Consider the following 72,089-nt stretch of genomic DNA (forward strand, 5'->3'; position numbering starts at 1 on the left):
CTTTGATTGCCGAGTGCACACAAAAAAAAACCCCTTTTCTCCTCTTCCTTTAACTCCTCCGCAAAGCCCTCGTCACCCCTCCGCTTCCTCTTTCTTATTTCTCTTGGCCAAGAAAAACCTCTCCCTCATCCAGGCCAAAACCTTGCCTCCTTCTCTTTCTTTTTCCTTCCTCTTAACACTAGAATGGTAACAGGACACTTTGATGTCCTTGGACACTTTTGTGTTCTGTTAAGTGACCACTTTGCTTGAATTATTTGAAGAGTATGAAAATGAATTTCTAGGTGCTATATATCCACAAAGTTGCCTTATGAGCCGAAAAAAACTTAGCATTTTTTTTTGAGTATCGATCTTACCATTAACCTTACTCTTGCACAACATTTTTGAACCTAAACTGTGTGAAAAAACGGGTCCTGTTTTTGACTTTTTTTCAATTTTTGGCAACTATACCACTCTAAACTTCATGTTTGTGAGGTTTAGATGGCTACAGGTTAGGCCTTCATAGTTCTCAACATGTTTTGATGCTTGTAGGGAGAGCTAAGTGTTAAAATTGAAAGTTATGACCAATTTACAAGAATTGCATAATCCTATTTTTTTGGCCAAAATTAACACTTTTATGATTTTTTTGGTGGCTTTCTTGATATCCAAATTCAATTTTGATTGTGTTAGTGTAATGTATAACATAAAGCTAATCTTCCTTGAGTTTTGGGGGACCTAATATGCTATATAGCATAGTATATGATGATAGTTGAGTTTTTTGATTGTTTGATTGTTGAAGAATACGATACGTTTTAGAGTAGCAAGTATAACTTTCTCAATATTGCTAGTTTCTTAGGCCAATTGTGTGTATTTTGTAGGTAGTGACCATATCTAATCATAAACTACAAACTTGGCTAGATATTGAGTAGTTTCTATGGGTTTCTATGGGTTTCTAGAGGTCATAATGCTAAACCCAGTTTTTTCATGTTTGTTGTATTTAGCACTTTATCATTGTCCCCAAGGTTCCAATTGTAAGAGATCCATTATCCTTTTGACATGCTCCATGGCTCCTTTTGAATCCAGAGGCCCAAAGGGAACTAAGAAAACATGTATATAGTATCTGTATTGAGCGTGACTATAGAAACTTTGATGATAGGTCCACAGAATGGCAAAAATGCAACTTTTTTGTACCTAATTTTTTTTACCCAAAAACAAATTAGTGAGGTAAAAACAACCATATGTTTTGATCACCAACCCATTGAAGTTAACGGGGCATTTTATCTCATGTCCTACAAAAATCCCCACTCTTATTTATATGCAATCAATCGAAAAAAATTACTGTTTTGGGCAAAATGCACTAGTCCATCAACTTTGGAGGTTTGTAGTGACCAAGGGATGATAAAAATTACAAGTTTCTCATTTTTTCCATATGTAGTAGTTATTGAACTATAAGCTCATGAAAGGATTTTTCAAAATGAGTGGATCTACTATGGTTTTGGAAATTTTCCCCAGAACCTGAAAAGACACTTTTATGTCCTGTTAGGTTACCATTCTAGTGTTAAGCCCCAAGAAAAAAGCCAAGGAGAGCCCAAAATCTGGAAACCGCTGCCTTTCTTTTTCCTTCCTCTTCTTTTTTCAAAGCAAAAAAAAAAAAGCTTCTTTTTTTGGGCAGTAGCGCCAGGCTACTCTGCCTCTTGTGCTTTTCTTTGTGAATTTTTAGTCCTTTAGCTTTTGAGAAAATTCCACCAAAGTTAAGGGGTCAATCTTTTCCCTTTCGAACTTATAGCCAAGGTGGTTTTTAGGCATGGTTTCCCCACACCGTCGGTGCTTGTATGTGCATGAGTTTGTTGAACCCTCTTCTCTCCAAGCCACACCTCTCAAGAACTTTTTCCGCATTCGGAACATTCCACATCCTTCCACCGCAAGTTGCACAATTGGAAAAAAATCAAGCTTGCCCTCTTCTTCTGCCGTGATTGTCTGTCCACTTGAAGTGGGCGCATCTCGATGCCCCTAACTCCGATTGGCAAGCCACAAATTTCAGCTGACTCCCCACATTGCATGCCATTTTTGAGAGTTTGAGCGAGCTCAAAAATATCCTTGTTCGAATGCCTATCAATGAGCACATACCCGACCCCCTACAAATATTCCTTAGGCCATAAGTGAGCTCTGAATGGCAAACCAAAAAGATCGGCATGATCGAGAGCCTGAGCTTTACACCTGTATCCATTGATCCCATTTTTCTCTACCTGTCTGTACCTGCCCTGCCCGTCAGGACATGCGAAGCCTTCTATCTTCGGACTAGCATATCTTTCACACCGAAGCCCCGTTTGACGAGCCGTCTGGACGAAATTCTAGAGCATCTTGAACACCACATTTTGGGACGCATTTTTTGCATTTTGAACACCTTGATTTTCCGTCATCATTATCCCACTTTGGAGGCTCCCCTAGCCTAAAAAACCACTTTAAGCATACATTTCTGCTGCTACTCTCCTGCCCAGGGCCTTCATACGTGCTTTAGCCCTTTACCATGCACCTGTCAGCATACATAGCACTGCACTGCACACTTCCCAACACGAACCAAATTTGGTTGCACCACCGTGGTAGATGGCAGTGAGAGAGGGAGAAAGCAATAGGAGGACCGCCGAGTGTACAAAGTAGAGGACGCAGGGTCATTCCAAGGCCGACGGGGCAAGGGCAAAGGCAAGGTCGGGGAAGGGAGAGAGAAAGAGAGAGTGAGAGAGAGGAGGGTAGAGAGATAAGAGGAAAAGTGCGAGCCTGACTAAGAGGATAAAAAATAGGCCAAAAGAGAAGTGGAAGGCTAAGCTCCCAAAGGAATAAAAAACGAATGAAGAAAAATAAAACATAAAAAAGTGCCTAGGGGGAAATAGCGACATCGCTAGTCCCCCCCCCCCCTCCAAGTGTCAGAGATAAAAATTGAGCAGATGAAGCAAAGTGGTGCCCCCTTCCAAAAGATACCACATTGGGATGCCAGATGGTCAAATGAAAGGGTAGTTTCCAAAATTGAAACCCCCCCCTGTAAAAGTCATATTTTCATCAAATAAGGGGCTTTTTTGGGGGACTGTTTTGGTGTCATTTCAAGCCTGCAAAGTGGAGTTCTCTAACAAGCTAATCCCTTTGTAACTTTTTCTTGAAAATAGACATAGTGATGGCAGTGCAAGCGTGTGTACATGTCTTTTGAAGTGCAATCAAGACATTGTTTCCCCATCCTGTTGTTGTTTCCTCTTCCCCCCTTCTCCTTCTCTTGCTTTCATGTTTCCCCTCGGTGTCGGCAGTGCGGATGTGTGTGCCCCCCGGATCGACGGTGTTTCGTGTGACAGAGTGAGACTGAGCGGCTGCGTATGAGTGTAAGGGTGGATTTGTGGAGTGTGTGAGCAGTGGAAATTGGGAAGGCGGTGGTCTTCTAATGTGAAGTGTGTTCTTGAAGGTGTTTTATGAGAGGATAGGGGTGTTGCAGATACCCTGAGCTATAGAGAGGACCTTGTGTTTGTGTCGGGCATGTTCTCCCATTCCCCCTCTCCATCTTGTGGTGCCCCCATGGAGGAGTATGTTAATGCTCCTAGTTGATGTCGAAGTAGTGATTTTGGTGATGCCAAAGGTGCAGCCTTTGAAGAGGAGGTGCTGCTAGTGATGGCTTGGACAAGATTTCCCATTTTCACTAGGGTCGAAGATGCGGAAACCTGGCTTCAGGATTATGGATTGTTTGTGTTGGAAAGCGGTCTATCAAGAGAAGATTGTGCGGTCATGTGTTCCCGCTCCTGGTTCGTGGTAAAGCAAGGCTATGGTCCGGTATCCTTGGTGATGAAGAAAATGGGAGATTGTGAAGCCCTGGAGGTGGTTTTTTGAAGAAGATTCGTTCTCAATGTGCATCTAGATGAAGTAAAGCGGAAGCTGGATGGATTGAATGAAAGCTTGGAGGGTGATTTTCAAGCGTTCGAATGGGAATTTGAAGCCCTTTGCGGGAAATTGATCAAGGTAGCTGTTGCAGAAAATGATTGTTTTTGAAATTGTGTAAATTCATGGATTACCTGCATGAGGAAGTGCGTGATACGGTGGAAATAGATGGCCCATTCTCATATGAAGAGGTGATAGCTCTAGCAAAAGGGCGGACAAAAAAGATTTTGAAGAAGCATGAGGCTAGGCAGGTTTTGTCAGGCGATGTGATGCCAAGGGAGTGTAATGTGGTGGTAGAAGAGCCATAGGTGGTGCAAAGAGAAGTGCAAGTCCGTAAAGAACCAAGGGTTCTTTGGCTACACAGAGACAGAGTGGTTCCTATGCCAAAGATGCCGGCTAGAGAAGCTTCGATTTTGGAGGAAGTGCAGGTGGTTCCATAGTGGACAGAGAATGTGATGCCAATTTTGAGTGCAGCTGTAGAAGCTCCATTGAAGTGTGCTAAAGTGTTAGGACAAGGGCAAGGCCAAGTAGTCACGGACTGGGCCAAGGGCCAGACTAGGCAGTGTGGACAAGGGAATCCGGAGGTAAGACGTTCAACGTAATTGACCAGAATATGTTGGTCAATGATGTTGTCATCCCCATGTAGTCGATTACGTAGACGTCTTACATGAAACACCGGATGAATACAAGAATGTGTAGGTAACGATAGTTTGTAGGCATGATCATCCACTCGCTTGAGTATTTTGAATGGCCCACAATATCGTGTTGCCCTAGTTTTCACACTTTTTGAATGCTCAGGCACACAGAAAAATACTTCCTCCCCTTCCTCAAAGGTAACTTGCCGACGTTTCTCATAAGCGTACTTCTTATACCGATCCTGCGCTTGTTAGATGTTCTGACGAGTGAGTTTCAGCATATCCATGTGGTCTTGGAGAAAATCCTTAATCTGTTGGAGTTTTGCGGTTGCCAACCCCACCATAATAGGTGACCTAGGTTGAAAACCATACATGAGTATGAAAGGACTAAATCCAACCATGACATGCTTAGCACTATTGTAAGCAAACTCAAGAAGAGGTAGATATTCTTCCCAGTCTGTTGATTCTTGCTAAAATATGTGTGTAGCATATCCTGTCGCACTTCAGTAACTTGTTCAGTTTGACCATCCGTTTCTGGATGATCGGTTGTATTGGGGTTGAGTTGTATAACCAATAGTTTAAACACAACCCTCCAAAAATGACTTTTAAACTTGGGATCGCGATCGCTGATAATTTAACTTGGAGTATGAAAGGACTAAATCCAGCCGTGACATGGTTAGCACTATTGTAAGCAAACTCAAGAAGAGATAGATATTCTTCCCAGTCTGTTGATTTCTTGCTAAAATATGTGTGTAGCATATCCTCTCGCACTTCAGTAACTTGTTCAGTTTGACCATCCATTTCTGGATGATCGGTTGTATTGGGGTTGAGTTGTATAACCAATCGTTTAAACACAGCCCTCCAAAAATGACTGTTAAACTTGGGATCGCGATCGCTGATAATTTTACTTGGCAAGCCATACAACTTGTATAGGTTGTCCACAAATAACTTGGCTAATTCTAGAGTCTTAATCGTTGATTTGGTTGGAAAAAACATATGTAGTTTAGTCAACTAATCTACGACCACCCATACTAAGTCATGACCTCGTATAGTGGTTGGTAAACCCACAAATAAATCCATAGACATACTTTCCCATTTACCATTGGGACTCTCCAAAGGATGTACGAGTCCTCCTACTTTGAGGCACTCTGCTTTGTTAACTTGACATTTTTGGCAATGCAAGACATAATCTTGAACAAAGCCATGTAAACTTGGCCAGTAAAACTATCGTCGTACGAGAGCATAAGTCTTTCTAATCCCCGGGTGCCCTGCACTTGGACTATCATGACATTCATAAGGAATTTGGCCCCGAATGTCTGTGTCTGTCGGTACACAAACTCTCCCCTTATGGAGTAGGTACCCATTGTTGATGGTAAAATTCTTCTATCGTTATAGTTCATCACTCGACAGAGTAGAATAGTGTGTGGAGGTTAACAATACACTACCAACATTGGAGTGAGAAGGATCCCTCATTTGTACATGGCTCCACACTTTGGAATATGCGTCATCCTGCTCATATTTTCCCTTTGAAGAATCCAAAAATTCACTACAAAGTTGTGTGAACAAGAGAGAATTGATCTCAGGCATACGACTAAGAGCGTCAGCCACCACATTGTATTGTCCTCTACAATACCGGAGATTTGCATCATATTCCTGAAGAATCTGAGTCCACCTCACTTTTTGGCCCTTCAAATCGGTTTGTTGTGTAAACCATTTAGTGCTTTCATGGTCAAACACAATCTCAAACTGAGTGCCATACAAATAATGTCACCATGTTTTCAAGGTTGGCACGTTTGAATAGAGTTATCATTGATAAGCATAATAATTCTATTGTGCTGAATCAAGCTTCTTGCTTTCAAATGCAATTGGCCACCCTTCTTGTAGCAAGATTTCTCCAATAGCATGGTCAGTGGCATCCGTTTCTAAAACAAATGGTTTTAAAGGATCTACAATAGCTAGAATTGGAGTTGTAGCTAATGCATCCTTGAGCGTATATAAACTATGTTGTTGAGCGGGTCCCCACTAAAAAGCCTTGCCTTTTCCTTTCAGTTGGTCTGTCATGGGAGCAATAATATTAGCATAGTTTCTAACGAACCTTCGATAAAAACCTGCAAATCCTAAAAAAATATGTAACTCTTCCAGATTTTTCGAAGAATGCCACTCTCGAATAGTATCCACTTTGGATTGATCCATGTGTAGCCTAGTAGCCAAAGTAACATGCCCAAGATAGTGAATTTCCTCCTTTAGAAAATCACACATAGATTCCTTGGCATTTAATTGATTTGTTCATAAAATTTCAAACACCTGCCTTAGATGTTGTAAGTGTTTTTCCTTAGAAGCACTATATACTAGAATGTCATTGAGAAAAACAATGACAAATTTGCCCAAGTACGGCTTCAAGATACTATCCATAAGTGTCATGAATGTTGCGGGTGCATTGGTTAACCCAAAAGGCATAACCAAACCAAAAACTCGTAGTGTCTAAACCTTGTTCGAAATGCAGTTTTGGGTATATCAGCAAGTCAAATACATACTTGGTGATAACCCGACGGCAAGTCTATTTTTGAAAAGATACGATCATGAGTGAGCTTGTCGAACAACTCATCCACACGTGGAAATGGGTGAAGGAGTACGAGCGGAAGTGCGACGCGAGAGAGAGTGCGAGAAGAAGAGCACGACGATATCGTGAACTCGCTCTACTGTAATGTGTAGAGCATAGTGAGTTCTTATTAGGTTTTTACAAAAGAATATGTGTACATACTTGGCGGCCCGCCCACTTACCTGGGCGACCACATTGGGCTTTATACCCCAAAAACCTCCCACTTAAAGTCCAATGTGGTACTTTAAGTGTGAGAGAAGCTATTATACAAGCTAATATACAAGAGATGTAGAGAAGTGATGTACTACCCCACACCTGACTGCTTACGAAAATGCACAAAGCTCTCTGAGGGAAGTCCTTTTGTAAGTAGATCAGCAGGATTTTCTGTGGTGTGAACTTTGACAAGCTGAAGTTGCTTATCCTCGACTTTGACTATCACAATATAACATGGGCATCTCTTCTTTGATTCCCAAATCTGTTACTAGTCGATTAAGCCAAATTGATTCTTTGCATGCCTCTGATGATGCAACATATTCACCCTCTGTAGTAGACTGAGTAACACAATCTTGTAATCTAGAACGCCATGATACTGCTCCACCAGCCAATGCAAAGACATACCCTGACGTAGACCTTCGGTTGTCTAAGTCACCTGCATAATCTGAGTCTGTAAAATCTTTTACACTTATCTCCTGACTCCCATAGCATATGCGCATACTCTTTGTAGCTTTCAGGTATCTCAATATTCCTTTCACTGCCTCCCAATGTTTCTTGCCTGGGTTTGACATGTATCGACTTACTACTCCAAATGCAAATGAAATGTCTGGGCAAGTAGCAATCATTGAATACATCAAAATACCCATTGCAGACGCATATGGAATCTTATCCATTTCAGCCTGTTCTTCCTCATACACAGGACAATCTTGTTTGCTAAGTTTCACATATGGTGGCAATGGAACACTCAATGCCTTTCCCTTCTCCATATTGAAACGTTGCAAAACCTTGTCAATATACTTTGTTTGAGATAACCAAATCAACTTCTTTGATCTGTCTCTCTCAATGCACATACCAAGTATATGACTTGCCTCACCCATGTCTTTCATGTCAAACGATTTTGCCATCTTTGACTTCATAGCTGAAATTTCTTCCAAGTGCTTGCCAACAATCAACATGTCATCCACATACAAAATAAGGATCAGCCAACTACCATCCTTAGCCTTCTTTGTATATAGACAGTGATCGAACTCACTACGTTTGTAGCCTTGAGAAAGCATAAACTTGTGGAATTTATGGTACCATGCCCTCCTTGATTGTTTTAAGACATAAAGACTCTTTATCAACTAGCATACCCAATATTCCTTGCCTTTCTCAACAAACCTTTTTGGCTGCTTCATGTAAATTTCCACATCTAAATCACCATGCAAGAACGTTGTCTTGACATCCATTTGGTGCAACACCAAATCTAATATGGCAACCAATGCAAGAAAGCATCTCAATGTAGTCATCTTGACCACCGGAGAGAAGACTTCATCAAAGTCAATGCCTTGTTCTTGCTTAAAGCCCTCGGCAACAAGCCTTGCTTTGTACTTTGGCTGACTATCATGAACGGTGATCTTATACCTGTAAACCCATTTACAAGGTAGAGCCTTTTTGTCCTGTGGTAATTTAACTAGCTTCCATGTCTGGTTTTTATGCAGAGCTGTCATCTCTGATTGCATGGCCAATTGCCAATTCCCGGAGTCCTTCATTTGCACTGCTTCCTTGTAACATGAAGGCTCATTGCAATCAGTCAACATGACATAGTTCATAGATGGAACAAACCTATCAGGAGGTCGCGTGATACGTCCAGATCTACGCACAATAGGTGGCTCAGGCTCAGCCACAACCTGTGGCTCCACTCTATCCTATCCTTGCTCCTCTTGAGCCCTGATATTTTGTCTTGCACGTGCAGGTCCATCTTCTTGGAAGACAACTCTTCTAATCTCCTCAACCCTCTCTGGTTTAGAATGATATTTGGCTTCATTAAAGTGAACATCATTGCTGTGGATAACCTTTCTGGATTCGGGATCCCAAAGTCTGTACCCCATCTCACCAGAGTTACCATAGCCTAGAAAGATGCACTTTCTACTCTTTGGCTCAAGTTTGTTCCTAGATTCCTTTGCAACGTGAGTATATGCCTCATAGCCAAAGACTCTGAGATTCTTGTATGAGGGCACCTTGCCTGACCATACCATCTCTGCCACTAAATCCTTCTGCAAAACCTTGCTAGGAGATCTATTTATAAGATGAACAACTGTTGATACAGTTTCAGCCCAAAACCCATTTGACAGCTGTGCATTAGACAACATACTTCTGACCTTCTCTTGTATGGTCCTATTCATCCTCTCAGCAACACCATTTTGAGGAGGATTGTAAGGAGCAGTAAGTTCACGTTTTATACCTTTTGACTCACAAAAGTCCTGAAAGGCCTTTGAAACATACTCTCCACCATTGTCAGTGCGTAAGCATTTAAGCTTCTTGCCACTCTGATTCTCCACAAGTGTCACAAACGTTTTGAAAACACTAAACGCTTCATCCTTGTGCTTGAGAAAGTAGACCCATACTTTCCTCGAGTAATCATCTATAAATGTCATAAAGTAAGAAGCTCCCCCTATAGATAGGTTAGGCATAGGTCCACACAAATCACTATGAACAAGTGCCAACTGTGTATCTCTTCTACTGCTTCTATGCTTATGTGGCTGCTGTGTTTTCTTACCATACAGACAATGTTCACAGAATTCAAAATCATTAAATGACAAGCCAGGAAAAAAACCAGAACGAGACAAGATTTCCATTCTCTTCTTGGACATATGTCCTAACCGGCTATGCCACAAAGAAACGTTCGGCTGCTCGGTTACATTGATTACATTTTTAGAGACATTTGATACATAAATCATGTAAAGTCCTTCAGACTTTACTCCATGTGCTACTGTCATAGAACCCTTGGATATCTTCCACATGTTCTGTCCAAAATTGGTGACGTAGCCAGCATCATCAAGTAAACCTGTGCTGATCAAGCTCTTTGTAATTGCGGGAACATGTCTCACATTCTTTAGCGTGAAAGAAGAGCCATTCTGAAACTTCAATCGAACATCTCCAACACCTAAGATCTCACATGTCCACCCATTGCCTAGCCGAACATGATCTTTAGTGGTCGCATAAGAGGTAAACCACTCCTTGTTTGGAGACACATGAAGTGATGCCCCTGAGTTTATAATCCAGTCACTCAGTGCATTTTCGTCAGATGCTGTAAGAAGAGCTGAGTCCATTGTATTCTTCGAAAAGTAGATGTCTCTTGACACTAGATTGTCATCCTCTGCAACAGTGTTTGTCACATTTATTTCTTGAATCTTCACTGAGGACTTGTTCTTCTCACCATGGTCTTCAGCTTTATCTTTTCCTTTTTCTGCTTTCCATTCTTTGCAATCTCTTTTCATGTGACCCTTCTTGCCACAATGGTAGCATTCTATGTCACTCTTGCCTTTAGCACTACGGGAATGATTCCTCTTTCCACCTTTGTACTTTTCTTTGGTCCTTTCCCTGACAACTAAGGCTGTTCCTTTGCCTTTGTACATTGTCTTTCTATCGGTTTCTTCAGTAAGAAGACTTTCTTCTACACCTGCTATGTTCAAACCATATGGAGGTGCAGAATTACTCAAAGCTGTGCGAAAAGTGTCCCAACTTTCCGGCAATTTGATCAACAGGAACATAGCTCTAACAGGTTCATCAAACTTGACACCTTGAGCTGACAGCTGACTATAGATTGTGTTGAATTCATTCAGATGATTAGACATAGGTGTCCCTTCTTTCATCTTCAAGTCAACAAGCTTCTTAAGCGAGTATACCTGTGAAGCTGCACTCTGCTTCTCATAAAGATCACTCAGCTTTAACACTAGGTTGGTAACCTAACAGGACATAAAAGTGTCCTTTCAGGGTTTTGAAAAAAACCTCCAAAACCATAGTAGATCCACTCATTTTGTAAAATCCTTTCATGAGGTTATAGTTCAAGGCCTACTACACATGGAAAAAATAAGAAACTTGTAAAATTTCTCATCTTTTGGTCACACCAAGCCTCCAAAGTTGATGGACCAGTACATTTTCATCAAAACAGTCATTTCTTACGTTTTGTTGCATAAAAATAAGATTAGGGATTTTTGTAGGACTTGAGATAAATTCCCTGGTTAACTTCAATGGGTTGGTGATTAGAACATATGATTGCTTCTCACTCACTATTTTTTGTTTTGCCAAAAGAAATAGGTACAAAAAAGTTGAATTTTTATCATTCTGCAAACCTATCATCAAAGTTTCTATAGCCACGCTCAATACAAATAATATATGCATGTTTTCTTAGTTCCCTATTGTCCTTTAGGTTCATAAGGATCCATGGAGCATGTCAAAAGAATAATACATCTCTTACCAAGGGGAATCTTGGGGACAAAGATGAAGTGCTAAATACAGCAAACATGAAAAAACTGGGTTCAACATTATGAGTTGTAGAATCCCATAGAAACTATTCAATATCTAGCCAAATTTGATCCTTATGACTAGATATGGTTACTACCTACAAAATGCATGTAGTTGTCACAAGAAACTAACAATATTGAAAAAGCTATACTTGATATACTAGAATGTTTCGTTTTCTTCTATAATTGAAAAAATCAACCATCGTTGTCTACTATGAAAAATAGGGTATTAGGTGCCCCAAAACGCAAGGAATATTAGCTTTATGTTACAATATGCGACATAGAAAATCAAAACTGTATTTGGATATCATGAAAGCCACCAAAAAAATCATAGAAGAGCTAAAATTGGCTAAAAAACAGGATTTGATAATTTTTGTAATTTGGTCATAACTTACAACTTTAACATTTATTTCTCCCTTGTAGCATCAGGACATGTTGAGGACTACTAAAGATAGTTCTCTATCATTATAGACCTTATAAACATGAGTTCTAGAGTGGTATAGTTGCACAAAGTTGAAAAATGCCAAAAACAGGACCCGTTTTTTCACACAGTTTAGGTTGTGAAATGTTGTGCAAGGACAAGGTTAAAGATAGAATTGATATTCCAAAAAAATGTCGAGTTTTTTTCAGCTCATGAGACAACTTTCTAGATAGATAGCACCTCAAAATCCATTTTGAAACTCTTGACATAATTCAAGGAAAATGGTCACTTAACAGGACATAAAAGTGTCCCAGGACATAAAAGTGTTCCATTACCAACCTAGTGTTAACCATGCTTGATAAGCTGACATCTCGTCTGCTACATTGAAGTAAACGCTTTCTTCCAAAGTTAGCATAATGGTAGAAAGTGCCAATTCATCCATTTCACTCCATTCATCTTGGTCCATATCTTCTGGTTTTATCCCCTTGAGCTTTATAGGTTTTATCTGCTTCTTTTGTACCAACACGTGCCAAATCTGCTTCTTTCACAATGGGAAATTGGTTCCATCCAACTTCTTGATATTGTTAAGAGCACTGTCCTGTGATCCAGCCATAGCTACGCTTCACAGTATTTTACTTTCCTGGGAAAAATTCGGCAGAGTTTCCCTTGTAAATTGACCTCTGAACCAATATCAACCTATCAAATGAACCAAGAAAGCTTCAGATTCTGCAGAAATTTTGGCAAATTCTCCTTTGTAAAATGGCTCTGGTGTACTAAAAAATAGACCAAAAACAGCTCAAAAACCATTATCTCTCTAACCCTGTAATGGGGGCTTTTCACAAGCCAAGCTCCCATACCCCTCTTCTCTCGTCCCCACCCCATGGAAACCTCCTCTTAGGGAGGGAGTGATAAAAGGCATTGGAAAAGTAAGAAAAAAAAAGTATGATTATGTAAATATATGAGAAAGGTAAAATAGGCCACCTCATGCCTGCGGGGCAGCCCATCCCCACCTTGCCTCCTTTTTCTTCACTGATGCCCCACCGTGTGTCACTTTTCCTCTCCGCCACTCAAAAGGTCAACCCCCTCTCTCTTCCCCTTGTCCTTTCTCCTTTCTCTCTCCCCTCAAGCTACCCCACCTCTCACCAATAATGCATTCTAACTCACCAATAATGCACCCTAACTCACATGCAGCGTATCCTATCTTCCAAAATAGTATACCCCACCCCCCCTTTCTCTCTCCTATCATATCCCATGACCCAAATACCCCCCCCTCTCTCTAAAGGGTGCCATATCTCTTGTCTTGTAGCTAAATAACCTTCCCCACACTCACACAGACTCAGATTCACTGAAAAAGGTGTCCACAGACCCATCCCCACCCGGTGGTTACCTGATTTTTCTTGTGTTCACACACATCTGCACACAGATTCACCTCTGAACACACTCCCCTCTCTCCCCTCTTGTAATTACTTTATTCTCCATGTCACCTGTCACTTTTTTTCATCAACCCATCTCTCTCTCTTAGTCTCTCTCTCATGAGACTGCTGTTTTGGCAGATATACACACAGCTAAACAAGTGGGGCCCATAGTCACATGGCCTATGTAGATAATGATTTCTTCAGTTCTAAATTCTAGAATTCCTCCCCCCTCCTCCTCTATATAAAGAGGGGTCACCATCACACTAAATACACACACAACATCAGCAAAGAACACACTATGCACTGTGTGTGCCTAGTGCACACACACCCACACACACCCACACCATCACCATCACTGCAATCACCATGCTTGTCTTGAGCATGATCTCTACACCCTTGTCTATGGAAGATGAAGGGCAACTAAATGAAGGATGATGGCCATAACCCTCGTGCAAGTCTTTGCCATCAACTCCCACCTATCCGCCATGTGCTCTACCACTCTCTCCCTTCTCATTCCCCTACCCTATGCTCCCAATTTCATCACCTTATTCTCTAAATAAAGCTTGAGGTTTTGTGAGTATGTTTTCTTGCAATGTTTTGCCCATGTCAGGTGTGCGGAATCGCCACCTAGTCTTGTGTTTGGAGTGAGCTTGTGTATATGTGAAGGTTGTGTGGATTTGCCATCCTTTTGTGGTGCCTAAGTACTAAGCCGCTATACCCCCTCCCTCACTCTCTCTCTCTCTCTCTCTCTCTCTCTCTCTCTCACTCTCTCTCACTTGATCTCATTCCCTTTCCTCTTCATCACTAATCCCAAGCATCCATCTCTCTTGGATGAAAACTTTGTTATGGTGGTGTGTTGTTTGCGTCCTAGCCGCTGAAGCTAGGTGGTGCCCCCTATTTTCTTTACCGTGATGGGCTCGAGGCGCGCCATTCGGTCCCCGGTGTTTTAGAGGCCGTCGGGGGTTCGGGGTTCGCTTTGCTCCCGTCAACTGTAAGCTGTGGGTAAACCTGTCCTGCACCTGTACTGTCTCTCACTGTCCTGCACTGTCCTCAAAAGGATCTCAACATTCGAGAATCCCCCAGCTCAATAAAACCTCACTCGACCCTCAACAAAGGCTGCAATAAATCTGACAATACATAGACTTCCAACAAAGTCATACATCCACAAATTTCCCTTTGTATGCTGTAACCACTGCGGCGGTTATTTGCTGCGTGACTCACAGCCAGCAAACCCTCAACAGACATACATCATCTCTGACAATACATCCCATGTGGAAGTACCTGCAATGTCAAGATGAAAACTGGAATATCAAGCAGCAAACACAAGCTACCTGATGAACTAGTGGATGTCGCCTATAGTCTGTGTGTAGATGCGCATGTGTCGTATGTGACATGCCTCCAAGAACTGTGAGCCGTCTTTCGAAGTGTAGACGGCCACAAATCAACACTCTGGGAGTGCCGATATCCTCAACGCTTGCAGTCATAGGCCAAAAACCCCAAATTTGCAGAGTCGGATCTGCACCCGTCGAGACCACGTAGTCGAAAATGGCCTGCGCAGAACTTTGTCGAAGTCGAACGGTGGCTGAGATGACCTCAGAATGAAATTCTGAGAACACCAAGCCCTTTGGGCTATCCCATAGGAATTTGGGCCATGTCTTTGCCTGTCGAACTCACTCCAATCTGAGCAGGTGACTCTGGCTACCTTCAAATGCTGCCCCGAGCCTTGATCTGAGCTCTGATACCAGTTGAAGGAGTACGAGCGAAAGTGTGATGTGAGAGAGAGTGCGAGAAGAAGAGCACGAAGATATGGTGAACTCGCTCTACTATAATGTTGGATAAACCCTCTGCTAAGATAGTCAGCAAGGTGACGTTCCACCTCAGCAGCTTCAAAGTAACTCATGCAGTAGGGTGGTTTACTGAATAGTTTACTGCATGTAAGCACATCGGTGCTATGTTGCACCGATCGTGTCGGCGGTAATCCTGATGGAAAATTATTAGGAAAAACATCGTGAAATTCCTTAAATAAATTTTTTCAATCACTAGAAACCTTTGCTTGTTGAGAAGTAGTCATTGTTGAAAGAGATGAGAGAGAAGCATGCAGCATTGAGGAATGTTCAACAAATTCAATGTTAGAGAGAAAATGAGACAATGAGTAACACAAGAAAACTTGATCTATCTCATTATCAAAAACGAGTTGTGTAAGCTCAGTTGTACATATGAGTGGTGAAGAAGGCATATCCTTCTCTCCTAACAACAACACATGTGCGCCATGAGTTTCAAACATTAAGCTGTTTTATGCTTCAGTAATGGTCTTAGGGTATGCAACCATTCCCTAGCAAGGACCATGTATGCCCTCTCCATGTTCATAACCTTAAAATCCAAGGATGTGGAGTAGCCTTGTACTTCCAACGGTACAGCTCAGACTTGAGTATCCGAGATTTTGGCATCATATCCATTCATGATTTCTACCTTGTAGCGGTGGGAACTCGGAGTTTGAGGCAATTTGAGTTTTTTCACCAATCCATAATTAAAGAAATTGTGAGTAGCACCGTCATCTACCAAGATGCGCACCTTGTGTCCTTGCACAGATCCGTACATATGTACTTACTCATGTGGTCCAAAGGTCTGTTGCCACATGGAAGCTATGAGACAACATTCATGCACCACCTCGGTGTGTGTTACTTCCACTGTAGATAATCATGAGGAAGAATCAAGAGGCAGCAGTTGCGCCGTGTGCACTGCTTTCTCCTTGCCATGAGCAACAGATTTCCCCTTGGGACAATCCTTTTTTCCATGACCGCTTCCCAAGCATTGAAAACATAAATTCTCTTTTTTATCCTTATCAAAGTCCTTAGGAGAGAGAGGACCACGGGACCCCTTCGGTATTTTAGCTGCTTCAGAATTGGCTATTATAAATTTCCTTTTATTCTGTCCATACTGTGTGAGTGTATTACCATGTGTATTAACAGGCACATGATTATTATGTGATTTTTTTTCATTTGGATCATCATGAATGTGTGCTTTCACTATGGACTCCTCAAGTGTTTTAGGATCCTCAGTCTTAACGTGCTTCTTAAGCTCTAGCGTTAGATCGCAGATAAACCCATGTACTTGCTGAAAGGTGTCTAGTCCTTCCAACCTGAGGATAGCATCTCGATAGTGAGATATATATTCAAGTAATGATGGGTGTTGGCACATGGAACACGTGTCCCAAGACTTCCAATTCCGATCTCGCTCATTTGTAGACAAGAATTCTTTGCGTAACATAGCCTCAAAGGCTGCCCGACTTTGTGGTATGATATTCTTCTCCTTGAGAGACATCCACCATTTATAGACCTTGCCTTCCAGATTTAAACTGTTTGCAGTGCTCTGATTCCATCCAGAGTACGTCGTAAGGCGTGAATTCCATCCCACTTGCTCAGAAAGATAATAACTGCATCCTTATTGTGATCTCGGTCTTCCCTCTTAAAAGTCGGTTGTTTGGTGTTTTTGAATAACTCATCCACCTCCTTTGTAGTGAGAGTGTGCAAAGAATTTGGAGATGGATCTTGTCCATGATCAGAAGGGCCTTGCCCCTGAGTATTAGTGTGCTCATGCATGTGTGTGTCAACAGGGGCCTTGGCCTGCTGCTGCGTAAGTTGTATCACTAGAAGATAATTTAGTGGCATTTTCATTTAGAGATGCAAAATTTCCCTCCATTATTGATATGTGTGTCTAAAGTGCTCGAAACTCTTGAATATCAGGCAACTCATAAGAGTCATCACCTCCAGTAGCGTTGCGGGCACCCTCCGTGAGAGCATCCAACTGCAAGCCATCATGGGTAGGATCAAGGGTATGATGCTCAAAATCAAAAGTCATGTTGATATCTGAATCCATGGAAACATCCTGCAGTGGAAGGAATAGAAGGAAAAATACCTCGAGTCAAAAAATAATCCCGTAAATTCATCCAAAAAATCGGTGGTGATGTCTTCTCCCTTCTTTCGATTGAATGTGGGGAAAGAGATATTTGCCATAGTAGTAACTCAATGAGAAAAAATTACAAACTTTTTATTAGAAAAAGATCACAAATGACTCAGTGGCGCATAGCGGCTTTCTTACAGGGTTGGGTGAATGGATTTAATCCAGGATAAAAATAGAAACATTGAAAGAGTGGTGGTAATCTATCATGAGGAGAATAATAGGGTTTGGGAGTTAAGAATTTCTCCTAGCACTGCAGCACCAAACAGATACACAATCTTTTGTTGATAAAAGATTTTATATCTACATAAATATTTACATGCATGTGTTGCAAAAACCTAAACGGGAAGGCGGTTGGTCCATCATCCATGATGCATAGAGAGTAGATCACTTACTTACTCTCTTACCATGCCGGTGTTGACATCCACAGGAGTTCATCACCCTTCATAGGATCCACCTTCCCTTTGCACGTATGGAGTGATGGCAATGCATTTGACTACTCCTAGCCTTTTAGCTAGCAGCAACTGTAAGTAATTATTGTAGTCGGTGCGTTGCATGAACTCCACTCCATTTAGCTATAACTCGTCTTCATCCCACTGGGTCTCAACCGTGGTGGACAATTTCTTTAGGATGAGATGCACATGGAGAGAAGGAAGACCCTCTATCGGCCCTCCAAAGAAATGATGATAGTTGCCAAACCACTCCTCCCTAGGGCATGGGAACCTTCTTACCACTTCTGCTTTGGGGTTGTCAAAATGGACTAGCGGCACTTGCATGCACCATGCGAATCAATAGGCGACCTTTTGCCACTTTCCCCCGGATAATATCCGTTTTGGCAAACTAGGCATGACTCTGCCTCCCAAACTTGAAGCACTCATGTGGCTAGGTGCTTCTTCCTATGGGGTCATGTGTTTTCGAACTAGCCTAGACCTTCCTTTGCTTTGGCCCGAGCAACCCCTTTTTGACACTTAGGAGAAAAGGCTATACCTTTACTTGCAGATTCCTTAGGAAAGAGAGGCCTTACCGACCTTTTTCCTCCCTTCATATTGATAGCCGTTTCTCGGCTCTTTGTAATTGCCACAGTGAGTTACCTCACCCTACCAAAATCACCCAAACACTGTGGCTATCCCTACCGTTTCACTGTATATAGGCGTGCGTGAGTCACGGGACTTTTCCCATATCTCCTTACTCAAATAAAAAACCCTCAATTAGCTAGGCATTGGGCTAGTTGAGCCAAAAAAAATATAAACTATAAAAAATATAAGTATATTATGGCCCATGCATATGTAAATATTTCTTTGTATATAGGGCCTAAATAAAAGAATTTTTCATAATTATTTTGGTATTTATTTAAATATTTCTACCTAGGTGTGTGTTATTTATGCTCTGTACATTGCCTCACCATTACCACAATTTTTCTTACCATTTTTCATACTCTTTATTCCATATAGAAATATTTTCATGTAAGCTTCTCTTATATTTGGTGTAACTCCACCCCAACAAAAATCCAAAAAAAACTAGTTTATTTATGTGTATATTTTTTTCACTATTGTGATTTTTCCCTTCCTACATCTATTTTGTTTTTTTTCTAAAAAATAGAACACCAAAAATATTCATCTTTTTATGGTCGACTTATAATGAGAGAGATTTATTTTGACCCCTTTATATTTTTCCACCTATATTATTTATATTTGACATGTACATATTTTTTAGACCCCTCAATATTTGATTTTCTTAGTTGTACTATTCACTTATATCATGCTCTATACAATATCTTCAATTATAGACCTACCAAATAAGGTCAAGGGTAGGTGGCATGCATACATGCACTATGGAGGGCTCACTCCTGGAGGTATTCAAAAGAATCATCCAAAGAAGGACCCCACAAAGACCTTGTGCAGTGGAAAAAAACGGTCGGTTTTGTTGAATTTGTAAAGTTCACTTGCTCTCCAAATTTGAAAAGGTGATACAAACAAAAGTTGTAGCTCGTGGGCTGAACTTTTACCTCAAATTTTTTCATATTTTTTTGACCTACGAGCTGTGAGCTATGATTTTATTAGTGGACCCCAGTTTTCCCATGCTATGCAGCCACACTCTCTCTTCCACTTTATCATTTTCCTCTTTCACACACACTTCTCCACTTATCATCCCCACCTCTCTCACCACTCCTCTCTGCACCCTACTCACCTTCTCCTCAACCTTGAAGAATAAGAGAAATCATGGTGAACTCATACCTCCCACACACAATTCCATTCCAAAATTGACCACCTAGTCTCATTTTTCCTCCTCCAAATTACCCATATCCATAAAAAAAACCACAAAATTCAGCCTCTTCTCTTAAAAGATAGCATCATGGTGGTTGATTACTCAGCTTCAATTGCCTTGTCTCTCAAGGAAGGTCAAGAGTGGAGAAAAAATGTACCGTCAAAGCTAGTGGACCGTCAACAAGCATCAAAATTGGCCCTACTCAAGACACTTGGAGCATCAACCTTGTATGAAATCCACCTTTTCTTACCTCTTAAGAGTTTTTCTTCCTTATTTGTATCCTACATGGATACTCCCATTGTAAATATCCAATTCCATTTGTAAATTAATACTAACTCTACTAACACTAACCCACTATGAAAAGTCCTATCACCTCCATTTCTCTCCTCTCTCTTTCCCCACCAACTTCTTGATAATTCCAAGCAAAAGAAATTAGATAAATTGCTGAAAATCTAACCCAACCATGGTTAGAGGAGTAACCCTAGCCTTCAAAATTGCTATAAAAGGAGGGTGTAGCTAGCTCAAAAGGGGGAGCCATAAGCAAGAGCACTATGCTATAGCTTGAGAAGCCAAGCTCAACCTCTCTAGAAGGAGCTCTTGAGTGGAAGCTCATTGTCTTATGCATGTGCATGTGTTGTAATAGGGGATTAGCAAGGGAACTCTATGCCATTGTAAGAGAGAGAGTGATCATTCAATTGAGAGTAGGAAATCTATCATTTCTCCTACTAGTGTAAGCCCAACATTCGCTGAATCAAGGAGGGTGGATTTGGACTAAGCTTGGATACTTTGTCTCCCTTCCAACGTGAAGTAATGGACAACAATGATGCGTAAGTGTCTTGGTGTTTTTTGTTAAGTTCTTGATAGCTTGTCTCCGGTGTTGTCATCAATCTAGCCATAAATCCCACATACTGTAAGAGGGCGACAGGGTGGAGAGGACTCCCCTGGCTTTAAGACAGTGATTGGGGTGGCTTTTCTTGTGATGTGTTGTGGTGAAATTTACGCAAGATATGTTGAACAAATACTAATCTCACTTTGATTTGTCATGACAGATTTGTAAGAAGGTATTAATGCAACAAGCACCCCCTCCCCCTTTCTCTCTCTTTCTTACATATATAGTTGTGTTTGCTTGATCATTGCCGATACATTTCAAAGCAGCCCAAGCACTCTCTCTCTCTCTCTCTCTCTCTCTCTCTCTCTCTCTCTCTCTCTCTCTCTCTCTCTCTCTCGTGTTTTAGTGTGTGAGAGTGTTCCATTGGTGTTAGGGTTAGTGTAAATTCCTTGCTTGTTTGTGGGTTGCTCTAACGATTCTCCTCTTTTGCGTCCTAGTTTGCTCTTAAACTAGGTGGTGCCCCTTGTGTAGTTGGGATTTGGCTGGGGGTTTGTTGTTTTGGTTTGTGTTGTGTTGTGCCGCAGCCCCATTGAGCAGCACGGGAGCCTTGAAGGGTGTCTAGAGGTTGCTCTTCTTGTTGCCTGCCCCAGACCGCCTCAAATTGGTGCCCCCACGGAGGACAGGCTTGTGTATGTTTTGTGAAGGCTCAACCTTTAGCATAATCAAGTAGCTTGCATGAATCATGAGAATTTGTATGATCCCTTCATTCCCATTGCAAGGCAAAAGGTACACATAATTGTTAGTACTAAGTTGCAATTTCAGCGAGTAATGCGTAGAATTTTAGGTCCTCTTAGGTTAGCCGAGATAAACACTTCTGTAAATCCTTTTATTTTGCCTCTAATTAGGTACGATATTAGCTTGGACGTCTATATTTTTGTGTTATTTTAAGCATTAGGACATGCATAGGCCATGGATAATGGCCCAAGAAGAGAGGTTTTTCCCTTTCATTTTACTCCACACATTAGAATAAACATTGCAATTAGTAGAAAAATCCATTTTCAACAACGTATGGTGTTCATGTTTGGTGCCCAAAGAGTAGGAGAAATTCTCGCGTCACCAAACCCTGTCATCCTACCTCTCATTGATTATCATAGGTCATTTGATGTGAATATTTTTATTTTGTTGTAGAATAGATTGCAATTTAGAGAATATTATTGTGTAGATCTTTTAAAGAAAGAAAAAACAAAAACGTGTCACTTTGAAATCAATTCAATGGAAAGCCAACGCCAAATGTCTGGATATCCTCTTTTCTTTGGAGAGCCTGGAGAGGATGCAGAATTATTTTTAGCAAATTTCAAGATGTCTTGCCGTATCAAGAGGATAGTAACCGATCAAGAACGTGTAGAAATGTTTGAGGTGGTCCTTAGGAAAGATGCTAGTACTTGGTTTGACTCTTTGCCTGAGGAAGTTAAGGGGAATTACACAGAAGTTTTGAATCGTTTTAAGAGATACTTCTTTGATCCCCAAAACACTCAAAAACTATGGCAAGACATTGTTTCTCATAAGCAAAAAGACTTAGATGACTACTACTTGTACAAGCAAGAGTTTCTACGTCTTTGGGCTCTATGGATACGAAATGTTGCTAACCCTGGTGATGGTGCAGAATTTCTAAAGAAGGAGAGGTTCATAGCCGGACTCTTTCCTAACCTTAAGGTAAAAGTTGAGGCGGGTGCACCTGCTACCTTTGATGCAGCTGAAACTAGGGCTGCTGAGAAGTATAGGAAACTCAAGTGCTTAAGGGGAGAGGTTCCAATAGAAGGTCTTAGACCCAAAGGTAAGTCACAAGCATCAACATCTAGGGAGCTTCCTGAGGTAACGACTGAAGTGATTGAGAAGTTAAATGAATCTTTAAGCAGCCTGTCAATTCACCTTGCACAAGCTGTAGGTCCAAAGGGACAAGCAAAGAAGTCTGAAGAGCGAGATCCACGACCTAGGAGAGTCTTGCAATGTTGGAATTGCGGAGAGTCTGGACATGGGATGTATAATTGTCCTTGGCCCCATGGGGAGCCAGGGAGACCTAACTTGAATTACCCAGTGATGAATGCAGGTGAAGGAGCTGGTCAACAACCAAGGCTTCTACAAAGACCAAATGGACCAAGACCACCTCCACAAGGGGTAGAGGTGACAAATTCAAATGAGGTTGACATGGAAGCCAATGGCATTAAGCGTGGCCGAGGAAAAGGTAAAGAGAAAGAAGGATTCACATCACAGAGTGACCATGGACAAGGCAAGAAGGCAAAGGAGACCAAGGAAGCTAAGAGGACTCGACGTCGTATCAATCTCCAAGACTTCCCTCTTGGACATGGTATGGCTCCATACAACCTGTTGGAAGACATGCGAGGTAAGGGTCCTGATATCTCATGGCCTCAATTTCTTGCATTATGTCCACAAGTTAGGATGGATTTAACAAGGGCAGTTAGCACTAGGAGAAAGGTAAAAGAGAGTGTGCCTGTTGTAAAAATTGCATAAGCTGAAATGAATGAGGACATTACACCTGTGCTAGATTGTTACATAAAAGGGAGATTGGTTAGGAAAGGTCTAGTGGATGGGGGTGCACAAATTTGCATCATGACAGAGGGACTCATGCAAAAACTAGGCATGCACATCCATGAGACACCTGAAATTAAGGTCAAGATGGCAAACAATAGCAAGGCTAGGTGTGTAGGCATTTGTAAAAATGTCTGTGTAGAGGCCTTTGGCATTAAGAAAGCGGTGGATTTTTATGTTATGTCGACCAAGGGAAGTGGTTATCCATTTATCCTAGGAAGACCATGGCTAATGAAAATGCGAGCTTTGCACGATTGGGAGAGTGGGAAATTAATTTGCAGGAATGACAATCATAAGAAGGTTGTCTTTGACATGAAGGAGCAACGCCAAGAGGAGCTCCATGAAGAATCATCTCAAAGTGAGACGGAAGAAGGTTGGACCGATAGCACTTCAGAAGAAGAAAGTAGCGGCAGCATTACTGAAGAGGAGTCTTCCATCGAAGTCATGGGGGTAAGGTTTAATCTAAACACCCAGCAGACCTCTTCTCGAGGTTTGGAAGAGGTAGGTTCCCAAGAGAACCAAAAGGTGGAAGATGAAGGAATGTTAGAAGGTATGTTGTCTACAACACTTACAAAGGATGAAAGAGAGGAGTTCAAATGTGTGCTAAGGAAATTTCCAAGGATTTTTGCTAAAGACTACACCAATGTGTGTGGAGTAGATGTTGTTCAACACAAGATTGAGTTGAAGCCAGAGGCCACACCTAAGGCTCAAAAGCTACGAAGGCTAGGAGTCATTAAGGAGCAGGCTCTACTCAAGGAGGTAAGAAAGCTTCTAGCAGCAGGTTTCATTTATCCAATGGAGAATTCAGAGTGGGTCTCTCCCGTTGTTGTCACTCCTAAGAAAAACGGCAAGTGGAGGGTGTGTGTGGATTATCGTCGACTTAATGAGGCAACAAAAAGAGATCACTTTCCCCTCCCATTTCAGGATGAGATACTAAATGAAGTAGTTGGTCATGAGAAGTACACTGTGTGTGATGGCTACTCGGGTTACTTTCAAATAGGTATCGCATTGGAGGATCAATTGAAAACAACCTTTATCACTCCTTGGGGTTGTTATGCTTTTAGAGTCATGCCATTTGGTCTGACAAATGCTCTTGCAACATTCCAACGTTTCATGAACATGGTGTTTCAAGCTTTTTTTGGAAAGTCAATTAGGGTGTTCATTGATGATTTCTGCATTTATAGCTCAAAATCATTGCATCTACAAAGGGTAGAAGAACGTTTAAAGAAGCTCTACGACATGGGAGGTCAACTCAACCCTGACAAGTGCCACATAGGTGAGGATGAAGTGATCTTGCTTGGTCACAAGGTTTCCTATAAAGGCATTGAGGTGGATCCTTCAAAGGCAAAGGCTCTTATTGAGCTCCCATCACCGAAGAGTCTTAAGGAGGTCATCTCTTTCATTCAGAAGGTGAAGTATATGTCACGCTTCATTCACTTAGCCTCGGAGTTGCTTCATCCTTTGCAAAAGTTGACACAACAAGTAGAATTTGCATGGTATGATGAGCTTGAAGAGTATTTTTGTAACATTAAAGTCATTTTGTCAGAGCTACCAACACTCATGCCTCCTTGTTGGGAGTACACATTCTTTGTTAGCTCTAGTGTTGGAAGGGAAACAATTGGTGCTGTGTTGCTACAACAAGATCCCCACAGTACAAGGATGCGACCCATCTACTTTGCTAGTAGGGTCATGAATGCTTTGGAGAGAGACTACACAGAAGCAGAACTCATGATGCTTTCTCTCATGTTTGCGGTGAGAAAGTTTAGATCCTACCTGCTACCAAAACCTTTTGTAATTCTCACTGCAGAGAATTTGTTCCCTTGGGTGTCATCTCAAATGAATCTTAGTACTAGGATCTCAAAGTGGATTATGGAGTTGCAAGAGTTTCAATACTCTTTCAAGGTAGAAGATAGTGTGCGTGCACAATTGGCAGGGATTCTCACTTATAGGGTGCATGAAAAGGAAATTAAGGTGCCTCAAGTAAAGACCCTACCATTTCCACCACCAAAAAGTATTCCCAATGCTTTTACCTTGTTCTTTGATGGAGCTTTTCGACGAGCCACAGGGAAAGCAGGGGGAGGGCTAGTGTTGCTCAACCCAAGTGGAGAGGTGGTCATGAAAGAGAAGTTCAATCTACCAAGTTCAGCTAGCAACAATGAAGCAGAATACGACACACTAATTCATGGTTTGAAGATGTGCATTGGCCAAGGGATAAAACGTCTCATGGTAAAGGGAGATGCACTTCTCATTGTTAAACAGATTTTAGGCATTTGGGCATGCAAGAATGAAAGCTTAAGGACAAAAGTTCATGCCATTCGTAGGATGTTTAATCAGTTTGAAGAAGTGCAACTATATCATATTCCGAGGAAACAAAATGAAGATGCCGATTTACTTGCACAACAAGCAGTTACATGTGTTGAGAGAGAAGTGCAGGTCATCATGGTGGCAGCAACTGTCAAGCAACCGAGATACCAGGGATTGGAGTCATTGGCTCCCATCATTGGCTACATTTTGGAGGGTGAGTTTCCACCAGACTTCACAAAAGCTCAGAAGAGGAGACTCATGAAGAAGGCAAGCATGTATCTCTTCCTAGAAGGCTCCCTCTATCAAAGAGGGAGCGATCAAGTATGCAGAAGAGTACCAACTATTGAGAAAATTCCATCCATTCTAAAAGGTTTGCATGAAGAAGCATGTGGTGGTCATTTTGCCCAAGAATTAACTGTGAAGAAGATTTTGCTTGCGGGGTATGTTTGGCCAAGTCTGCATGTGGATGTCCAACATTGGTGTAAAAGTTGTCACAATTGTCAGGTAAATGGGAATAGAAGATTGGTTTATGGTCCAAGGCAAATCGTGCTTGCAAATGGACCGTTTGAAAAGTGGGGCATTGATGCCATGGGTCCTCTGCCTAGGACAAAAAATGGTAAACTCTACATTCTAGTGGCTGTAGACTATATGACTAGGTGGGTGGAATCACAAAGTGTGGAAAAGGTAAATGAGAAGACAGTGAGCAAATTCGTCTACACTCACATTTGTTGTAGATTTGGCACACCTTTGGAGATTGTTTCTGATAATGGTCCAGGGTTTAGAAAGGGATTGCTCACAGAAGTCTGTGAAGAACTTCACATTCTACATCGTCATAGCACACCATACTACCCACATTCAAATGGTTTGGTGGAGAAGGCTAATGGTGTCATTGCAGGAATCATTAGAAAGATGGTGCAAAACAAGACAAAATTATGGGATGACTTCTTGGATGGTGCCTTGTGGGCATATCGAACCACATATAGGGAAGTTGCCACGGAGTTCACACCATTTTACTTGGTCTATGGTCAAGAGGCTTTGCAGCCTATCGAGCTCAACATTCCAGCAATGCGACTTCATGGCAAAGGAGCACAAGATGATCAAGAGGTATGGATGGATCGACTTCTTACGTTAGTGGAGCTTGAGTGGAAAAGAGAAGCAGCATACGAGTGCTATAAGAGGAAAGCCACATAGACAAAGGAGAAGCTTGACAAGAAACTGAAGGACAAAGGCATCAATGAAGGAGATCTTGTGCTAAGGTATGACAATCGACTCGATAATCGTTTTGATGCCAAATTTGAAACAAGATGGCAAGGGCCATACATAGTCAAGAAGGCTTTCAATTCAAGTTACTATCAGCTTATGGACTTGAATGGTAAAGAGCACTCCAGGAAAGTAAACGGGTATCGCTTGAAGCACTATTTGAGTCGCCTTCTACCAAAGGATCTACCAAAGATCTGTCAAAAGGCCACTCTCTCATGTAAGTATTGTTACATGAAGCATGAGTGTAACTCTAGCCAAAATTCTGAGGGGCCAAACAATAAAGATCTCGTCAAGGACTCTGAAGCACTCTCTTTGGAAAAGATGCTCTATGATGGTACATGAATATACCATCATCAAGGGGGAGGGCTAATGATAGCCGTTTTTTGGCTCTTTGTAATTGCCACAGTGAGTTACCTCACCCTACCAAAATCACCCAAACACTATGGCTATCCCTACCGTTTCACTGTATATAGGCGTGCGTGAGTCACGGGACTTTTCCCATATCTCCTTACTGAAATAAAAAACCCTCAATTAGCTAGGCATTGGGCTAGTTGAGCCAAAAAAAATATAAAATATAAAAAATATAAGTATATTATGGCCCATGCGTATGTAAATATTTCTTTGTATATAGGGCCTAAATAAAAGTATTTTTCATAATTATTTTGGTATTTATTTAAATATTTCTACCTAGGTGTGTGTTATTTATGCTCTGTACATTGCCTCACCATTACCACAATTTTTCTTACCATTTTTCATACTCTTTATTCCATATAGAAATATTTTCATGTAAGCTTCTCTTATATTTGGTGTAACTCCACCCCAACAAAAATCCAAAAAAAACTAGTTTATTTATGTGTATATTCTTTTCACTATTGTGATTTTTCCCTTCCTACATCTATTTTGTTTTTTTTCTAAAAAACTAGAACACCAAAAATATTCATCTTTTTATGGTAGACTTATAATGAGAGAGATTTATTTTGACCCCTTTATATTTTTCCACCTATATTATTTATATTTGACATGTACATATTTTTTAGACCCCTCAATATTTGATTTTCTTAGTTGTACTATTCACTTATATCATGCTCTATACAATATCTTCAATTATAGACCTACCAAATAAGGTCAAGGGTAGGTGGCATGCATACATGCACTATGGAGGGCTCACTCCTGGAGGTATTCAAAAGAATCATCCAAAGAAGGACCCCACAAAGACCTTGTGCAGTGGAAAAAAATGGTCGGTTTTGTTAAATTTTTAAAGTTCACTTGCTCTCCGAATTTGAAAAGGTGATACAAACAAAAGTTGTAGCTCGTGGGCTGAACTTTTGCCTCAAAGTTTTTCATATTTTTTTGAGCTACGAGCTGTGAGCTATGATTTTATTAGTGGACCCCAGTTTTCCCATGCTATGCAGCCACACTCTCTCTTCCACTTTATCATTTTCCTCTTTCACACACACTTCTCCACTTATCATCCCCACCTCTCTCACCACTCCTCTCTGTACCCTACTCACCTTCTCCTCAACCTTGAAGAATAAGAGAAACCATGGTGAACTCATACCTCCCACACACAATTCCATTCCAAAATTGACCACCTAGTCTCATTTTTCCTCCTCCAAATTACCCATATCCATCAAAAAAACCACAAAATTCAGCCTCTTCTCTTAAAAGACAGCATCATGGTGGTTGATTACTCAGCTTTAATTACCTTGTCTCTCAAGGAAGGTCAAGAGTGGAGAAAAAATGTACCGTCAAAGCTAGTGGACCGTCAACAAGCGTCAAAATTGGCCCTACTCAAGACACTTGGAGCATCAACCTTGTATGAAATCCACCTTTTCTTACCTCTTAAGAGTTTTTCTTCCTTATTTGTATCCTACATGGATACTCCCATTGTAAATATCCAATTCCATTTGTAAATTAATACTAACTCTACTAACACTAACCCACTATGAAAAGTCCTATCACCTCCATTTCTCTCCTCTCTCTTTCCCCACCAACTTCTTGATAATTCCAAGCAAAAGAAATTAGATAAATTGCTGAAAATCTAACCCAACCATGGTTAGAGGAGTAACCCTAGCCTTCAAAATTGCTATAAAAGGAGGGTGTAGCTAGCTCAAAAGGGGGAGCCATAAGCAAGAGCACTATGCTATAGCTTGAGAAGCCAAGCTCAACCTCTCTAGAAGGAGCTCTTGAGTGGAAGCTCATTGTCTTATGCATGTGCATGTGTTGTAATAGGGGATTAGCAAGGGAACTCTATGCCATTGTAAGAGAGAGAGTGATCATTCAATTGAGAGTAGGAAATCTATCATTTCTCCTACTAGTGTAAGCCCAACATTTGCTGAATCAAGGAGGGTGGATTTGGACTAAGCTTGGATACTTTGTCTCCCTTCCAACGTGAAGTAATGGACAACAATGATGCGTAAGTGTCTTGGTGTTTTTTGTTAAGTTCTTGATAGCTTGTCTCCGGTGTTGTCATCAATCTAGCCATAAATCCCACATACTGTAAGAGGGCGACAGGGTGGAGAGGACTCCCCTGGCTTTAAGACAGTGATTGGGGTGGCTTTTCTTGTGATGTGTTGTGGTGAAATTTACGCAAGATATGTTGAACAAATACTAATCTCACTTTGATTTGTCATGACAGATTTGTAAGAAGGTATTAATGCAACAAGCACCCCCTCCCCCTTTCTCTCTCTTTCTTACATATATAGTTGTGTTTGCTTGATCATTGCCAATACATTTCAAAGCAGCCCAAGCACTATCTCTCTCTCTCTCTCTCTCTCTCTCTCTCTCTCTCTCTCTCTCTCTCTCTCTCTCTCTCTCGTGTTTTAGTGTGTGAGAGTGTTCCATTGGTGTTAGGGTTAGTGTAAATTCCTTGCTTGTTTGTGGGTTGCTCTAACGATTCTCCTCTTTTGCGTCCTAGTTTGCTCTTAAACTAGGTGGTGCCCCTTGTGTAGTTGGGATTTGGCTGGGGGTTTGTTGTTTTGGTTTGTGTTGTGTTGTGCCGCAGCCCCATTGAGCAGCACGGGAGCCTTGAAGGGTGTCTAGAGGTTGCTCTTCTTGTTGCCCGCCCCGGACCGCCTCAATATAGATGACCTCCTCATGGTGAACATCGATGTAGATGATTTTTGTCTCTTCGTTACCTTTGTTGTTGGCATTCATTGATCGTGTGCTTTGGTTGACAATAGTGATGACATCATATACCCTTCCCACTTGATGCTCTTAATTTGTGATTAGTACGAGCAATACGAGATGGGGACTTACCTCTTAGATAGTGACGATGCTACAACCTAGCAGTAGCATTTCAATGAAGGTGGTCAGTGTTTCCTTGATCTCATCCTCCTCCGTTCTCCAGTTGGAGAATTCTTGCAGCCATTCGTCCATGGTCAACGATGTGCATTGTTTTCAGCATTGTAAACTAGAGGTTTCCGAGAAGTCCTCCTCAATAGGGACACCAAATGATGAGCACAAAGCACGATACGGGCCTTAATGGCCTCAAAATGCAAGGACCAGATACACATCGAGCTCGCCAGGGTGAAGTGAACAGGGGGCATCACCTAGATTTAAGCCGCTAGGACACGTACAATGGTGATTTGAAAAAGCACAAACTCTACACACACACACACACACACACAGGGGGAGAAAGTGAGAGACGCACGTGATGAAAACACCTCTAGATGTGAGGGATGTTGATCAGGAGCACAGACGAGAGAGAAGAAGAGGGCGGAGGAGACAAGCCACGAGATATACAACCCCAAGAGTGTACATACTCATACACTAGACATGTACATATAGTAAGGACCTATGGTTAGGGAGCTATATATAGCACATTCTATATATATAGCTCCAACACCCCCACTCAAACAAGGGTCCCTAACTGTGGATGAAAAAACCCTTGGGGGCTGAAGGGAAAAATCCACAGCACTATATATGCACACCGCTTGATTGATCATAAAGTGAAGATTTACATATGTATTGGCTTCAGTAGCTACATCACTCCCTTGTTACAACGGCTTCAGGAGCTACTTGCTACAACAGTTTGCCACGCCCATCATGAGACAACATAGAGACGCACAAAATACAAAATGCCAATGCATATCACATGTGCATATGTATGCAAAGCTAGTATATAAATGACATATAAACTTCAACAAGTATCCCTATTTAGGATTGCGTTGATAATAGAGCATTGAGCTCACATGTCTATAAAGAGGAAAATTTTTGTAATAAGTACACAACGAGTCTGCACTGAGGACAAGATGATGTCCATAACAAGACGATGTTTTGCACAAAGCTCATAAATAGCTTCTCAATCCGTAATGGAGCACCGAGCTCATAAACAACTTCTCAATCCGTAATGGAGCACCGAGCTCACATGTCAATAACAAGGACCATTTTTGAAATAAGTACACAACAAGTCTGTAATGAGGAAAAGATGATGTCCATAACAAGAACAAGACGATGTTTTGCACCGAGCTCATAAATAGCTTCTCAATGTGTAATGGAGCACCGAGCTCATAAACAGCTTCTCAATCCGTAATGGAGCACCGAGCTCGCATGTCAATAACAAGGACAATTTTTGGAGTAAGTACACAACGAGTCTGTAATGAAGACAAGATGATGTCCATAATAAGAACAAGACGATGTTTCGCACCGAGCTCATAAATAGCTTCTCAACCTGTAATGGAGCATCGAGCTCACATGTCAATAACAAGGATAATTTTTGGAATAAGTCCGCAGCGAGTCTGTAACGAAGACAAGATGATGTCCATAATAAGAACAAGACGATGTTTTGCATCGAGTTCATAAATAGCTTCTCAATCCGTAATGGAGCGTCGAGCTCATAAACAGCTTCTCAATCCATAATGGAGCACATGTCAATAACAAGGACAATTTTTTTGGAAAAAGTACACAATGAGCACCTCGCACATACTTTCTGTCCTGCACATCAATCTCCCCTACTTCAGCCTCTCCATGGATCAAGATAAGTGTCAGAGGTTACCCTCCCAAAAAAAAAACACATAAAAAGAACCTGGTTTGGTTCTTTGCGCATTGAGGTCTTCCTCTGTGTGATCAATTCTTCGTCCTGTGTGGGATGTGAATATGGAACACGGCATTCATGAAACCCACAAAATAACTCTGCACGAATATCTTTTAGGGTTTCTATATTTACAGGTTCTGTTTCCACAAACTAGTATAGCCATCAATCGTGGGAATGATAAATTTTCCTGTGAGCAGACAAACTGCAGGAAGAGTGCAATAGGCGAGAAGAGGAAGGGATGTCAATAGATAGACAATGGTATTGATGTAAACAAGGCGCTCAAGACACTTCAGACAAGTTCCATACCCGTACCCAATTGATCCATCAGGTTGATTGGTACAGAACCCTCAAACGCAGGGCTTCGTGGCATGCAATAAATTGATCGCCACCCAACGAGTGTGTTACATAAGGAACAAAGCTTCCACCAACAATGCAGTGCCCTGCAGGGCAATATTATTTGTCAAACTCCTTCAATGTATAGGCTATTCACTTTCTTTGTAGCTTTCCTACCGCATCCAAGCACGCTCGAGCACAACAAAAGGTATGCTCCTGGATGGGTTCAGACATGTCAGCGGCCTTTATTTTGATTTTCAGAGGTCCTGCTATGGCAGCAATATTCACCTCCAACGTGGGAGGTGGCTGAAAGGCAAAGTAGACGCTGGCATGTGCATCTGAAGGTACATCCCCTACTAGTAGAACCTTTTCAGCCACAGAAGCATTCCCAGACTTCACATCCAAAGCATTAATCCTCTTGACAATTGACCTCATGTTAGAAGAGGAAGATCTCTGTAAAATTCCTGATATGATCTCTTTTCTGCTCAGAATGAGTGTTTTTTTTTTTTTTCAGGTGAGCTACTCCTTCCATCATCCTGGTTGATATAAAGGGTCTCATCCTGCGATAAAAATCCTTGTTCATGCTGCAAACAATCTTGTTCAAGAGGGGTGTAATCCTTCTCGTGGACTTTCGTCGTGGATAAATCCTGTTCTATACACTTGCGTGGAGAATCATGAAGGGTATAAGGTCTATGTTTAAACCTTGGTTTACACAGGATTCAAAATCCCAAGAAAGAGGTTCTATATTTGTTCCAATATCACCACGAACATCACAATTTATGCCATCATTGCCAGAATAAACTAGCTCTTCCCTTTCTCTTTCATTAGTTACACGTTCAAAGCTAGCAAACACTTCATCTTCATCCAGGCTAGCATCCACATTAGAGTTATCCTCGCAATCGTAGTCTGCTTTTAAATCTTCAAAGATATCCTCTGTCCAAATGTCTACTAAGAGCGAATCATCTTCAACACCTGATGTTGAGTCACCAACAAATTTTTCAATAACCTCAGTTGTAATGAGTGTTGGCTTGCAGATTTACTCATGAAGTAGAACGACAAGTGTACTCTTCTTTAGTTGTTTTTTTTTTGTTGATCAGGAGCACAGACGAGAGAGAAGAAGAGGGTGGAGGAGACAAGCCACGAGATATACAACCCCAAGAGTGTACATACTCATACACTAGACATGTACATATAGTAAGGACCTATGGTTAGGGAGCTATATATAGCACATTCTATATATATAGCTCCAACAAGGGAAAATTGTTTCAATGCAATATTTACTGAAACCTAATCTTCGGTGAGATGGCAACCATGGTGATAGAGGGATAGAGAGTTGGAGAGAGATGGTGAGCTTAATAGTGCGTTCTCTAGAGGTGATTTCATCAATACGGAGATTCCACTCTCGTGTACGTGTGGAAACTCTTGGAGTCAAAGTGTGGACATGGACTCCTTCTCATAGTGCTAACTTCCCAACGTGCTGCCCAAAAGTAACATCTCTCTTGATGCAAGTGTTGCCAGTCCATTAGGAAAATTTTGAGCTCATTTTTGGGCCTTGTAAGAGTTGTTGATGTGGCATAGATTTCAAAAAGTGGGAATTGGTAATTTTTTTATAAATAAGATCCAAACTTGTCGGAGGTTGGATATTTAGAATCTACTCTTCAAATGCGATCTATTGATATATAGCATGCATATATCGGACATTGCCTTCATACAGATCTAGAAAAAGGTGATTTTAGATTACCGTAACGATAACAAAAATTGGTTGATTGAAAAAAAAATGGCATAACTTTCATAGAAGTCATCCAAATGTTTCGGACCTTATCTCTTTAGAATCCAATTTTTAAAAGCTTTCCAATGATAGGTCATATCATGGGGTTCCAAGAAATATTTAGAGTGGTCTACCGGGTTGCTTTCTTTTGTACAACTTTGATGATGTGGCACTCTTAAAAGGCCCATTTTTTAGTCCAAACTTTTTCTAATGTCCCCGACAGTGACCTCTTAGTGCCCTTTTATAGATGCAAGCTGCATTAGGTTTTGGATAATCCGATTAGGTTAGTCCCCTAACGAGGAGAGACAAAGCAAGGAGTTGGGTCCGAGATGGTTGACCCTTGCTTTGTCTTAGGAGAATTTTGAAAATGATATCTCCTAGGTGGGCCTTTGTGACCATCACCTAGAGAGAGGTGGCAATTTACAATGGGCTCTTTATACAAGATTTTTGGTTTGAAACTGAAAAATAATAATAACCTACGGATGTTACTGCAAAGATGCGTCGTGGACTAAATGCCAACGAATGGCGGGCCTTGCTGGTGCGTTGGTGTAGTGCTTTTGCCAATTTCGGGTCTGGCCGGGGCATGCCTTTGGCGTCAATCTTCGATTTGATGCCGCAATCACGTGCTTTTGATCGTTTCTTTCTCTCTTTTGTTGATGTCAATGTCGACATCCTTCGGTTTTTCCTACACGTATGGTGTGTGCATATTGTTGAGATGTCGAGCTCTACACCTTGAGCTAGCATCCACTACGGGTCTTGGCCGCTTACGGCATTTACTCACTGGCGCGTTAGGTGACCGACACGGAGGATCTCTGCCAGTGATTATACAGCTGGACTACACATATAGTGCCAGCCCAGTACGCTTCTAGCAAGTTCACACTTAGTGACCGCATGTACATATGTGCTACTTTTTCATCTTTAGCACTCAATCATCTTGTACTCTCTTTTCTGTGAAGAAGAAGAAGAAGATTTCCATCTGTGTGTGCTTTGTGCTTGTCTTGTGTAGCTCTCTTGCATCCTCATTCTTTACATGGTATTAGAGCCTGGTGCAGGCAAGAGAGGCTAAGAGAGCAAGAGCATCACAATCCCTTCGTTCGCAATCCACGACCAAATTTTCTGAACAAGTTTCTGAATAGGTCTCCAAAGTGCAGTATACAGAGATTTATTGTACAAGTACAGTGGTTGTATGTACGCTTGATTGTGGACACTCGTTGAGTGTAGGAAGCGTTACAGGTACCACGATAGCAGGTTCGGCAGATTGTAGGTTTTTGCAGATTGCAGCTGTTTTGTCTTAGTGCTTCAGGATGTCTGACGATTTCAGTCAGATTGTCACTGAGAAGCTTGAGAAAAATAACTACCCTGCATGGAAGTTCAGAATAACAAATTTCCTAAAAGGAAAAGGTTATTGGGACTATGTAGAAGGAGACAATGAAAAGGAACCAGAGATTCCTGAGGCAAATGCTACAGCAGAACAAAGGAAAGCTTTGAGGGAGTGGCAACAAGGCCAAAGCAAAGTGATGTATTGGCTGTCTATGAGCATCACAGATGGCATGATGGGCTATCTACAGGATGCTGAAACCCCCGCCATTGCATGGAAAAACTTAGGCAGAGTGTTCGAGGTGAACACCAAGGCCAGGAAGCTTCAACTAAAGTCGGAGCTAAATCAGGTTAAGAGAAACAACCTCTCCATCAATGATTATGCTTTGAAGATCAAGAGTATCATTGAGGCTCTTGGATCTATTAAAGTCTTAGTGGAAGACGATGACATTGTCTGCGCATGCTTGGATGGTCTAGGAGATGAGTATGTACATTTTAGGTCTTCCATGAATACAAGAGACGACATCCCCGTGTTCCAAGATTTGATTTCTATGCTTATTCTTGAGGAGAAGAACCTTGACACATCTTCTTCTCATGGCAGAAATAATTCTGAACAGCCTTCTATTCTAACTCCAACAGAGGTAGAGGTAGAGGTCGTGGTCGAGGCCCAAGGGGTTGCAGGGGCCAATTTTTGGAAGGTCAATCAAATCAAAACAATACAGGTGGCAGGGGAAACTAGTCTCAAGGCAGGGGGAGTCAAAGAGGTCGTGGTGCAGGATCAAGCAGGCAGCAACATACTCCAGATAGCAGAGAATGTTGGACTTGTGGTGAAAGAGGTCACATGTCACATGACTGTCCAAAGGGAAAAGCAAGTGTAAAGAGAGAACAGGGCAACTATGCATCTACTAGTAGAGATGCAGATGACAGTAAAAACGAGCGCATGTTTGTTATGCAGCATGTAATGAATACAATGACTGCAGAGAATTCCACCCAAGATGATGTTTGGTATGTGGATTCAGGTGCTTCTAATCACATGACGTCCCGTGGAGAGTGGTTTAGAGATATGCACAAACCAGATGTGTGAGGCTATGTGCAGACAGGAGATGACACAGCTCACCCCATTGCTCATGTAGGGGACATACCTCTAAATACAAAGAGTGGAAAATCAAACTACTTAGCAAATGTACTTCATGTCCCAAACATTACAAAGAATCTTGTTTCTGTTAGACAAATGGTTGAGCAGGGTTTGCAGGTTCGCTTTAATCCAAATGGCTGTTATGTAGAAGATTTCCACAATGGCTGTAAGCGGATCACAGAGGGAAAATGTGTGGACGGAATGTTTACGCTGAATGTAGACATGCTTGAGGTAAAAGCTGCATTATTTGCAGAGGGCACAGGTGTTGTGGCTGATGTTGACATTTGGCACAAACGCATTGGCCATGTCAATGAGCAGAGATTGTAAAAGGTTTGCCCAAATTCAAGGTGGATGGTATGCATAAAGTGTGTGCAGCATGCCAGTTTGGAAAACAGTCAAAGGGCTCATTTCCACATGAGCGAAATGTATGTAAAAAGCCACTTGAAGTGGTGCACACATATGTTTGGGGTCCAACCGATATTGCAAGTATACATGGTTGCATGTATTATGTCTCTTTCATTGATGACCATACAAGGAAAGTATGGGTCTACTTCATGCGTAACAAAAGTGAAGTGTTTGGTCACTTTCAAGACTTCAAAGTCATGATTGAGAAGGAGACAGATATGCAAATCAAGACATTGAGGTCAGATGGAGGGGGACAGTACTTCTCCAATGATTTTTCAGATTTTCTGCGAATGCATGGTATACGCAGGCAGTTTACATGCAGATATACTCCACAACAGAATGGGGTCGCAGAAAGAAAAAACAGGCACAATGCAGAGGTTGCACGTGCATTGATGAATGAGAAGAACATGCCTCATCATTTCTGGGCTGAAGCCGTAAATACAGCTGTGTACATTATGAACAGGACACCTACAGCTGCGGTGCATGATGTAACACCTGAGGAAAAGTTTACAGGTACAAAGCCTGATTTGGCACACTTGAAAGTGTTTGGCTGCATAGCTTACGTGCATGTACCAGATGAGTTGCGTAGGAAATTGGATCCTAAAGCAGAGAAATGTATTCTTGTGGGATATTCCCCTGAACAAAAGGGGTACAGGTGCTACAATCCTACTACACGAGAATTACGAGTGAGCAGAGATGTAGTATTTGATGAGATGAGCAACTGGTACAGTAATACACATGGCACTATTGGGGCTGATGTAAAAGATGATGTGGTTGTACAAAATGTGAGGCCAGAGTCACAGGTTTTGAGTGGACCACAAGGGTCCTCTTCTCGTGGCTCTATTGAGAAACCATGGAATGGTAGACTACGTACGCAGGTTACTCCACCAACAGGTACAGGAAATGTATCACGAAAAGGAAAGGAAAAGGTTGATGAACCTCCCTTTATGGCTGATGCATCATCAGGTTTTTCACATGTAGACATGGATTCAGATGGTTCTGAACAAAGTCTTGATGAGGAATTTGGAATTCCGGCTATCAGGACACCTGGTGTAAGGAAAGTACAAGAAGATGCTAGAGGGCAAAGGAGTGACCCAGGACCGCGCAGATCTAATAGAGTCAGAAATCCAGTTCAGAAATTGACTTATGATGGGTATCTAGCGCATCACCAAGCCTACATGGCTAAGGTGATATACGATGTGGATCCCACATGTTTTGAGGATGCAGTTGGAAATGTGCATTGCGATGATGCAATGAATGAAGAGATGGCTGCATTGGAAGCAAACGACACATGGGAGTTGGTGCCATTGCCAAGTTGCAAGAAAGCTATTGGCTGTAAATGGGTGTATAAAACCAAGCATAAGGCTGATGGTAACATTGAGCGTCACAAGGCAAGGCTGGTCGCAAAGCGTTATGCACAGACGTATGGCATAGACTATGAGGAGACCTTTGCTCCAGTGGCAAAGATGACGACTGTGAGAGCTGTCATAGCAATGGCTACATCTAGAGGATGGATTATGAATCAAATGGATGTAAAGAATGCCTTCTTGAATGGTGAGTTGCAAGAGGAAGTGTATATGGATCAGCCACCTGGTTATGTCGATCTAGGTTACCCAGATGATGTATGCAGACTTCTCAAAGCTTTGTATGGTTTGAAACACGGCTCTAGAGCATGGTATGACAGGATTGCCAAGTATCTTGTCAGTATTGGTTTTAGGAGAGCTCATGCTGATCATTCACTCTATGTACGTGAGAGTGATGTGGGGATTGTGGTCATTACCATATATGTAGATGACCTTATTATTGTTGGTGACAATGCTATGGAGATTGACCATGTGAAGGGTCTTCTCAAACAGGAGTTTGAAATGAAAGATTTAGGCGAGTTGCGCTACTTTCTTGGCATTGAGGTGATCAGGACTCCAGAGGGTGTATGGATATCACAGAGACAGTATGCTTTGGACATGTTGTCAAAGTATGGTATGGCTGATTGTAAGCCAATTTCTATCCCCTTGGATGTGAATGCAAAGCTGAGTGCAGAGAAGGGTGATGTTGTTGAGGATGTCAACATGTACAGGAAGATTGTGGGTAGTCTAATCTACTTGACTATCATGAGGCCAGACTTGAGCTACACAGTAGGCTTGGAGAGTCAGTTCATGCAGCTTTCGAGGAAGCCACATTTAGATGGAGTTCGACGCACACTTAGGTATGTGCAAGGTACTCTCGAATACGCATTGTTCTATGCAGCAGATGCACCATTAGCATTGTATGGGTATACAGATGCAGATTGGGTAGGTAGCATTGTTGATATGAGATCTACAAGTGGCTTCATGTTCTCCTTTGGGAGTGCTGTTGTTACTTGGAGTAGCAAAAAGCATCCTACGGTTGCTTTATCGAGCACAGAGGCCGAGTACAGAGGTGCAACAGTTGCGGCATGCGAGGTAGCTTGGCTACGCACATTACTTGAGGACTTGGGAGTGAAGGTGGACCAGCAGATTTTCATCCATTGTGATAACCTCAGAACCATGCAGTTGGCTAGGAACCCAGTGTTCCATGCCAAGACCAAAAACATAGAGGACCATTACCACTACATTCGAGAGCAAGTGTTGGCGGGCAACATCGACTTGGTCTACGTCAGCACAGAGGAGCAGATAGCAAATATCTTTACCAAGGCCCTCGAAGCTAAGAAGATTCGATGTTTCTGGACTATGCTTGGACTCTGCGACATGCAGAGATCGAGGGGGAGTGTTGATATGTTGAGCTATACACCTTGAGCTAGCATCCACTATGGGTCTTGGCCACTGGCGCGTTAGGTGACCGACACGGAGGATCTCTGCCAGTGATTCTACAGCTTGACTACACATATAGTGCCAGCCTAGTACGCTTCTAGCGAGTTCACACTTAGTGACCGCATGTACATATGTGCTACTTTTCAGCTTTAGCACTCAATCATCCGATGTACTCTCTTTTTTCTGTGAAGAAGAAGAAGAAGCTTTCCATCTCTATGTGCTTTGTGCTTGTCTTGTGTAGCTCTCTTGCATCCTCATTCTTTACACATATGTATGTGTTTTGTGTGTGCAAGAGTGTTAGTATGTGCTATGGGGTTGTATGTGTGTCTGTAAGTGTGTGTGTGTGTGTGTGTATGTGGGAAAGAGTAGGTAGTGTGTGTATGTGGGAATGAGGGTAATTAATTATATATTTTATATTTCTTTTTTTTTTAAACGTGCTAGCTTGCTTCACAGATAGCGTGAGTTGGGGGGGGGTGTGAGGTTCCCAACCCGCCTACACCAAGATCGGGATGGGATCCTTGACAGGTCTCTAGGCCTAATAAAAATCAGAGTCTCTAAACATGAAAAATCTAGGGAACTCACCCTTACCATTAACAATGGTTTAGGTTTATAGCCCTAGAATGAGACCTAGTCTTGTCTCGCAGCGGAAACGGGATAACGTATTACAAGTCCAAAAATTATATCGGCCCTATAACTTCCACAAGTTGGGCTAACGTATCCTCAACAACCGCTTTTTTTCCCCTAACATATGTGAGGGCACAGCCGCTGGTGGATTCCTCTTCCAAGTGAAGAAGTTTCTAAAACATTTTAGTGCGCGGGAATGGATAGTTACCTGACTAATCAGGTCCACCCGTCCATGATTGACAATCTTAGTCAATCCCCACTTATCACCCCACACTCACACATGATTCTTTTGTTATTTAATTACTACCACGTTCTTATCACAATTAAAATAATTATTTTTTTAAATTTTCATCACTAGATCTTATTAAGACAACCCTTGAAAATAGTATTGAAAACATTCTTTTAGCAAACATACCTCTTTAAACTTAAGACAGGGTACTGTCAATCTACACATTGACCATAATAACCATGAATAGTACTCTTCTTGTCTCAAGACCACCTAAGGGTGAAAAAATGGCACCCATTCCTTATTCATAATCCGGAGTGGATAAACCCCCACCCAAGGTTCTGGGTGCCCATACACCAAACCAGTTGCCCATACAACGGGGCGGCTCCCCTAGGATAAAAATGGTATCCTAAATTATGTAGAAACATCAAGACATGACACGGAGTAGAAACTCATCGTTCATGGGGGTAACCAACTTAACCGTGGATAGAAAGCCAATCATTATCATCAATTTATACCAAGGAGTCGGAGGTGTCTGGAGACAAGCTGTCTTAAGGATGATCAATCATATCTTTCCAAATTCAAATAGTTTTAACCCAAACAATTCTTTCCTACATTATAAACAAATGCACGTTGGTTCCTTGGAAGTTACCTTCCATTTTTCAGCCAGTTTATCCTTCCTAACCTTACGTATGCAATGCTAACTTAAAAATGAACTTTAAAAGATTTAAGTGAACAAGGTAGAAATCCACCTGGGACTGCTCGTCCATGTGCTACTGCGCTGAAGCCCGCAGAATTTCCTCCGTCGGCCTATGGCTAGGCCCAGCCTCATGGTCATTAGTGGCTTTGTTTCGCTTGTTGCTAGCATCCTCTTCCACAGTAAGAGGATTTCCCCTGGTTTTCTTGGGAGCCATGTCGGAAGCCTTATAAAAAGACTTAATCCATTAGAAGCTTACTTGAATAATCTTCTTTTTCCTTGTTTATCCAAGAATAAGGATTTTTGGAGTAGGTAGGTATCTTTAGTAATCACTTTGATGAGATATTCCTTCTATAACTTAGTTATGTTGTAAGTAATTTTTCCCATCCTTCAATAAGGGTTTTGGACCTCGGGTATTTATTTGGTAATTAGATAAATTCATTTCCTAATTTCCCTTGTCCATTTTATATGAAAATTCGGTTATTTTTATTAAAGATACCTTCCTAAAGTATTTATCTAAAGTTGGGATATTTATTCCTAGATTCCTCAATGTGTTTTCTTCCTCTGATATTTATATCAAAGGTTTTTGAGTTAATTTACTATATTCCCCCTTTTATTTTTTCCTAAAAATAATGTAATTTTACTGGGATATTTAGGTAAACTAATTATCTAATGGTAACATAATTATCATGGGCTTCCAAGGGTGTAATTAACCTTTAGTAAATAACTCAAATCCATTTGAGTTCATTTGTTAATTTTCCCTATTTAAATTGTCCAAAAAACAAGGTATTTTTGCTAAAGTAATTAGACTAATTAATTATCTGAGCCTCTCCTAATTATCACGAGTTCCTTAACACTAATTATTCTTTGATAAATAGCTTAATTCATTCAAGATTAATTTACTAATTTCTCCTATTTAATTGCCTTAAAAACATGGTATTTTTGCTAAAGTAAATAGATAAACTAATGATCTCAGCTTATCCTAGTTATCACAAGTTCCCTAATAGCTAATTAACCTCTGATAAATAACTCATTCCATGTAGGATCAATTTACTAATTTCTCCTATTTAAATTGTCTTAAAAACAGGATATTTCAGCTTAAGTAATTAGATAAACTAACGAAATGAGCTTATCCTAATTATCACAGGTTCCCTAATAGTTAGTTAACCACTAATAAATAGCTCAATGCAATTAGAATCAATTTACTAATTTACTTCAAAAGGGATTATATTGAACATGTAAGAAGTCCTGGCAAATTTTCTGCTTAGTGGCACAAATAAGCTCCAATTTAGATAGTATAGGGTCAAGGCAAAAGGTTATATCCTTAGTGATATTAGTAAAAATACTATTGGAGGCGTCGAATATCCACCTGAACTTATGCTTATGAATTTTATAAGTGGTAAATAACACTAGTAATTTAGTGTTCAGCACAGAGTAGCCTAGAAGTCCTAAGTGTTTAGTAATTTTATTGGTAATTGTTTTTAGTGGAGATTTAATATGACAAAATTCCTTACCAGATACTCAATTACGAGTAGCCTTCCAAGCAAGGTATTTGCAAACGATAGTGGGACAGTTCGAGCTTTTGTCAAGCCCGACAACAAACCATTTATAGAGATTTTAAAAAAATCAAAAGTTAGCTGAGAAGTAAGCCAAGAATCATCAGATGAAAGCCATTTATTAAAAAGTTGTGAATTATGAAGGAAGCATTGCTTCACAACTTTCCTTACGTCCGGTAGGACTATCATCTCCAGTCGGATAGCACTGACAAGGTTAGTGAGACAACTTAGTATAGTTGATAGAGCAAGGTAAGGGTTAAGGTAAGGGTTTTTGAGAAATTTAGGTATATGATTAATCCCTTTGACCAAAATTCTATGAATTTTAGTAGTTTCAATAATGCTAAGATCACAAGTGCAAACATTGTTACCAAAAGCCTCAAAATTTTTGCAAAAGGTGGTAAACTGAAATCATGTACAATGAGAAACAGATTCTTGCCAAAGAAAGTCATTATTATAGATCAACCTCTTTATGTTATGTTAATATTTCCATCCTATGAGTATATTGTTGAGTAATTTGTGATTACCAAAAAACAGATCAAAGCACTCACAAAAAGGATTTTTTGGGTGAATCCAATCGAGGAGTACATTGTGAAAGAGATAGTGTATGTAGATGAAACCATTGTCCGGATCCACTTTGTTGAGAGTTCTTGTTCTGCAAGGGCTTGTACTAACTTGCAGTATCACCAAGGTTTAAAATTCATGGAAGTTCCTGATGGGGGGAGACCTACCTCTTCCTCTTGTAAAGCTACGAACTCTTCCTCGGTTAAAGGATGAACTAGGTGTTAGGAAGGAAGTGAAGGAGTTGGGGGTGATCTAAGAGTTAGCCCTTTTGAGAGCAGGGAATTCGTCCTCATCAATACAAGGTTTAAGAAGACTAGTGATGAGCGTAACACCTTTAAAGTTAGCATAAGTAGTTAAGTAAATATCGGGTTCATCAGATTTCAACTCTTTTGAGATATCAAGAATCACTCCACGAAAGATGTTAAAGGCAGTCTGTGCAATTACAATTTTCTTAGCTTGGCCGCCTAACCAAGAGCAAATGAGGGAGAGATGAAAATCCACATGTTTTTCCTGTAAAAGTAAGTGCAGATGGTTGAGAATAAACCAAATGGTATGATCGAACCACATGATGTTGGTATCACAATATGTTTTAGGGTCAAGAAATCTGCCGGCACATTTTACATAAGGACAAAAGACATTCCAGATGGGTTCAGCGTAAAATTCAGGGTTGCTCTTGGCAAATTCCATGTTTCCTTTAGTATGGATGTACAAGCCTATATTGGAGGGGCACTTGGAGTGGTCAATGAGATTGAGATTGAAGGGACTTGATAAGCTCCCCTTTGTCCAAAAATTGCCCTCCTTTTAGAATCTTGAGTCTGCAATCTTCCACAGTAGAGGCACGGAGGTTGGCGAGGTATACCCAAGTTTCACTCAAAATAGGTGCTAAGAAAGCTTTGTTGGGCCGGACCCAAAGCTGATGGTCGACCCTAAGGGATTCAATTTCAATTTGTCTAACAGACAAGACAGGAAAAACTTTGGAAATTTTAGGTATCATTTCCAGGAGGTTTGAGTCATTGAGGGAGCAAAGATTACTCTGAAATTCCTTAACTGCTTCAAAGGATACACTATCCCAACAGAAGATTCCACGAGTTTGCGGAATATATGGAGTAGCACGTGCGCACCCAAAAGAGGGACTGAGCCCACATAACTTCCTAAGAAAGACATATCAGCACCAGAGGAGGAAAATAGGGAAAGCTATTGCTGGTATTGTGAGGATAATAGAGGAAGTTGGGCAATGTAATGGGTAATTAATTCCACTCCTTCCAAGGAGTCTTTATCCAAAGTTACCCAATCACTAATAGATATCATATGTTAGACATATAATTTCTTGTCAGAAGTAAGAACCAAATCATAAATTAGTTGAGAAGCATCCAAGCTACTAATACATTTGAGTACAAGAGAAGTGGCCACTAAGAGGGGCTCTGAGGACAATTCCAATCCTTGTGAGAGAGCAAGAGTCTGCAATTTTATCAAAAAAGTGTGGTGAGGTTCATTTATACTTACCATGGTAACTAATACAATATTTGGACTTCCTAGAGATTAAGGGTCTAATTATAACTCTCAAAGCATTCTTTGGTTTATGGTCCTTAAGGTATAACTTAATTTGTTCAAGAATCTTTGCATGATTCTCAGGGTTTTGATTAGTGCTCATGCGAGCTGTCTTTCTATAGGGCCAGCAGTCCTGAAAAGGGAATAGTGTAAACATAAATAACAATGGAAACAATAACTGTAAATTTTTGGGTCTGCAAACCTTCAACCAACAAACTCAAAGACTATAGTAGCCGTGAGCAAGGGACTAGAAAAGGAGTCTAAGAAGGACCACCTAACACCAGTCAACCGATCAAGGGATTACAGACTGTGGGTCCAACTTAGAACTCAATTTCCAAGAAAATTTCCAAAGCCAGCATCCCGGTTTCTCTTGGAAAGAAAAACCTTATGTATACGATGTGTGTGTAGCTGCAAAATCTTAGATAATAAGACATAATTGAATTTTTACATTCCAAAGACAGCTGGCAATGGAACAAGGAATAGATAAGTACAAAAATACCTTAGTATTAGAATCATATAAGCACAATATTTGTAGGAAAGAGATCCCCGTTCTGTATGCAGATAGTAAAGGAAATTCCCCAATCCTAAGTGAATGTTCCATCCAGAGTCGGATAGCTTGCCAAAGTAAAAAAAAACCTTCCAAGATAAGATAGAGTCCTTACCTGCATCCATCCAAACACGACAACAATTTAGTTAGCCTTGTATGTGTTTTACAGGTATCAATGGACCATACCAGTTGTTATCCATGTCCATCTTACAAACTTTTTTTAAAACCTTAACAAGATTAGTGATATATGTGTACAAAATGTTCTTCTTTTTCTTCTCTTTTTTAACAACCCAAGTTTCTAACAAAGAATATCATTTTGATTAGAAGGCCACCACCCCTTCTAATCCAAGTGTCATAGTCCCCTATCAAAATATACTTCAAGATTAGTGAAACTCTACCATGTCAAAAAAGAAGCAAAAAAATTCCTTTTGAAGTTCAAAAAAATATCAAGCTAGTTTATGTTAGTTTAGGTTAAATAAAGTTCAAGATCATCATGGTATATGGAATTCAAAACTTCCTTTAGATTGTATATCTTTTACCTGATAAAGCTCTATGCACATTAAGTGGCAAGGCCCTTCAAGTAAAAACCCATGAAGCTCTAGAGAAAAAATGTGCCATTATTGTTTTTGTTTCTAAACTATATCTGTCTTTGTAATACATAGTTCTTTAACAAGACAACTTGTAATGAAATAGGCCCAATACTTGCAGGCAATCAAAAAAACCAAATAACCTAAGAATAGTTCAATACCCAAATGCAGCCAGCAGTCCAAGCCTCCCAAAATTATACCATAGGCCAGAAAAGAGGTGGTATCAAACAAGAAGATACCCGGCACCATAACATCCCTGTGCCAATCCAAGGGGCACATACCATATATTCAAATGCAAAAAAACTATCCCATAGTGTATACTTACCTTAATTGGCTGAGGTTCTTTAGTAAGGAAAGTTTTTGTTACAATGTAGCAGGTGCACCCGCCAAGCAAATGTGGCAGAAGTACAAGATTTAACTAGTTAGTGAATTGGTACAGCAAACGTATGCAGCCGGGCCAACAACCCCCACACATAGTGCGCAAGAAGTAAAATTGGCACACCTCATAATCACATAGCCCAATCGATGGAATATAGACAGTGAACCATTAGTCCATGCTTCTCAACTCCAATCCCAAACTATAACTGCCCATGCAATTAACTCCTTAAAGCCAGTAATGTAATGAAGCAATAGAGCAATGGTTAGCACCCAGGGGGGAAAACACCCTGTAAAAATTTGTTAAGAGCAAGTGAATTCTACGTTTAGGCCAGCCAAGCGATAGGAACACCAATTTTCCTTATTACACTAAATGTAAGTGCCAAAGACCACCCTTAACAACTTTTTCCATGATGAGTAAAAAAATACAAATCATATCATCTATGAAAAGTATATACACCTGTTGTGCACAGTGTGAAAAAAACAGTAATTGACAGTCGAGAATCCCGTCCTAACCCAGCATGGTCACAAGTAGTAAACACCTAAGGCAAGGAAAAAAATTCCCACCATGCTATTGTTTCGCAACCATTTAGTGCTCAGCTTATTGTGCCAAATAATAGTAGATGAATGCTTAATGTAAACATAAAGCAAAAAAATTCCAACATAACCAATAGTAGGCAAGCCAGTAGAGACAGATGAGTAGTGAGCTCCATAGCTCCTTTTGTGAAGCAATAAGTAAGTCTTCTCAAACACAACAACATGACAGAATCAACACAGGCTAAGGAGTGTGCAAAGAATGAGAGATGGATCTTGTCCATGATCAAAAGGACCTTGCCCCTGAGTATTAGTGTGCTCATGCATGTGTGTGTCAATGGAGGCCTTTGCCTGTTGCGTAAGTTTTATCACTAATGTAAATAATTTAGTGCCATTTTCATTTAGAGATGCAAAATTTCCTTCCATTACTAATATGCATCTCTAAAGTGTACAAAACTCTTGAATATCAAGAAACTCATAAGAGTCATCACCTCCGGTACCGTAGCGGGCACCCTCCGTGAGAGCATCCAACCGCAAGCCATCATGGGTAGGATCAAGTGTATGATGCTCAAAATCAAAATTCATGTTGATATCTGAATCCATGGCAACATCGTACAGTGGAAGGAATAGAAGGAAAAATACCTCGAGTCAAAAAATAATCCTGTAGTTGTAGGATGCACTGCAACAGTTAATTAGCCGTGCTAATTACGTTAGTGGTCCAAGATTTAAGCAACCGGTAAATTTGTTGGTAGTCCAAGATTTAATTCACCGATAAATTCATTCATTCAAGGGTACCGCGTAGATTTGTCACAGTCGGCTTAAGGTTCCAAAGAAACTATTGATGATGGACACTAAGGGGACAATCATAAGGATTTTCTGCACTTTAAAAGTATTTGCACCAAACGGACTACATGTCCATGAATGTCGCGGCTTGTCCGACGAGATGTGAGTTTGCTTGTATTGTCAAGCGAGGTTGACTGCGTGTCGAGTGGGCATGCCCCCTTGTTAGCCTTAAGAAAATTTTGTTTTTGTGACTATCCCAAGGCCAACGGCCTTAGGACTTCTTAATAGTGAGGAAAGAAACTTTCACAGAGACGATGATGGTGTTGCTCCTATCGCGCAAGGCTATTTCCTTGATGGGGGTGTACGTGATGCCTTCCACAGGCCACTCTCGTGATGGGTACTGCAGGGCTAGCGTGCATTCACCCTCCGAGCAAAGCAGCACAAGGTTCAGGTGAGGTCGAGTGCGTGTCCCTCCCCACCTCAAGAGGTTCTGCACACGCTCTTCCACTCCGGCGCCTTCCTCCCTTAGCAAGATACAATCCCCACAACATGCAACATGCAAGAGCTTCTAAGGCTTAGAAGCACCATGCCTTCTTTCCCCCAAAAAAGCAACTTGGCTCTTGATACGAATGTAAAAACTAAGGTGACTCAACCCTGGAATCCACCTCCCAAGCTCCCACTATATAGGCAGGCTCCTAGCCTTTTCCCTAGCCGGATTCCCTTGTCCACGCTGCCTAGTCTGGACCCTGGCCCATCCAGTCCAAGACTACCTAGCCTTGCCCTTGTCCTGACATAAAGACCAAAGAGTGCGGTTTGTAGACAAGGTGGAAGCGCTAAAGATAGAGGAGATTCTTGAGCTTCAAATAGACAAGGAAACTGGGTCGAGTGGAAATAGCTCTATGGATGTAGATACGAGTTGGGAGATCAAGTCTTCTCAATCCAGGTATGATGAGTTCTACCTCTTACATGTGAGTGGAGAAGCAGTGAGTGTGTACAAGGACCAGCACAAAGTGCAAGCCAAGGTGTCTAGGGAAGACCAAGTGTAACGGTCTAGGCCTACGAGTGATGATGTGCAAGTAAAGCTGGTGTGCAGTGCCATGCTAATGGCTGTGTTGGTGAAGGTATCAATGTAGTATGCCATATTGGTGCAACAGGTGCAAAGTTTTTCCAGGAGGAATATAGCAGCCGTGCCCATGGAAGAAGACAAGGGTAATGCGATAGAGAATGAGTTTCTCTCTTCTTTAGTGGATCTTGATGCAACGGTAGAAGAACAGGTGGTTGCAACTGACAAGCAGGTGGTGCTTATCAACGTGGAAGGGCCAGTTGAGGAAGAGTAGCTACACAATGCTAGACTTGAGGGCATGGTAGGTGAGAAAGGCAATGCGAAGTCAAAGTTAGAGGTGCTTCCTATGTAGTGAGTGCACTTCATGACAAGTGATGTGGATTCCAAGGCAGTGTCCAAGCTTTCTAAGAAGGTTTGTGAGTGGTGTTTAAAGGGGATGCTAATAAAGGTAACTGTGAAGTGTGTTGTTGAGCAGGTATAAGGTCTGCTAAATGAAGATCTATCTCTACATGGTTGGGAGGGTGGGTTAAGTATCTCAAGTATGCCAGGTCTACTTGGTGCGAGCAATGATGCAAGTATGTTTTTGGATGGTCAGCACAATGCTGATCCATTTGATGTTCTTGAAGGATGCGAGTGGGAAATTTGACGATGAGTTCTTGGAGGATGATGATGGCAGTTTGGCTATGCAACTGGTTATGTACCCTAGTGTGGCACTATTCAAGGGTGTTGCAGGTGGATGGAAGAGACCAATGCAAGGTATTTGACACAGGCGGTTGATGACAAGTAAAGCAGGGGGTTGGGCAACCCGCATGGGCAAAGGTGACGGGTAGCACATTCCAATTTATGTATATATCCTAGGTGTTTTTGTGGTGTGTAGGGAGTCTTTTTTTGGTGTGCAGTTTTTTAGTGCAATAAGCCCATGTGTGGTTGAACATAAATGTTTAACATGGGGGTGGGCAATGATGGTGTAACCAAAGTTGGTCCGAGCTACGAAGTGGTCAATGCCAAGTAAGGGTGCAGTTAGATGCAGTGTAGAACTCTAGGGCAGGTACGAAGGACCTGAGCAGCCAAAGGGAAGTGGGAATGTATGCCCGATGCAACTTTTTAGGCTAAAATAGCTCCAAGATGTCTCAATTGGGATAGCAGGTGAAGGTGTCTTAAGTGCCAAGTTGAAGCCCTAAAATTTTTTCAATGTGATCTAGAAGTTGGTCGAGACGGCTCGTCAAATGGAGCCCCGATGTGCAAGTTATTGCAGTTCAAAGATAGAGTGTGTAGCAGATCCCCAACGAACAGGGCAGCTAGGGACAAGTGGCTCAGGCAGGTGTCAATGGATGCGTGTGTAGAGTTCAGTTTATGGAGCATGCCTATCTTCTCAGATTTCCAATCAGAGCTCTGGTTAACAGGTTATGATCAGTTGAAGATTTTTTGGGGGCTAGGTTTGAGCCTACTAGCCTACATTGGACGATGTGCCATCTAGCATTTTCTAGGCCTCGACAGGGTTCAAGCACATAAAGCATGCCGTGGGAAGTCAGCAGGAAGTCACGTTTTGTTGATCTGAGCCCCAAGCACTGAGTTAAGACCTTGGAAAAATGGCAGCATTTGGCGGTGGAGTGCATGCATATAATTTTCTAGGGTTTTGCAGCCTCGGATGGCGAACTTAGAGGAGTCAAAGGACGGTGAGGTTTGCACGGCCCTAGCCCGACATGGTGGAGACCCGGCACGATTTGGTGGCTTGGAACTCAAACTACCCAATCAAGAATGGCAATGCTTAAAAAAGGCACCTTGAGGAGTTTTTTGAAAGATATTTTTGGACCATTGGATGATATCCAAGGGGGGCTACCACGTCTCAAAGTAAGATCCCATAGGAGAGGGACAGAGTTGTGCATATACTCTATATGAACTAGGACATGTGGCCCATTTGAGGTATGAGTTGGAGAAAGGGGAGCTTGGAGTCCCCATTGGCCATTGCGGACCCCCATGGGACGTTTTTCTGGGTGTTGAACGGCCATGTAAGGCGGAATTATCGATGTTTTTGGGTGATGTAGGAGGCGACACCTTTGCGCCCGCGCCCGGGCATTGGAGGTGGAGGCGGTTACCGACTCTGCTGACGTGGCATGGTGCTCCCAGATGGGGCCAGGTTTACATGGGCAATATCTCCGCCCTGTCTATTAAAGGAAGACCTCCCCCATTAGCGATGTCGCTAATGGTAGGGTAAAAGGCACGTCTGGCATGGGTAAAGTGAATGCCAGAGCAGTTGGGTCTAATACCGAGGGGGGTGTCCCATGGTAGATGGTAGTGAGAGAGCGAGAAAGCCGTAGGAGGACCGTCGGGTGTACAAAGTAGAGGCCAGAGGGCCATTCCAAGGCCGGTCGGGTAAGGGCAAAGGCAAGGCCGAGACCAAAGTGAAGGGAGAGAGAGGAGGCTGGAGAGTGCCTTACGCGCAAGATAGGTGCCAAGAAATGGTCAAGAAGATTATGAACTCCTCAGATACATGATGTAAACTCAGATACATGATGTAAAATTATGAACTCCTCAGATACATGATGTAAACTCACCGTTTTGGAAGTAAGAATGTTTTTTTGGAATTGTCTCTCTATCTTGTAAATTCTTCTAAATGTGATTTGTCAATCTTCAAAATTGTTGTAATTGGTGATATGTTTCAATAAGCTGTGTCTTTTTTGCTTGAAGTAACAACACAGCGGAAGTTGGATGCACATGATACTGGGGAATGTATAAAACACATTTGAGTGACAAGAAGTGGTTTTTCTAAAGTAATGATGCAAAAACAATTCCTTTGAGTTAATTTGTGTATTTTAAGTATCCTAGGGGGTAGAGAAGTCTACCAGGTGCCAAAAAAAGGGTGGCCACAAGGGCGTGCAAATGGCCCATCTATCAGTTTTGGATGGCCCATTTGCGCGTCCTTGTGGCCATCCTTTTTTTGGCACCTGGTAGCATTCTCTACCCCCTAGGATACTTAAAAATCATAAATTAACTCAAAGGAATTGGTTTTGCATCATTACTTTAGATGGAGCCTTGTGGTCACTCTTTTTTGGCAATTTTAGCATATGTTTTCCCTCAAGAACACTAGAAAAGATGAGATCAATTCTGAATTTACGTTTTCAAGCACACTATCACCTGCTTTAGCTCTACCTATTACACCCCTGCACCAAAAGTCCCAATTACATTGTACATTTGAAAAATCTAAATTAATGTTACATAGACACTTGGTTTCACAATATGTTAACTTTTTTGATATCCTATGGGGAAGTCAAACCTTGAAATTTCCAAAAAAAGGGTGGCCACAAGGATCCATCTAAAGTAATGATGCAAAACCAATTGCTTTCAGTAAATTTATGTTTTTTAACTATCCTGAGGGGTAGAGAAGCCTACCAGGTGCCCAAAAAAGGGTGGCCACAAGGGCGCGCAAATGGGCCATCCAAAATTGATGGATGGGCCATTTGCGCGCCCTTGTGGCCACCCTTTTTTTGGCACTTGGTAGGCTTCTCTACCCCCAAGATACTTAAAAAACACAATTTTACTGAAAGAAATTCATTACTTTAGAGAAACCACTTCTTTTCACATCTGGCACACATCCCTGCACCAAAAAACCCAATTACATTGGACATTTGAAAAACCTAATTTAATGTTGCATAGACACCAAGTTTCACAATATGTTAACTTTTTTGATATCTTATGGGTAAACAGAACTTGAAGTTGCAAAGTCATCTCATTACAAAGATAGTAGACACAGTAGACACAACTGTTGATCATATTGTCATTGCAAAGTCAAAACATTACAAAGATAAGGGTGTGCAATACAAAAATAGGGGTAACTTCGGCTATTTCTCAAAGTCTTGTCACAATCAACGTGCAAACCGTATAGCTTTTGTCTATATTGTCACTCGCTTTGCATGAATGGTGCATAGGTTGGTATCTTCCAACACCAAAATGATGTGGGCCTCTACAGCTTCTTGAATATCCTCTAGCGCTATTGCTTGCATTCTATACTGATTTCCATAGCTTTGAAGCACCTCCTTCACTGTGCAAGCAAAGGGGGCACGCCGAATCAAAAGCTTTGTATAGTCTTCTGGTTGTGGCGGATTTCTACGCATTCCCTTGCAATTTTTTAGCACCGCTACGGTTGTCTTGGAGGCACATGCACATTTGCTGGCTAGCGGCGTTTAGGCTTCTTAAAAAACTTAGACTTGCACCTGTTTACATGCTTAGGGGCTGGATCTGCAGCCTCTTCTGATTCATCCTTTTCCCTTGGCTCCCGATCTTGTGCTGTGGGGATAGCTCCCTTGCCTCAAGGCAGTGTCTTCCCCCCAACGGGCAGCCGACGTGTGCGTGGTATATCACCTCGCATCCATGGTGGCTCACTCTTTGATTTAGTGTCTGTATGGACCACTCGACTCCTGGATGGTCTTGCTTGTGATTGGTGGCACGATGGCTCCTCCCTATCAGTCTTTGTTGTTTGTTGGGCCTCTTCTTCTCTCCAGCATTGGGCACATTGCTTCATTCTTTTTCTAGGTGCTAGTTCTTGTGGACGTGGAGATTCATCAGACCTTGATGACTCTGGTGTCCTACTACCATGCCCACTGGCAGAAGAGTTCGTGGAATGGCCAGGTGTTCGTGGCCATTTTCTTGTGCCTTTAAGCCATGCCGGCTTCTCACATAATTGGAGGATGTTTTTGTTGGCCGGCGGATGCTCTTTCGTGGTTTGTTTAGTGCGTGGCATTTCGTATGGTAAGAGCTCACCTGTTTTTAAGAAATGAGTGGTTTATGAGAGCATGCAATATTTATAAGGACCCATTTAAAAAGGGCCATGTTCACACTAGTTTTGAAAAAAAACTATCATTCTTTAAATGAACATGTCACTAAGAGTTGGACCTTGCGTTCACGTGTAGGGACTTGTGCAGAATCCACTTTGATCCTTGTCGCACTCTCCATCGCCGCCATGAAGCATGCTTGGAAGGACCTTGCGACATTTGCCACTTGTTGCTATTCTCTTGACAACTTCATTTCCGCACTTCAATAGAAATCTTGGATTGTCGTGCACGCTCCATTTTGAGCTTACGAGCAAATGTTGTGCGAAAAAACCAGTTGAACATCTCCTCCAAATAATTGTATTGCACCATTCCACCACCATGTCAAGCATTTTTGAAGTACACTGCCAGGCTTGCTTGATAATGGGACTTCTCCATGCCTTGAGTGCTAAGAATTTCAAGTGATCCATACTTGTGCATAAAAAATGCACCATGCGCAAACAAGATATGTTGTTCACATGAGTAAACGATCCACATTATTTAATAAAAACAATCCCTTGTAATAAATACACCACGTACCGTGGCTTACCATGTAATATGTGATGTTATTTTCACCCCAAGAAAGGGTGAAGACCTTGGTAAAATCCTCCAAGGCTTCTTGAAATGATTGGCGTTGTTCTTCTGTTGTGCTGTTAAGGCCCATAAGCTTCACCATTTTATCAAAATGTGTCCAAATTTGCTTGCGCTTGTTTGCAAGATCACCATTTGAATCATTGTTTCGGGTCACTTTTTGGTCATGTGGACCACATAGACTTGTCGAGCATGTCGAGATGCTCCTACCCATGAATTTTGGTAGCATTAAGGCGCCTTTTTGCCGATTTCCCATTTGGTGGCCTCTTGCGGGATTCTAGGAATTAGGGTTTTTTCCGATGGTTTTCTACTACCTTTGGACATCCAAGACTGGTCTTCTATGCTAAAGTAAGTTGCTGATGAAGTCTTGTTGCTTTTGGTTTAGCTGTTAGGTGGCCGCTTCTACTTGTAGGTCTCTACTGCCCGCTTTGTGTGTGAATCCTACGCTAGTTTTCGCGACAAAACGACAAACATGCGCGAAAAGCTCAAGGTGGTGAGTCTACCTCTCATGTCTGAAGCCTTTCGGGTAGTCGTACGCGTCGTAGACGCTGTTGGAAGTTCTGCTCGCTCTAGGTGGCAGAAGCTCTCTCTCAAATGTCAATAGTGAAAATGAGCTAAAAATGAGGTGAAAATTTCTTATAATAGAGGTTTCCAAACCACTCTTCATGAAATTTGACATGTGCTCCCAACTTCTTGCGAGATGTGGTTTAGGATCAAAACTTTCTTGATTTGGACTCCATTTGCTCTGTTTACCATAAATTTGGCATTTCGGTCAAAACCTGGCCAAAACACGCTTTCCGCTCAAGTCTCATAATTGCACCCCCACTGTACCATAGGTTTTCCTATAGTCACTGATCATCCCCATATTTTTTGTTTTTCATTACGACCGTTTTTCACCTGCTTTTTGTATTTTTGAAGTTTTTTTGTCGAAAATTAGCAAAACTAAAAGAAAAATAGCAAATCAAACCCAGAAAATCCCCAAAAATCATAATAAATAAAAAACATCACCGCAAAGCATTATATACACTCACGTGCAATTTTTATGGTCGGATTTCTCCATTTTACTAATATTTTGTTCGAAAAAAGGCTATTTCGACTTATATACACTCACCTAGGGGCTTGATTTGGGGTTTTGGCTCCATATACCTATAGATACGCATTGTATAAGGGCACACATACTTGGGTTAGTCCAAAAAAATTCGCAATCAAACAACAACCCTAAAAATAGTCAAAAATCATGCCCTTTTTTTCTCTTTCTGCTATTGGTTCCGCATTTGAGAATGCCTCCTCCCCTCCTAGCCGGAGTCCTCCCGGACGACAAGGTATCGCCTCGGAGTATGTGCTATGCATGGGTTGAAAAAATTTGTATGCATGGAAGAATTTATGTTGTGCGAGAGAAGGGTATAAGCAAGATCCTTATTGGCATTCGCCGTCAAGGTTTCCTGTTTTCTTTGCAAGTAAAAGTTGTAACTCTACTGCTCTTTGTTTGATTGTCTTTCTTGCAAAAGTCGGTTGCTTTGCTGGTACTGTTGATTTAGCCGTAGTCATCTCCTTGGAGAGAATTTTCATAGCTGACTTGGCCGTAGACCTTGTCTCTTTTGCTTTCCATTGGCAGCGTTTCTTTGCCGTTGTTTGTAGGTTTCTTGCTACTGCCCTGGTTTCCATGGTGTTGCTGCTAATGGACATCCACATAAAGTGGTTTGTTGGTCTCTTATGCAGTTGTCTGCGTTCCGATGTTGCTTGTACTGAAGGGAGTTCCTTTTGCTTTGGTTTCGGGATCCAGATGCGAGTCGCATGATTGCTAAGCAGTTTCTTTGGTATTTATATTTGTTTTATTGCCTTGCTTTTTGGTTGAACTATCTGCTTCGGTTGAATTCTTCCGTTGTATTGTTTATTGTCTGCCCTGTCATTTATATCCTTCCGCAACCATATTTGTTTTTCTCTTGTTGGTAACTCGGATCTTTTTACTGTGGTGGTTGACCTCTTATGCCCGTTGTGAACAAGGTTGGCAGATTCTTGTTTGTTAGCTTCGGGTATCTTTTTGTCCTTTAGTGGCACTCGTGCTTTTGGCTCTATTTCATGTAATTGCATTGCTGACAGCTGATTATTCCGATATTGGTGAGCAAAGGCTATTACCTGTTGTTCTTGTGCATGCTGAATTTTGACTGCATTCGCATTCCAATCTATCTGCACATTGTACTCTTTTTGCCAAGGTTGTCGCAACATCATTGGGTGTTGTGTGCTTTCATCCTTGACTACATAAAATTTGTGTGGGTAAATATATTGATGTACTTGTACATGCAATATAGTCCAGCCCAATGTTTTCGCTGAGTGTGATGTACTACTTTCTAGCACTTGAGGAGTAGGATGAAGTTGACCTGTGGATTTGAGCTGTTGGTATAATCCGTAAGAGATCAAATTTGCTTGAGCTCTAGAATCAAGCAATGCCATCGATTCAACTTGATTGCTACCCAGTTTGACTGCAATTATTGACTCCACTGTGTCTTCATCCAACTTCATTAGTCGAATGGCATTGATTTGCAATGGTGCTTCACCTTGTTGTTGTTGTTGTCGAAGAAGTCTTCGTTTTGCAATGCTTCTTTTGCTTCTACTTGAGCTTCTTCTCGTACTCTCTATTTTTCCTTCATTCGTTGTTTTCCTTGATAAAGTTGTTGCAGCATATCCTGTGTGAGTGGTAAATGATATGTCTTCAGTCGACATCCACTAATCCAGTTCGGAATTTCTTCACTTGCTAATGTAGCAAGCTTGACAGCTCCGCTTTGTGATAGATCACTAATCACAAAGGGTCCTATCCCTCACTTTTTAAGTTTCTTGGCATGTTGCTTCAAAGTATGAACAAGTACATAATCACCTGTTTTGAACTCTTTCGTGCGCATATACTTGTCAAAAAACTCCTTTTGCCTTCACTTTTTACCATAAATCGAAGCTACAGCTCTCAAGTGGAGTTCATCTAGCTTTTCAAGATCATCTATTCTTGAAGAGAGCTCATGCCCTGTCCATTCTAAGCGTTTCACTACTAGTAGAGTTGGAATTAAAAAGTCTATGGGTAGTATAGCATTTAGGCCAAACACCATGCTGTATGTTGTTGTTCCTATCAATGTTTTGTAAGCTACCCTATATGCCCATAGTGTTGAGTGTAGCTGTTGATCCCAATCTGTTCTTGATTCTGACACAATTTTAGTGAGAACCGTGCATAGTGTTTTATTTGTGGCTTCAGCTTGTCCATTTTCTTGTGGATGATATGGAGCAGATTTTCTATGTATGATCATGAATTCTTCCAGCAGATATTCAATGACTTCATTAAGAAAATGTGTTCCATGATCACTGACAATTTCTATTGGTAAACCGTATCGTACAAAAATATTCTGATACAAAAATTGTGCAGTGGTTCGTGCATTTGCTTTTTGTGTTGCCTTGGCTTCCGCCCATTTTGTGAGATAGTCCGTAGCCACAATGATATATTGGGTATGGGTGCAATATGAAGGGGGTGAAATAGGTCCCACAAAATCAATGCCCCATTTTTCAAATGCCCTTGCCCCCATCATTGGCCGTAGTGGCATCTCATCTCTCTTTATCGGCACCTTGGTGCACTAACAAGTGTCACAATGCTTCACAAACTCTTTAGCATCCATATGCAATGTGGGATACCATATTCCTGCGGTTAAGACAATTTTTTCCGTCTTATCACCCGAAAAATGGCCTCCACTTATTCTGCTATGTGCATGTTCCATAATCAGCAGATATTCACTTTCACTTGCACAGATTCTAAGTTGATTGTCCTTTCCTCACTTATAGAGTTGGCTCCCAATTAATTGCAAGTCTCGAGCTTCCAGCTCTATAGCCCTTTTTTGTGCTCTTGTTATGTTCTGAGGACACGTCCTGGTGGTTAAGAAATCAATGATATATTGACTCCATGCAGGTGTAATGTTCACCTGAAACAATGCCGCATGATCCAATGGTCGTTTGGCACTACATATAGTACAATTGGTAACATAAGAATGTGTGTCCGCATACATAGTTGGCCAATAAACCCCTAATTGCTTCAGTCTCTGGTGTGTTTTCACTGTTGAACAATGAAATGCACAATCCTGGACATGTGCTTCTTCAAGGTAACACTCAAATTCTTTCGGATTTATACATAATTGTAGGATTTGGTCTGATCCTAGATGATACAATCGTCCTGCAATCAACTGGAAGTTTTTTGTTTGTCGAATTTCTTGTTGTTTGGATCTGTATTTCGTATTATCAAACCTACCTCCAAAGGAAAGAATGCTGACAATTTTCTGAGACCATTTAGGTATCATTTCAATATTGAAAAGATAAGCATCTGGTATGTCATCATCTACTCCTTCAAGAGCTTCCCCGTTGTGTATCCTTGAAAGATGATTTGCTCGTAGATGGGTTTTACCCTTTTTGACCACCACTGTGAAATCAAACTCTAGCAATATAATAAGCCAGCGTACAATTCTCCCTTATTGCATGGTTTATTTACCAGATACAAAAGAGATTGATGATCCGTGAAGAACACAAATTTGTTTGCGAGCAAATAATGCCGAAATTTCTTTACAGCATAAATCATTCCTGGCCCCTCTCTTTCGGTGGTTGTGTAGTTCTTTTCCGCACTATTTAACTGTTGGCTTGCATAACAAACTGGAAAATCCATTGTTCCGTCTCCTGGCTGAGCCAAATACTCCCGATTGCATATGCAGAAGCATCAATGTGAACATGGAATATATTTTCCCAATTTGGTGCTTTAAGTACAGGTGCTGATACAAGTTTTTCCTTCAGCTTTTGGAATGAAGTTTCGCACTCCTCGGTCTAGTCGAAACTGACGAGCAATCGATACAGAGATTGTGCAATGACTGCATACATGTATATAAATCTTCGATAATATCCGCAGTGTCCCATGAAGGATTGCACTTGTTTCGCATTAGTAGGCCTGGGTAGGTCTACTATGACGTTGACTTTGTCTAGGTCAGTGGTTATGCCATTTCTTGAGACAATGTGTCCTAAGATGCGGCCTTGCTTAACCATAAAAATACACCTTTCCGGGCTAAGACAGATTCGATATGTCTTGCATTTTTCAAATACCTTTTGCAAATGGTCAATATGTTCCTCTCGTAGAAGAGAGTGTACACAAAGATCATCCATGTATATTTCTAAGAATATTCTCAGGTATTCTTTAAACGTGTGCATCATTAACCTTTGGAAGGTAGCTGGGGCATTAGTTAAGCCAAACGGCATAACTTGATACACATAAATTCCCCATTCAGTGGCAAAAGTTGTTTTGTGTTGATCCTCCCTTGCAATTGCCAGTTGGTTGTATCCTGAAAACCCGTCCAGAAAGGAATAAGCCCGTTTCCCGGCCACCCGCTCAAGTACATGTTCTGTGATTGGCAAGGGATAATTATCTCTTACGATGGCTGCATTTATCTTTTTGAGATTTACACACACTCGTAGTTTTCCGTTCTTTTTGGGAACTACCACAATGGGTGACACCCAATCTGTATGTTCAATTTCATAGATGAATTCATCTTCCATCAGTTTGTCAATCTCCTCTTTGATTCGTTTAGCAAATGTATCATTGTATGTATAAGGATGTTGTTTGCTAGGTTTTGCATCCGATTTCAAAGGAATTGTATGTTGACATATCGATGGATCAACTCCTTTGAGGTCTTTATAAGACCATGCAAACACATCTTTATACTTCATGAGAAGTTGTGTTAGCCGTTCTTCTTCTTCAGGCTCTAAATCGTTTGCTATATAGAGTGGCTGAGGCTTTTCACCAGGTTTCGCGAGGTCTATCATTTTTGCATTTTCAGGCCCATCGTAAGATTCTTGGTTCGTTCTTTCCTTGACTGGTGGTGTCATGATGATTTTTCTGTCTTGGATGGTGAATTTCCGATAGTGTGATGGTACATTCATGTTTCCCTTCTCTGACTCCCCTTTACCATCACTATCTTCTTCAGTAGTCCATATCTCTCGTAAAGACTATTTCAGTTCTTGGTATTTCTGTTTACGCTCCAGTTTGGTCCACTCTTGGTCTTTTGTTGTTTCTTTTTTCTATTTTTTTAATTTTTGTGATTTTGTTTCTCTTTTAGCTTTTTGTATATGTTTTATTTTCTCTCCCGTCATTTCCCTCCTATCTTCTGAGAATCTTCCTGATATTTGATCTTTTACACAATCCTCTGCTTTTACAAGCATCAAATAGTGAGTTTTACCTTTTATCCTTGGCATCAGGTTCTCTCTTGCTTTGTTTCCTGCTCGTTTCCTCCTATAGTGTTCCTGGCGTCTAGGGTGCTGATTAGTAAAATAATAAAACTTGATATTCTCTGCTTTCTGCCCACGCTCACTTGAGTTGTCTAAACACTCATTATCTGCATCATTGATCACTTCTAGATGCTCAGAGCAGTTATAAAACTCTTCTTGTCCTGGTGGTTCGATCACCTCATCTCCTCTTGGTATAATGCTTACCATGCAGTAGGGTAGCACATCATAGCCATCCTTATCGCAAAATTTTGTTGTTGGACTATCTATAATGGTACAGACATCCAATATTGCTAGTATGTGTTCCCATTTAAGAGGTTCCAAGGCATTTTCAGGGAAAGGTTTCGGAATATACTCCTTGTCCTCAATCGTTCTTTCTAAGACGCATTCCTCCCTTCTTAAGCTTCCACAATGTGAAGCTCCGCACATCCATAGCTCTTTTTGTTGCCCTAACTATGCTGGGAGTTTCGATCGTGCTACTGTAGCTGAATCAAACTCTTCCACAGGTGTTTGGTTCACATCCTGGTAATTATGGTCGTTCAGGTGTATTTTATTTGTTGTCTCACCATGTCTAAGGTATATGTGATCATAACCCCAATCTTGGACCATCTTTAATTGTCGCATGAATGGTCTTCCCAAGATGATCTCATAATTGCTCTTTTTGTCGAAATCGACTATTGCAAATGTATGCTCATACTCGATTCCACATGAAGTGACAATTACTTTTTCTAAGAGTCCTAGAGGTTTCTCCATGAATCCATTTGCCAATTGCAATTTCATTCTGGTAGCTCTTAAAGCTGGTTTTCCCCATTTTTTCCAAATTTCCTTGGTGGCGATAGCAACACCCGCTTCACTGTCAAGAATAGCTTTGGAAACTACTCCTTGGAATTCTACTGGTAGCGTGGTGTTTCCATCTTCTCCCTCGCAATACTCTCCAGCCTTGTTTAATGGTACTGGCGTAGTGTTTAGTTGAGGCCTGTCCAATTCTCTGATCCCTTCCTTAAGCTTCGAGGTGGGGTCTTTCACTCCAATTTTTTCTAGGCATTTATCTACTGTGGTCCACATGTTTGGCTGTAACCTGAGGAGTTTTGCTAATGTGATTGTGCATGCCACCAGGGTGGACAATAACTCAATCAATCCTTGTAAATCCATCACTTTGCTAGAAGAAAGTATTTGAGATGGGATTGCTCTCACTTCAGACTTGGCTTCATACTCTCCTAGGTAAGAGGGTAAAGTTTTCAGCGAGTCTGGTTGGCCGTGCCCCGAACTAATTGATCCCTGGTATCCCCCTTGTGAATGTATCTCAAAGTTCATTTGTGACCTTGCCTCAAATTCTTCAATAGGAGGTAAGATCACATTCTTCTCTTTTGTCGTGATATTCATGTGGTTACTCATCCTGTTAGCCTCGTTGGCCTTAAGGATTTTCTTCTACAGATCATCTAGACCGTTACAATCCTTACCCATTTCTGTCAATGTTTTAGGCTGGAACCCGTCACTTGCCTCATCTGTTGTATTTGGCACTATGACAGGCTCTCCTCTCGACTCATAGGCATTTGTGAGTCTTTCCTTCGTTTCTACTTGTTCCTCTAAAGTTGGTTGGATAGAGGTTGGAGTTGGTACTTCATGCCAATTTGCAGGTTTACCCAGCGGGTCTTCCATCAATGATTGAGTTGTTTCAATCATCTTTCTACACATTTCCAACCTTGGTTTTTCTATTTCAACATATGGACTAGTCCAAATCTTGCAAAAATTGAGCCACACCATCACTAAAATACGGGGAACACAATGATGAGCACAACACCTCCAATAGGCCAAGATGGATGGAACACACATGTCCCATCGTCTGGGAATTTTGGGCACTTTTGACCACATTTGAGCATATAGCCTCAAGAAACACATGATATACATGCTATAAATGCAAGAAAATTATACATGCATAGTAGATTCAAGTAAAAAACCACAAAAAACTCCTCGGAGTCGTACAACACAAAATTGATGTAGCCTCACAATTCAGAAGTCCAAAAGGAAAAGCAAGCACATATTTGACATCAAGGGAACATGTGCTACAAGTCTATCTAATTGCATGTCAAAAAGGATGAAGATGGATGGGACAAGCACATCCCATCAAGATGCATCTAAAGGAACTTTTGACCATACAGGAAGGAACCCCACCTTCTCCCAAGTTCATCTATGTGCTTACTTCTCAAATTCATCACGGGATGAGCCCTCAACAAGCAAAAATAACAAAGATAGAAAACTGACAAAACTGGCAAATCTATGCCATCAACACATGCAAAGTCAAGAATTTTCACATGGTTAGTTGGGGAAACATGTACCCTACATGGACATACATCCACCCCATGGAATTCAACTGAGGATTGAGCACAGAAGGCCAAACTATGGATTTCATAGTCTGAAACACAAAATTGACATAGCCCAATCACTTAGGATCACTACTTGAGCTTCAAGAACATGGCTAGCACCACTAGAGCATGGGAATAGGATTATGTACTTGCATGTCCAAAAATGTCAAGTTGGATGGGACACGCATGTCCAATCAAAAAGCATGAAAACTAACAACTGACTACATAACTGCATTCCCCATCACTAGTACATTCCAGAAATGCATTAGCATCAAAGTTTCACATCATAAATGTATGGAATCAAGGCATAAAGGACATTTTTGAATGCATAGAAAAATTCGATGTAAATCCCATTATTTGTGCACCCATTATGCCTTCCAATTGCATGATGAGCATCTACACATCAAGCCCAAGCCTAAACCTATGCTCATTTCATTAAAAAATGTAAGATAGATGGGACACACGTGCTCCATGAAAAATGATCAAGTGAAGTAATTGATTGCATGACATCATCATACACATCATCAGTACCAATATGCATCTACACCATGATCTACCATCGTAATTGTCAAAAAATAAGCAATTTACTCAGTAAACTCGAAAATTCATTAAAGCTGAAAAGAATGTAGTAGGCCATATCTTTCGTTTAGGACGATTTGAAAGGTTGTTGAATAGTCTATTAGACAGAGCTTATATGAATGAGTTGAAGATATTAAGAGAGAAAATATATTCTCTTTTTCTTAAATAATACACTAAAGAAATATTTGATAAAGATTAATGAATAACATATAGTCTATCTATGAACACTATAATAAAAACGTAGTTAAAATTGAATTTTTTTTAATATTAGTGTTTTATATTTATGTGTTCTAGCTTAAAATGCATGGATAGGTTTAAAATAATTAGTGGAGACCCAAAAATAGGGTTTTTAGAGTCGCGACCTAAAAGTTACGTTTTCAGCCAAAGAAAGACGTTTTTAGCAATTCTGTCTGCGCTACCTTCTAGACAAGATTTGTTCTCGTCGTTTTCAATACCTGAAAGTCTATGTTCTAAGTTCCATTGACCAAGTTATGATAGAAACAAATTGCCAGCAGCACAACAGGATAACCTACAAGCACCCAACATGTTATCTTACTAAAATACGGGGAACACAATGATGAGCACAACACCTCCAATAGGCCAAGATGGATGGAACACACATGTCCCATCGTCTGGGAATTTTGGGCACTTTTGACCACATTTGAGCATATAGCCTCAAGAAACACATGATATACATGCTATAAATGCAAGAAAATTATACATGCATAGTAGATTCAAGTAAAAAACCACAAAAAACTCCTCGGAGTCGTACAACACAAAATTGATGTAGCCTCACAATTCAGAAGTCCAAAAGGAAAAGCAAGCACATATTTGACATCAAGGGAACATGTGCTACAAGTCTATCTAATTGCATGTCAAAAAGGATGAAGATGGATGGGACAAGCACATCCCATCAAGATGCATCTAAAGGAACTTTTGACCATACAGGAAGGAACCCCACCTTCTCCCAAGTTCATCTATGTGCTTACTTCTCAAATTCATCACGGGATGAGCCCTCAACAAGCAAAAATAACAAAGATAGAAAACTGACAAAACTGGCAAATCTATGCCATCAACACATGCAAAGTCAAGAATTTTCACATGGTTAGTTGGGGAAACATGTACCCTACATGGACATACATCCACCACATGGAATTCAACTGAGGATTGAGCACAGAAGGCCAAACTATGGATTTCATAGTCTGAAACACAAAATTGACATGGCCCAATCACTCAGGATCACTACTTGAGCTTCAAGAACATGGCTAGCACCACTAGAGAATGGGGAATAGGATTATGTACTTGCATGTCCAAAAATGTCAAGTTGGATGGGACACGCATGTCCAATCAAAAAGCATGAAAACTAAACACTGACTACATAACTGCATTCCCCATCACTAGTACATTCCAGAAATGCATTAGCATCAAAGTTTCACATCATAAATGTATGGAATCAAGGCAGAAAGGACATTTTTGAATGCATAGACAAATTCGATATAAATCCCATTATTTGTGCACCCATTATGCCTTCCAAGTGCATGATAAGCATCTACACATCAAGCCCACGCCTAAACCTATGCTCATTTCATTAAAAAATGTAAGATAGATGGGACACACGTGCTCCATGAAAAATGATCAAGTGAAGGAATTGATCGCATGACATCATCATACACATCATCAATACCAATATGCATCTACACCATGATCTACCATCGTAATTGTCAAAAAATAAGCAATTTACTCAGTAAACTCGAAAATTCATTAAAGCTGAAAAGAATGTAGTAGGCCATATCTTTCGTTTAGCATGATTTGAAAGGTTGTTGAATAGTCTATTAGACAGAGCTTATATGAATGAGTTGAAGATATTAAGAGAGAAAATATATTCTCTTTTTCTTAAATAATACACTAAAGAAATATTTGATAAAGATTAATGAATAACAGATAGTCTATCTATGAACACTATAATAAAAACGTAGTTAAAATTGAATTCTTTTTAATATTAGTGTTTTATATTTATGTGTTCTAGCTTAAAATGCATGGATAGGTTTAAAATAATTAGTGGAGACCCAAAAATAGGGTTTTTATGAGTCGCGACCTAAAAGTTACGTTTTCAGCCAAAGAAAGACGTTTTTAGCAATTCTGTCTGCGCTACCTTCTAGACAAGATTTGTTCTCGTCGTTTTCAATACCTGAAAGTCTATGTTCTGAGTTTCATTGACCAAGTTATGATAGAAACAAATTGCCAGCAGCACAACAGGATAACCTACAAGCAGCCAACAGGTTAGCTTACAAAAAGATATACACAGGTAATATCTCTTTTGTTTGATCCAATCAAGAAGTGATTATACTTCTTTTATGATGATATAAAATAATGTTTTGAATTTTATTATCATGTTGATTTGGTTTCAGAAGTATGTTCTTTTGGCTATTTTGTAGACGATGCAAAAACCAATGTGTGAAACAGGATCTGTGCAAGGTGTCTTGATATTGGGATTGTGATCATGCTGTGATTCCAATTATGATGGTTGTTACTATCAAGAGATTGAGATTGAGGGTGTGATTGAGATGGAGAGTGAGAGTGTGATTGAGATTGAGATTGTGCATAAGATTGAGATTGTGATTGAGAGTAAGAGTATGATTGAGAGTGAGATTGAGATAGCTCGAGGGTGGTCGGGAGGTTGTGAAACAAGCTATGATCTTCCTCTAATCATGATATTGTGTCCATACAATCTCTTTATTTCATCTATTTGCTTTGCGTACTCTGTATTTTTCATCATCAATCTGTTTCGCTCTCCCGTGTCGCGTCACAAGTGGTATCAGAGCACTTTCGATTCTACAATATCGATGAAAGAATAGGAGAAACGATTGAAGAAACAAGAAGATGAAAGTGGAGTTAAACGATCAAAGAAGAAGAAGATGAAAGTGGAGGTAAACGATCAAAAAAGAAGAAGCAAAAAAGAAACGATGATGATGATGAGGACGACAATACGGGAGAAGCGACAACCAAAACATTCTTAACGAAGGCTAAGCTTAAAGAGTTTGATGGCATAAGATATATATGCGAAGATTTAGAAGCGTGGATTGAAGAACTCAAAGATTTGGATTATGCTTTCAATACCAAGAACAAGACTACCAGACTTTTGAATGCACGAGTAAGGTGACCGATAAGACAATACGTACCAAGATGGCTCAATTGGAGACTTCTGGCGATGTGGATGATAAAGGTTAGTCATCTATCCCTTCTTTGTGATGCTTTATGTCTTTGGTACATCATTTGAAAGCTTTTGTGATTAAATTTATGCTTAAAATTAAAAACCTGAAATTGAATTTCTTAATTGATTCATGTGGTACACATGACTTCTTGTCCTTTGAATTGACTGAGAAATTAAAGACTTTTGGTCTTAACTACTGATTATAAAAGTTTCACAAAAGAACTAGTTAAAAATCTATCTGTTTCTTTACATGGTTAGAATCATAGAGAAAGTTTTTATGTCATTAGACATAGGTATGCATGATGCAATTTTTCGCATTAATTAGATGACTGAAAATCATCTTTTGATGGACTTTAGGTGACTTAGACAAGAGTATGAGACTTTTATAACTTTTATAAATGAGTTAAAAAATGAACCTAAAAAAAAGAATATTAAAAATGATTGTATGTAGAAAAGCTTCTACATGAATTCAAGGATATTTTGCTTGATGACCCGCTATGTATGCCTCCTCCTAAATCACTAGACCATGGGATATGTCTATATCGACAATCTGAATCGTACTCTTGATCTCCTTACAGATTCAACATAGATGAGCTTAAGGAACTTAAACTCAAACTAAAGGACTTGTTGAAAAAAGGGTTAATTAGACTGTAAGAACCCGGGGAACTAGACCTAGGATCCTCCTCCCAACCCCCCATTATATAGGCGGGCTCCTAGCCCCTTGCCCTAGATGGATCCCCTGTCCACACTGTCTAGCCCGGCCCCTGGCCGAAGTCCATGACTGCCCGAGTCCCTAGGTTTGAACCTTGTCCTGAAATTACTCCACCCTTAAGGAAGAGTTTTCGTCCTCGAAAACACAAGTAGTAATATCTTCTTAAGAATACCTTGGTGAAGACCTTGGTAAAATCCGCCAAGGCTTCTTGAAATGATTGGCGTTGTTCTTATGTTGTGCTGTTAAGGCCCATAAGCTTCACCATTTTATCAAAATGTGTCCAAACTTGCTTGCGCTTGTTTGCAAGATCACCATGTGAATCATTGTCAGTAGTAGCTTTGCATAAGTCCTTCCAAAGATCCCAAAGGTTACCTATCTGGTGGTTGGAGCTGTTTTGAGTATCATATCGACTTGGATTTCCTTGCAAAAGTGTCTAGATTTTTGTCCACTCATTGATACTTGTTGAGAAATTTCATGGGCCTCCCTTGTGTTCTTTGCAGCAACGATACACATTTCCACCATGACAGCCAATGGAATTCAAGAGTACCTCTACTCTTTCGATCACTTCCTAGGACTTTTCCAGTGGTTTCATTGTGAAAGCATAGTCAATGTGGAGCTTCAATAGCCTATCAAAATTGCGCATGCGTGTAATGTACAAAAATGTACATTTGATAGAGGAAATGGAAATATTGGATTCCAAGCATGGTACTTTTGATCATAGTCTGAGGTATTGAGCATGGGACATCTCAGAATAGACGCTTCCCATTCTCTACCTTCATCTCTGACATCATAACAATCTAACCCTTGTTCTCCATGCCCTTGCCATGGAAGCATGGAATCAACCTTTGCAGTGCTCTTATGTGATTTTTTGTCCATTAGGTTTGTACCCTCGAGTGCAAAATGGACAAGGCATGAGAGAAGAAGCCCCTTGTTTGCAGCCACTCCACATCATAACTACCAAAACCCTCAATCTCCAACTTCTGACGTGCAATTTGGGAGTGTACTACTTCTGTGATCCATGGAGTTCTCTCAAAAATCCATGAAAGTAATCCATTGGTCTCTTTCTGTGATCCATGGAGTTCTCTCAAAAATCCATGAAAGAACTCCATTGGTCTCTTTGGGCACCTCAATAGCATCCAACCACCAAATGTCTTTCTTTGATTGCACGCTAAAAGACGGGTTGGGAGATGGCTCGGCTAAATCCCTTTGCTTGATTTGCAAAAGGGTATCGTTCATTAGAGTGACACTTAGCCTCTCTAACCTTCGGCCTTTCACTATTTGACACTCATCAAGTTTCAGCACAAAAGTGACCTTTGTGCCAAGCACTACAAATAAATAGTGCCAAGACCTTAAACTTCAAAGTCTATGATAAGAACAATACCAAAGAAAAAAGTAAAGTGTGTCACCTTCTTCAAGTAACTCGTAAAATCTAAGCATGGCTTGTTGAAGCCTTCTAAGGTCCACAAAAATATTGTTCCACATTGTGTAACGGAAACCCTTCTCCGAAGGTCTTATGTTTCCCCTTCCCCCCTTCTCCTTCTCCTGCTTTCATGTTTCCCTTTGGTGTCGGTAGTGAGGATGTGTGTGGCCCTCCACACCGAGGGTTTTTTGTGTGAGAGAGTGAGACTGAGCGGCTGCATGTGAGTGTAAGGGTAGAAACAGACCGTAGCAGTAGATGCCCTTGTGTTTGTGTCGGGCGTGTTCCCCCATCCCCCCTCTCCATTGTTTACTTTTTCCACTAGACCATTGCATTGTGGATAGTATGGGGTTTTATGTTGGCATGTAATGCCTAACTTTCTCAGCAGTTCTCCCACTTGACCGCCTCTGAAACCTGGCCCATTATGAGATATTATCTCTAGAGGCGTACCAAAACAGCAACAACTGTGCTCAAATATGAACTTTGCCACTTCTTCGGCTATAATTCGCCACTTCTTGGATTGTAATTCGCCACTTCTTGGGCTGTAATGCGCATGGTGGCTACTGCTTCTACCCATCTGTAGTCTACACCAAATATAATGTATAGTTTACCTAATTGGGCCCTTAGTAAAGAACCAATTGCATCTATTTTCACTGGAGATTAGCACTTGCCTGAGAATTTGGTCTTTTCCCTTGCAATATAAGTTGATGTTTACAAGGCAATATCTTGTTGCCTTTTTGACAAGCCATTCCTTCTGGCCCTTGGTATACCCTTCATGACATTCTCCTGTATCTATGAATCTGGTCATATGACGCATAACATCACTACCTTGAAAGAGGGTTCGTTTCAATTTGATTGCTCCTATGGGAACATCTTGTATTCTTTCCTTGGATAGAGCATCTGCCTCTTGATTTTCTACCCTAGGGACATGAAATAACTGCACTTCTTTTAACTTTCTTAAGAGATCCTTAACTTGGCGTAATTGGCCAAGTAAAAATTGACTTTTACAAATCCAAGTTCCATTTATCTGCTTTATCAAAAGCAAGGCACTGCCAAACACATTCAGGAATTGATTCCCTTGCAAAACACATTGTTCTAATCTACGAATTAAAGCCGCGTACTCTGCTTCATTGGTGGAGTGGGAGTGTAACAACCGCCCAGTAGAGAATACCTTCTCCTTTTTCTCATTGAAAATGATGATGCCGCCTGCAGACTATTTCATTGTTCTTTTGTATGCTCCATCAAAGAAAATAGAATGAGCTCTTTCTAGCTTGGGAATTTCTACCATTGGTGCCACCTCTTTACCTTCCATGTTGACCTTTAGCTTCTTCTCATAGTTTGTAAGAATATCTGCTAGACTAGCCCTGGTGTATTTTTCTACCTGCATGGTGTAATATAACTCTTGTAATCTAACAAGACACTTAGAGATCCTAGATGAGACATCCATGTGTTTCATCACATACGGGAAGACTTCTTCCATTGCCAGAAGTACAAAGGGTCTAGGCAATAGATACGAGCAAAAATTTGTAGTGGCAAACATTACTGCAAGCACCATGAGATCTATTGTGGTGAATCCTTTTCTTGATGGGGTTATGACACGGCTAGAGAAGTAGATATGATACGTGAAAGAGGATTGGGGGTCCTTTGCATTAGTATGGCTCCAAGTGTATCACTTACTACACTGGGGTTCACATAAAATGGTTTGTCCCATCTAGGGGGTGCAATGGTAGGAAGTGTAGCGAGGATTTGTTTCACTTCCGTAAACCATTGTTCATTTTCTTCACTCCATGAGAAGACACCTCTATGGGTGACTTGTTGTAGAGGGGGAACCACCTATGAGAGAAAGTGAATGAACCTACTCAAATACCGCACCTTCTGAAGGAAAGAGACCAATTGCTTAGTTGTGGTGTGTAATGACAGAGATACTAGAGATTGAATTTTGCTAGGGTCAACCTCAATCCCTTTTGCTAAAATTACATGGCCAAGAAGAGTGGCCTTGCTTTCACCACCAATGTGACACTTATCCATGTTAAGCTGGCCACCCAAGTCTTGTAGCCTATCCAGGTCATCATAGACCTTGCTCAAATGGAGAGAGAGAGAGAGAGAAGTGTAGATGCAAAAATCATCTATGAAGACTCGTATTGACTTACCAAAGTATGGCTAGAAGACAAAAGTTACATAGCGTTGGAATGTGGCCAGAGTGTTGGTGAGGCCAAAAGGCATCACCATGTAAGAAAAACATCCCCATGGTGTTATGAAAGTTGTCTTTTGTTTGTCTTGTTTTGCAATGCTAATATGAAAGTAGCGTGAATGGTCATCACATATTGTATAGCGCTCATGATCTTCTATCTCATTGAGATTTTCATCTTGGAATGGGAGAGGAAAATGATCCCTCTTTGTGGCTGCGTTGAGAGGTTTGTGGACTACACAAACTCTCCACTTACCATTGTTCTTTGGTGTGACTACCACTAGAGAGACCCACTCTGAGTCTTCGACGGGGTAAATGAACCCTGCCAGTAGCAAATTTCTCACCTCTTTGAGCAATGCTCCTTGTTGAATTACCCCAAGCCTTCTAAGATTTTGCACTACGGGCTTACTTCCTTCCTTGAGTCTTATACGGTGTTGTACCACTATGATGCCTGTGATCTTGTCATAACCATCAATGAACAATGCGGTGAAGCTACCTATCATAGAGACATATTCTTTCCTCTCTTCACAAATTAACTCACAGGAGAGCATACGATGTAACTTACTTGTATCTACCAAGGGTTGCATACCTTATGGTACCTCTTGGTTTCCCGGTGGTGTTTTAGATTGTGTCAATCTTTTTGGGTCTTTGAGGATGACCCCCATTACTTCGATCCTATTGTCGCTCCCTTCAGTTGTTGTTGTTGTCTCTTCTCCTGAGGTGGTCGAGGAGTCACTGGTAGACTCATCTTCCAATGCCTCCAAGATCATGCTTCTTTGCTTCCCAGTCTTCATGTCGTAGAATATGGAATTCCCTTTAGCATGATTCATTTGAAACCTTCCGGTACTCCAGTCTTTCTTAGCTTCCATATCCATGAGCCAAGGTCTTCCAAGAATGATAGGGTAGCCCTCCCCTTTGAATGGCATGACAAAAATGTTTACCTCCACTTCTGTTTTGAGTGCCTTCACTTTGACTGCATTCACGATGTCGTCGCACTTCACTCTGATGTTATTTTCCATTTAATTTCGGCAGGGCATCGGCCTACTTACCTCTAGGCCTAGATGGCGCATCATTTTCTCACTCATGATGCATATTTGTGCACCACCATTTATGTAGACATTTGAGATACGTTTCCCTTTGATGTGGGCATCCATGGTTGGTAGGATGTCATCAAGATTCCTCCCAGAGATAGCCTCAACTATCCGTAGTCATGATTTTCTCCATTATCTCCTCATTCTTGGTGCAAGGTGGAGTAATTGGGACCAAGTTATCTTTGGACCGTGCATCAATACATTCTGATCTAGGTCATATGGTTTAGCATACTCACCCAGTGAAAAATCCACAATGTCGATTGTGATCGGACTTGATTTTTGAAG

At 41.0% G+C, this 72,089-nt stretch overlaps 1 pseudogene; it reads right to left on the reverse strand.

Annotated features, from left to right (window-relative positions):
- Positions 1–17,171: 17,171 nt before the first annotated feature.
- Positions 17,172–47,298, reverse strand: LOC147417222 (uncharacterized; annotated as a pseudogene).
- Positions 47,299–72,089: the final 24,791 nt, after the last annotated feature.

Source organism: Adiantum capillus-veneris, unplaced genomic scaffold (genome assembly GCF_014529385.1).
Source record: "Adiantum capillus-veneris isolate H3 unplaced genomic scaffold, ASM1452938v2 Hic_scaffold_321, whole genome shotgun sequence".
In the NCBI taxonomy this organism is placed as follows: domain Eukaryota; kingdom Viridiplantae; phylum Streptophyta; class Polypodiopsida; order Polypodiales; family Pteridaceae; genus Adiantum; species Adiantum capillus-veneris.